At 40.0% G+C, this 72,089-nt stretch overlaps 1 protein-coding gene across 5 annotated transcripts; it reads left to right on the forward strand.

Moving 5' to 3' along the window:
* Positions 1–6,506: 6,506 nt before the first annotated feature.
* SYK (spleen associated tyrosine kinase) lies at positions 6,507–54,254 on the forward strand. 5 transcript variants are annotated; one of them, XM_060762020.2, is made up of 14 exons: positions 6,507–6,607; positions 26,116–26,565; positions 28,466–28,626; positions 33,050–33,188; positions 36,080–36,167; positions 37,438–37,490; positions 39,454–39,522; positions 45,048–45,120; positions 47,190–47,379; positions 47,986–48,195; positions 49,243–49,432; positions 50,573–50,713; positions 51,093–51,205; positions 52,693–54,254. In XM_060762020.2, exons 2-14 carry the CDS (start codon positions 26,158–26,160, stop codon positions 52,763–52,765), a joined length of 1,908 nt encoding a protein of 635 aa, XP_060618003.2. In that variant the 5' UTR covers positions 6,507–6,607; positions 26,116–26,157; the 3' UTR covers positions 52,766–54,254. The 5 variants fall into 5 exon arrangements, with proteins under 5 accessions (XP_060618003.2, XP_060618002.2, XP_060618005.2 ...); XM_060762019.2 differs by lacking the exon at positions 6,507–6,607 and adding an exon at positions 9,530–9,928; XM_060762022.2 differs by lacking the exon at positions 6,507–6,607 and adding an exon at positions 9,530–9,928 and having other exon boundaries at positions 47,202–47,379.
* Positions 54,255–72,089: the final 17,835 nt, after the last annotated feature.

Raw genomic sequence — 72,089 nt, forward strand, 5'->3', positions numbered from 1 at the left:
AGCTAGCCCATGTATGTCCTGTGTAAACCTACAAGCCATTTCGTACTCAGAATATACTGAGTATACAGCTTCTCGATGTACTTTCTGTTATAGGTATTTTCTTTGTTGTTGTGTAAATGGAAATATATGAATCTCCTGAGACATAAAAGCAGGAAAAGTTTAGTACATTCTTTTTTTTTTCAACCAGGCTCATACAAAAGAGTGGGAGCTCTCATAAAAGAATGCTGCACTTGGTGCTAGGAATTGCCAGCCTGAGTTCCTTCAGTGTCCATCGTAACTTCTCAGCTTTTTTACTATTGTAAAAGGGGAGAGGGAAAATGAAAGAAGCTGTATGACATCATAAGCAATTGGACCAGTCATCATCAAGATCTCAGGACACTGTAGGCAACTTGACCAATTCAGATCTCTTAAGGCTCCTATTATACCTATTGGCTGTGGATCTTGTGAGATCTGGTAGATTATTTTAAAAGAAAGAGTATTCCATAGATCCTTTATATAAACTGTATGGGGCTGTCTGGTGCACCCTCCTCACAGCAGCAAGGAAAAGGAATAGCCACGGAACCTGATATGAACTGCAAGTATTGAACCATACAAGTCTCTTGGGATGTTGTTGATGATGGTGGTGATGATGATGTAATATATCCTGGAATTAAACCCTTCACCCATTGTCCAGGTAAAGATACAATATTGTTTCTGGTGCCTGAATTTGCCAGTGAATAGCATGGAGAATAAATGTTGTCTAGTTGGCTTTTTAAAGCAATCCCTGAGGACTACAGCAACAAATACAGCAGCCATCAGCAACATTTGCTCCATCTGGAAGAATCCACTAATAAGTTTAAAACCCATATCAAATCTGCTGACATTTGAGGGAAGGGAAAAAAAATCAATTATTGAGTTTATGTTTAATTGGCATTTAAATTTAAGTTAAATACCTGCACTGAAAGCCTCATTTGGATTAAGTGGCAAAATGCCATGCATGCTTTCAGTCCTCTTCCATCAGTTCATCCCATCCCTACTTTACCTTTGGAGAAAAAGAAACAGCTAAATGGACTTTTAGAAGCTCCATTTCTTATTTAAGCCAGTATAGAGTACTTCAATTTTGAACCAACTCTGTTTCTTCTCTTCCCACTTTTACCTTTGGTTTGCTTTAGTTGCTGCAAACTGAAGCTGAATTTACACTTTCCTATAATGTAGCTTGGAACTGCATTATATGGTCAGTGTAGACACCTAGGCAAATGCAAAGTATTATAGCTTCTGGAAAGCTGCAGGAAGCTAGAGCTTAAAAACTTGGCTTAAGAATACATTGGATAAGACTGTTGTGCAGGGAGATTCAAAGCAGTAGAAGGGAAAATAATGAAAATGGCATTGGAAAATATTTTAATATCACTTTTGACATTGCTTTCTTCCTCCATATTGCAAGGTTGTTGAGAATTATTCATATCTTTTATATTCTAAGACACAAAGCAAAAGATAATGCAAATAAATAAAGTGGGGCCTCATGCCATGACTTCTCTAAAACAAATGTAAGAGTTCTATTATTAACTGTACTTGTAAATAGTCAACTGTATCTTTTAGAATTGCGAGTACAATAGTATACAAAACTTGAAAAAACTAGCAACTGTTCACTAGTAACAGGTGTTTGTGAGAAAGATACAATAAGAAACAGTGGCCAGAGTGCCAAGAGACTTACATTTTGGCTTTAGCTGGAATGTGCATGCAATGTTTACCATATTTTTTTATTGATAGCCCCTTCTTCTCCCACACACATACCCCAACATCAATGCCTGCAACCACACAGACACTTTTATGCTCAGAGCAAGGAAGATGCAAGCCCACAGCAGGGCCATTTTTTCGCATGTGGTTACGTTAGCTGGACACTTTGCAGACTTGCAGTTTCCTTTCTCATCAGGCCCTTAAGCACTACAAGGTCTGATTACAATCAATGTAATTTTCCTTATTAACTTGGTGTTTTCTCTAGCATGTCAGTTACCTCTCTTAACTTGTTTCTATACATACATTATTGGACAGATAAGAAAATGAAAAGATTCTACATAGGCAAGCACAACTGTACCTATTGAATTTCATCTAGAATGTTGTTTTTGACGTGGAATGTCACATAAATATAGTTTATATTTCATATTCTTAACTGATAACCCATCAGTTTTAGGATGATATTATCAGACAGCCCTATGAAAGAAAGTCAGGCCAAACAGCTTTAGGATATTATACGATGTTTGTCTAACCAAATTATAAATGTGCCGTTCAAAGGAGCTTCCCCTGGGATTTAAATAGGCTGCCTTAGGGTATAGTTTCAAAGGCCTATGAATGCCCATTGAGCTTACTCCTTCTTACCTGGTTATTTACTCTATCTCATTGCCTACTTTACATTGATGTAGTCTGGTTATAAAATTATTTATGTGATTAGTTCATCTTTAAATTAGGTTTTACAATGCTAAGCTTTTTAGCTATGCACATTATTATTACTTACTTACTTTATTATTACTAAACGTTGTGAAAGCTGTTAGGACAAGGTCTTCCCCCAAAGAATTGGTAGAGCTACAATAGTCAGAATATAAAGTCTTATTATTAGTCTCCTCTGCAGGTTTATTTATTTTATTATTTATTTACTGTATTTATATCTGATCTGGCCACGGTCGTCAACACTCTGGTTACATCCCGAATAGTTTACTGCAACACACTCTACGTGAAGTTGCCTTTGAAGACTGTTCGGAAATTTCAACTAGTCCAACGGGTGGCAATCAGATTGCTCACTGGAGCACCATACAGGGAGCACATCACCCCCCTGCTATGTCAACTCCACTGGCTGCCGGTCCATTTCTGAGCACAATTTAAAATGCTGGTCTTCGCCTATAAAGCCCTATACGGCTCCGGCCCAGCTTACTTGTCCGAACATATCTCCCTCTATGTTCTGCCTCGTAGTTTAAGATCCACCGGCCTCGCAAACATGTCTGGTGGGGACAAGAGCCTTCTCTGTGGTGACCCCCTGCTTGTGGAATTTGCTCCCCAGCGAGATTATTGCAAATTTTCCATCTTCACTTATCTCACTGCACTATTGGCCAAAGGCTTGGCCCCTGAGCCATGTTTTTACTTGCTTTCTGAGGGAGGGAGGGTGCTGACCTGATTTCGCTGAGGAGGGAGTTCCATAGCCGAGGAGCCAACACAGAGAAGCCCTGTCTCTTGTCCCCACCAATTGCACCTGTGAAGGAGGTGGGACTGAGAGCAGGGCCTCCCCAGACAATCTTAATCTCAGGATGGTTCATAGAGGGAGATACGTTTGGACAGATAAGCTGGGTCAGAACATTTAGGGCTTTATAGGTTAAAGTCAACACTGTGAATTGTGCTCAGCAGCAAACTGGCAGCCAGTGGAGCTGACGTAGCAAGGGGGTTGTATGCTCCCTGTACACCACTTCAGTGAGAAATCTGGCTGCCACCCATTGGACCACTTGAAGCTTCTGAACAGTCTTTAAAAGCAACCATACATAGAGTGTATTACAGTAGCCTATTTGGGAGGTAACAATTTTTGACTTCTGCAATATCAGTTACTAGCAGTTAATCACAGTCTGAAATATTACACCACAAAAAGATGTTCTGAAGGTTTCTATTACTTAATAATAATAAGGGCGGCTTACATGGGGGCAAGCCCGAAACAAACATAGTTAAAATATAACACACTAAAATATAAAAACAACATAAAACAGAATAAAATAACATTATAGCAGCAACATTATAACAGCTATAAGAGCAATGATCAAACCAACAACCAATTAACCTACAATAATAAACAATTTTGCAGTGCTAAAATTTATTACAGCATATTATTTTAGTTATTCTATTTTATTATAGGTTATTGCTGTTATTATTGTTACCATGCCTATTTGTTAATTTAAATGTTATCATAGATATCCATATATTGGAATAAATATAGCATATATGGGGTTCAGCACTATTCACTTTTTCAGGTATCCACTAAATCTCTTGGATAAGTGGGAACTACTGTATGTGGAATTCCAAAACTTAGAGAGGGGCCAAACATTCAGAGATGTATAGCTCACAGTAGTATCATCTCAGTTTAGCTTCAGACAAAAAATTTTTTATAGAAATAAAGAAAGTGGTTCTACTGTATCTGCTTCCTATGACTATCTTCAATAGGAATCAAACAGTTGCATTCTGAATCAGGAAACACTTCCTAACCATTTTCAGCAACATGTACAGAACTTAGTAGCAGTCGGACTGAGAACTTTTTAAAAATTAAAGCGGTCTGTTATTAAAGGATAAAGTGTGGATATAATAAAGAAAATTAAATATATATTTGCAGGTAATAACCCCTTTGAGAGCCAGTGTATTGTAGTGTAGCAGTTTGAGTGACTCCAGAGATAAGGGTTGATTTCTTGTTTGGCCATAGAAATCCCCTGGGTGACTTCGGGTAGGTCACCCATTCTCAGCCCCAAAATGCCCTGTAATAGGGTCACTTTGGGTCACCACAAGTCAGGTAAGTCAGATATCTGCCTTATCTGCCTGCTCAAAAAATAAGGTCTGGGAAGGGGCCCCCCTTTTTGTCCCCCAGAAGGTCCACTTAGCAGGACCAGCTGGCAGTTCCCCTGTATATATTTAGTATACCATGGTAGTGCATTGTTTAATTTTAATTTACTGCTCATGGCTCAAAACAGCACATATATCAGCTCATCTATCTCAGAACAGTTTACATGGTGAATTATAACATTTTGAAATAATTAATGTGTCATTACATTACATTATTGAGACATATTTTCCATGAGAACTAACATTTGACTTTACGATGGCCTCTGACATCTTCAATGGCATGAGGGGCCTTAGGAGCTGGGTTCGGTCAGAGCCTGACTATCCCTGGCCCAATAGAAAAAAATCTGCCACACCGAGAGCAAATGCCAGGCAGAGCCATTATCATGGGAGGTGATGTTTAGTAAGGAACCAACACGATTTGGCAGAGAAAGCTAAAGGCTTGTAAAACTGCAACTTCCATGATTCCATGGCATTGAGCCATGATTGTTAAAATGATGTCAAACTGCATTAACAGTACAGTGAAAGAGCACTCCAAGAACCTACATAATCCTTTGCGATTTATGAGCATCCCTGTGCAAACAACTTGCCATGTTGTTTCTTTAGTGCGGAAGGTTTACAAGAGACTGAAAATCAATGCATTTGTTTTCTTTCATACTCTGAGATGGTAGGACTCAACCCAAAAAAGGGTACGTCTTCTTGACTATAATTTCAGTAGTCCCTCCATGTTTGCAGTTTTGAGTATTTTATTATTCATGAATTTGATAAAAATGTTCTCTTTTGAAACCTCTAGGTCCTCCATGGTGACTCTGTGGTCAACTTCCTTCAGTCATGCTGGAAAAGCTAGAAAAACGTAGAATGGCGCTATCCCAGGTTTAAAAAAAAATCTTTATTAGTATTTTTTCACTTTCATGGGATGCCCCTAACCCCATTGAATGTGGAGGAATGGTTCTAATCTTGTCGCATTGGAAAGACCGCAACATTTTAGATCAAGCATGGGCAAACTACTGCCCGAGGTCCATATGTGGCCCCCTGGGTGCTTACATCAGGCCCTCCTCATTTTCCCTGTCCTCTTCACATAAGGACATGGTGGTCCACTGCGTCATTCTGCCAAAAAGATGGGGAAGAAGGCACATAGCAGCTAAGAGTCCTCTGGAGTGCTCTCAGTCACTGTGTGTCTCACCCTCCTCCCGACATAAGAGCAGTGCAAGTGTTCTTATGCCAGGAGGACATCTTGAGGAAGGCACACGGTGGCTGAGAGCCTTCCAGAGTACACTCAGCCACTGCCTGTCCCACCCTCTTTCCCAGCACAATGCCAAGAGGACAGAGGATGAGGAGGAGGATCATTTCGGTCATTTGGTGTTCCATCTGTCTCCCAGACTAAGGATGGGATGAACAGCCCTGGGAGGACAACCTGAAGATGACCCAGGCACTGCCCTGCTCCCTTCTGGCCCTGCCCTTTCCCAGGCTCTTCCCATTTAGCATGTATCTGGCCCCTCCCTCCTGACCCGGTCCTCCTAGCCGGGCCCAAAATGCATCCCCAAGGCAAAAAAGTTTGCCCATGGCTGTTTTAGACAGTAGATTGTGATGGTGGATGAAATTCAAATGTCAAAAACTGTAATATTGTGTGGTCACTAGAGTATATCACCTAAGTTGCTCATGCTAAAAGGGCGAGGTTGGGTTAGGTATAGTAACGGGAAACATCTGTTTGTGGGTTGCCAATGAAATCTGTGCATTAGAGAGAGAAAAGGAAAAGAATGTTTGAAGAACCCTATAGGAAATACATTCTACACATGAATGATTTGTGTGTACAATGTTAAATTGCCGAAACCTGAATAGTATTTTAAGCTGTGGAAACAATTATTTACATTACAGACATAGCGAAATATAAAGATATGCATTTGGTTTCTCAGTCTCTCTGTGTCCCAAAGACTTTCTTCCCTGTATATCTCTCCTCCTTTTCTAGTCACTCTTACACAACATCAAAGGAAGAAACCGATCTAACCTGCTGGATGGGAGTTCTACATATTGAGAAACATGGAAATGACAGGTATGTAGATCTTACACAACCCACTCTTCATTTTCTTCCACACACCCCTTTCATAGGAGTGGCTGGGAATGCCCTGATACTCTGGGAATTCACTGTAGTTGACACAGAGATTCCAGACATATCAATATAATGTTATTCATTTCAGTTAGCGAACATCTACTAATTAACAAGGACAAAGATAAGCATTTAGTTAAGGAGGAATTAATAACTGAATCAGATTCCTTTTCCAGTTCTTTTTCTAAATAAATAAATAAAAGAAACAGCATCAACAGCACAGACAATGCCTTCCTGCAACCTTTTATAATAATATGGAAAAATAAATATTTCACCATATTTCATCTCTTATATCTGTTATCATACACCATGTATTCTTGCACGAAGATGTCACAAATGTGAAGATTGTATAGATTGTTAGGTTCTACCTTCCCCCCACAAAATAATTGCATATCTAAACAGAAAATAATAGAAAATTATCCAAAGATTATGAGAGTACAGAATTAGAGCTTACCTTTTCTAGGAAATGTGGGAATGGTGAAAAAGGCCAACCTACCACTCACTATCATTGTACATCATGTCTAGCTAACTGGACATCTGGAAAACAGTGTCCAATTCGATAAGCTGGAATGTGTCCAGAAGATCAAAATTCTGGAGAACAAGCCCTATGAGGAGTAGCTTAAAGACCTGGGTATGTTTAGCCTGCAGAAGACAAGTCTGAAAGGAGACATGATGAGGACCATGTATAAATATGTGAGGGGAAGTCATAGGGAGGAGGGGCAGGCTTGTTTTCTGTTTCCCTGGAGACTAGGATGCAGAACAATGGCTTCAAACTACAGCAGTGGTTCTTAACCTGTGGGCCATAAGGACGAAAATCTGGTCTGTGAGCCTCCTTCCTCTGTACTTATTTATTTATTTCCACTTTTTTTGCGCTGCCTGCCATTCCTTCCCTATTGCCAATCATGGCATATGTTCTGTATCAGAATCACAGAATCATAGAGATGGAAGAGACCTCATGGACCATCCAGTCCAACCCCCTGCCTAGAAGCAGGAATATTGCATTCAAAGCACCCCTGACAGATGGCCATCCAGCCTCTGTTTAAAAGCTTCCAAAGAAGGAGTCTCCACCACACACAGGAAAGGAGATTCCACCTGAACATGAGGAAGTACTTCCTAACTGTGAGAGCTGTTCAGCAGTGGAACTCTCTGCCCCAGAGTTGTGGTGGAGGATTCTTCTTTGGAGGCTTTTACACAGAGGCTGGATGTCTATTTGTTACTTACTTAGGCAATCCCTTGTTGTCCGAGTAAGATTGTCTTCCAAGATCAGTGGTGGGTACATAGATGGTGGTGGGTACATAAATGACTGTAGAGTCCTATTCTTGACCTGTATGTTCTACTGCAGTGAGGGCATTGGTTTGCAGGTTGAAGATGGTCCCGGTCGGGGTTGGCTTGATGCACCTTCCTCTTGGCACATTTCTCTCTTTCGTCCTCCATTCGTACCTTTTCAAATTCTGCAGCACTGCTGGTCACAGCTGACCTCCAGCTGGAGCACCCAAGGGCCAGGGCTTCCCAGTTCTCAGTGTCTATGCCAGAGTTTTTAAGGTTGGCTTTGAGCCCATCTTTAAATCTCTTTTCTTGTCCAACATTCCATTTTCCATTCTTGAGTTTGGAGTAGAGCAATTGCTTTGGGAGATGGTGGTCGGGAAGGTGTGGGAAAGTGCAATATGAGGGAAACAGTGTAGGTGAAACAACAGGACTGGAATATATGGTCACTCTCCAAAGGCACATCGGAAAAGCCAAGTCTTTAGATCTTTCTTAAAGGCTGCTAGAGTGGGGGCTTACCTAATCTCACCAGGTATCGAGTTTGAGTTCCATAGCCGAGTGGCCACAGCGGAGAAGGCTCTCTCCCTCGTTCCCCCAAGCCATGGCTGTGATAGAGGAAGAGGTGAGAGGAGGGCCTCCCTCGAGAATCGGAGGGAACGTGCAGGTTGTGGAAGGAGATGCGGTCACGAAGGCAGGCAGGTCCCAAACCGTTAGGGCTTTATAGGTGATAACCTGCACCTTGAATTGGGACTGGAAAATGAACGGCAGCCTATAGAGCTCCTTAAACACAGGGGTTGACCACTCCCTGTAATTCGCCCTAGTTAGTCTGGCTGCTGAATGTTAGACCAATTGAAGTTTCCGGGCTGTCTGGTCCATAGCCAGGATATCGGGTTTTTTTGGGGGGGGGGATAGGGGGGGGTTCGGGGGGCTGAGTTTCGGGGGGGGGGGCTGAGTCTGAGTGAAAGAGGGTCTACCCTAGAAAACCTTTTGTATCATTACCCCAATACCCCCATGCATATGGGATATATTGAGTATGGTGATCAGATCATGATATGAATAAACATAACAGTTTAAATAATGCACCAGTAAGGCCTTTTCGCAAACCACCATGAGAATTTGGGGGGGGGGGGCTGAAACCCCTCAAGCCCCCCCCCCCTCCCCCTGGCTACTGCCTGATTGCAGTAGTCCAGTCTAGAGGTAACTAAGGTGGGGACCACCATGGTTAGCGCCTTGGTATCTCTACGGATGCCCCGGATCTCAAACACTCTCTGCTTCATTTGGAAACATGCTGTACTTGCAGAGCTCAGGTGGTGTTGTATTTCAGTGTCTATGTTGACTTGTGTGGAGAGGTGGCTGCCAAGGTAGTGGAAATGGTCAACATTTTCTAATGTTAAACCATCAAGCTGTATTTCTGGCCTTGCAGAAGGATTGGGTGGTGACTGTCCATCTGTTGGGGGTGCTCTGAATCGATTGTGCTTTTCCTGCATAGCAGGAGATTGGACTGGATGGCCCATGTAGTATCTATGATTCTACCCTTGGGGTTGTCCCTGTGAGCCCCCAGAAAACTGAGGAAGGTGCAGACCCGAGAGGCCTTCCCTTTCTCGCCTCTCCTCCTTCCCCCTTTTGAAAGGCTCCGAAGCAGAGGAAGCCAGGCAGAGAGAGAGAGGCTCGCCTTGCCCGACGAGGAAGTGCTGCTGCCTCTCAGCTGAAACCCCAACGCGCTGAGGAAATCGCTGGAGAGAAAATGAGGAAGCGAGCGCTTCACTCATCCTGAACGGCCTTTGGGGCCGAGGCGGGGGGCAGCGAGTGTGGGGCAGGCAGCCCAGGGCCAGAAGACGGGTCTTGTCGGGCTCCTGAGCTGGATCTGGGAAGGACAGACACAGGAGAAACTTGGAGCCGTGGCTGGCGCTCTCTTCTCGCAAGGCGGACGGAGGAGGAAAAGAGAGAGAGAGAGAGAGACTCTCCCTTGGCTTCCTTGAGCTTCCCCTCTCCCTTTCCCACCAGGTAAGAAGAGCCCAAGGGGACCAATTAGGGAAACTGGGGCTGAGCGGGCAGAGGAGGGAAAAGGCTTTCCTTGACTGTGTGGTCGCCAAAGTGGGGAACTTTAGGGTCACCCCAAGGCACGCCTATACTATAAGCTCGGTTGGAAATGTCACGAAAGAGACGAAAGGACGGGGCTGCGTAGAAGGGAAGTGTTTGTTGCGTTGCCCTTGACGTGTGTCTACAGTCTGACTAGAGTTGCGCCTTCACCAGAAACCAGGCATGGGCCAACTTCGGCCCTTCAGGGGTTTGGACTACAACTCCCACAATTCCTAACAGCCGGTAGGCTGTTAGGAATTGTGGGAGTTGTAGTCCAAAACCCCTGGAGGGCCGAAGTTGGCCCATGCCTGGTGTAATGGTTTCTTGTCTGACAACGAGTGTTAGTGCCCCACCCAACTAGAAAACTTAGAATCCTAAAGCCTTGGCGGTTAAAGTGGGCTCAAGCCGCGTTAATTCGGCAATGTAGACAGAGTCAGGTGCGTTTCTATACTATGAACTGTTTCAACGCTTTGTTGTTGCTAAGGAAGAATCATAGAAGGTGTTGAAGTTAAGATGGAAGTTTGTAGTTTAGTGGGGTGTGTGGTTTAGTGAGGCTGTTAAAGTCTCCTCCCTAAACTAAAAACCTCATAATTCTGTAAGACTCTGGCACAAACCAGTAAAGGTGGTCCCAGTGGTGATTGGCACACTGGGTGCAGTGCCTACAGACCTTGACCTGCACTTAAAACAATCTGCGCTGACAAAATTATCAACCATCAGCTGATAAAGGCCATCCTACTCAGATCTGCATGTATTATTCACTCCCATGTATTATTAGAATATTAAAGTGCAATAACAGATATGGAATATGTGCAATTACTATTGGAATGGCCCTGGACTACAATTATGGATGGCATTTTTTAAAAAATATTAAATGCAATGTTTTTAAAATATTTATTATATAGTAATCTTTAATTACATGCTAATATTAATGTTTATTAGAATTATATGTTGCTCTAAGGCAGAGGTCCTCAAACTTTTTAAACAGAGGGCCAGGTCACAGTCCCTTAAACTGTTGGAGGGCCAGATTATAATTTGAAAAAAAATGAATAAATTCCTATGCACACTGGACATTCCATAGATATATAAACCCCATTTTCCTAGTTTCCAATAGACCTCACAACCTTTGAGGATGCCTGCCATAGATGCAGGCAAAACGTCAGGAGAGAATGCCACACAGAATGCCACACAGAACATGGCCACACAGCCCGAAAAACCTACAACAACCCTGCACATATCTCATTTGTAATGCAAAAAATACTTTAAAACAACACAATAATTAAAATGAAGAACAATTTTAACAAGTATAAACTTATTAGTATTTAAATGGAAAGTGTGGAGCTTCTTTTGGCTGATGAGATAGGATTGCTGTTGTTGTTGTTGTTGTGTTCTTTCAAATCGTTTCAGGCTTAGATTGACCCTTGAGCGAGGGCCGAGTAAATTACCTTGGAGGGCCGTATCCGGCTCCTGGGCCTTAGTTTGAGTACCCCTGCTCTAAGGGATTGAATAATTGACTATATGTAAGCCACCTTGAGTCCCCTTCAGGGTTATAAATAGACATAATAATAATAATAATAATAATAATAATACCACCTAACTGTCTGGGTTGATTCCCAACCTCAAAAAATGCTCCAGGCTCCCCGTTCCTCAGAGGTTTCCAAGGACATAACACTGACGCAAGGCCTGCCAAAATTGTCCAACCCTAAAGTTTCCTATGAGTCCTTTCAAGTGAAAATATTATGGGGTTTTCTTGGCAAGATTTGTTCAGAATGGCTTTTTTCTTGCCTTCCCTTTGAGGATGAGAAAGGCCCCTTCCACACAGCATTATAAAATCAACACTGAACTGGATTATATGACAGTGTGGACTCAGATAATCCAGTTCAAAGCAGACATTATGGAACATCTGCCTTGATATTCTGGGTTATATGGCTGTGCGAAAGGGCCCAGAGTGTGACTTCCCTATACAGCAGGTTTCAGTGGCTGAGTGGGAATTTGAACTCTGGTTTCCAGTGTCATACCCCAGCGCTCAAAGAGATACATACACTTTGCTTTAAATTCTAGGGAAGTTAAATTTGCCCGTAAATTAGAGTTTCACAATATAGCGAGCAAAAGATTTAACTTCCCTATAACTTAAAGCTAGTTGTTACATTGTTGTTGTTTTAAATAATGTTGATGCAGGAGGTGGGCATAAAAAGCTTTTAAAACTGTGTTAAATTGTTTAAATCATGTAAACAGGTGTCTTGCAGACTCAGTTCAGTTATGCAGAGTGTAAAGCTGTGTTTCCTAACCTGCAGGTCAAGACCCCTAGAAGGGTCGCGAGAGGATGTCAATTGAGTATTTGTGCTAAGTTTGGTCCAGATCCATTCACAGTGCTCTCTGGATTTGGGTGAACTGCAACTCCAAAACTCAAGGTCAATGCCTACAAAACCCTTCCAGTATTTTCTGTTGGTCATGGGAGTTCTGTATGCCGAGTTTGGTTCAATTCCATCTTTAGTGGAGTTCAGAATGCTCTTTGATTGTAGGTTAACTATAAATACCAGCAACTACAACTCCCAAATGACAAAATCAACCCCCCCCCCCAACCCCCACTAGTATTCAAATCTAAGTGTATTCGTTATCTGTGCCAAATTTGGTGCAGTGAATGAAAATACATCCTGCATATCAGATATTTGCATTATGATTCATAACAGTAGCCAGATTAAAGTTATGAAGTAGCAACAAAAATAATTTTATGGTTGGGGGTCACCACAAAATGAGGAACTGCATTAATGGGTCGTGGCATTAGGAAGGTTGACAAACACTGGTGTAAAGGGGTTTCAGGCTTCATTCTTTAGACAAATTGTGGTTGAAGCATCAACTATTGTTTTTAGATCTGTTTACGCTTAGTTGAACTACTTTACCACATCCAGGTATATACAGTGTTATAGTAAATGTAGTCCTGCTGATTTCCATATGGTTAATCTAAGTTATATCCATATGCTGTAATCAGATATACATTTAAATCTGAGTGCCATTATTATAATTATTATTATTATTACTATTACTAATACCAACATTGATAATACCAACATTTGTGCCAAGTTTGGTCCAGATCCATCATTGTTTCACAATGCTCTCTGGATGTAGGTGAACTACAACTCAAAACTCAAAGTCCATGCCCACCAAACCCTTCCAGTATTTTCTTTTGGTCATGGGAATTTTCCTGGAGTGATATTCTGATCTGTGAAAACACAAAAGGATAATATTAACAGGATTTGCTTTCACAGAGTGTAGCTAATGGTCTTCATTTCAAATTAGCAGTTCCTGTGTTTAGGATGCTATAACTCAATGAGTTGTTTACATTTTTAAAGTTATGTTATAGAATTAAAAAATCTTACTGCACAAATAGTACAATATATCAAGTACTGTTTTCATTAATTTTGTGTAGTTTAAAATAAAACTACAGACAGTGTTTTAACTCATAAACTTTAAAATTAAGTATACATTTTTACCATATATTACTTGTATTTTCTCAAATCTAATGTGCACCTCAGTTTTCAAAACCCTGAAACAAAAAAAAAAAGTATTTGCTGGTGAATGCAATGCACAGTGGCAAAAAGTGCACTCTATGTAATTTAGCCAAAAAAGGTGCACATTACAGTGGCTGCATGCTTGGAATTCCTACTTTTGAAATTATTTATTTCCTATATTTTCCCCCACTCTTCTCATCCTGAAGGGGATTCAAAGCAGCTTACAGTTTAGCCACTTCAGTGGCACATTGCGAATACATAGTGTATAAAATATATCACATTAAACAAATAACAAATAACATATAAATACAATAAAACTATTAAAAAACTGTTTAAACCATATTGCTAAATCCATCATCATCCTTCATGCTGCAGCATTCATATCAATACTGTATTACATTATTCCCAAATGCCTGGTCCCAAAGCCAGGTCTCAACTCTTTTTCTAAAACACAGGAATAGGGGAGTCAATCTAATGTCATTGGGGAAGGAGAAACAAACATGTTAGAATAGCAAAGCTTTCAGCAATGGAAAAGAAAATCTTGGGGTGCATCTATGCTATAGAATGAATCCACTTTAACCACCCTGGCTCAATGCAGTAGGTTTGTGGAACCTGGGATTAGTTTGGGATTATGGGAGCTGCCAAAAAGTGCTGATGCCTCACCAAACTACAAATCCCAGCATTGCATAGCATTGAACCATGGCAATTAAATTCAAGATGGTGTCCCTGAAATAGGAGCTCCAGGTGCTCCTGAAGTAGCTTCCCCTTTTGCTTTGACTCAGATTACCATATTACGTGAATCTACTGCACGTCCTAATTTTGGGAAGGTAATGTAGCCCAAAAAAGGTGAGCATTAGATTCAAGTAAATACAGTGTGTGTGTGTGTGTGTGTGTGTGTGTGTGTGTGTATGTATGTATGTGTGTGTGTATATATATAGAGAGAGAGATTTACACAACTTATTTCAGGCATGTGTTTATATCGTTGGATTGTGGTTTCAATTGTAACACAACCAAAGTACTGCATATAGGTAAAAAGTGTCTAATTGCTGGAAGATTTCTACTGTGGGAAGGCTTGGTTTAACCAAAGTTCCCTTCAGGCGTGCTACTTATTCCATTTGCTGCTGCATTGCAGATTCCTCTTTGTTAATAAAGTAGTGGCCATTTTATTATTATTTTTATTTATTTAGAACATTTATATTCCGCCCTTCTCACCCCGCAGGGGACTCAGGGCAGAGCACAACAAATATACGGCAAATATTCACATCTGGGACATAAAACCATACATATATACAAACATTAAAATCACTTATATTCAGATTAAAAGTTGCTTAAAACCCATCTCTATATCATTATTCTGTAGTTATAATACAAAAGATTACATATGGTGAGGCAAACTCTATAATCAAATATAAATAATAAACTTGAACCAAATGTTAGGCCAATAAAACAATGAGAATGCTAAAGAAGTGATTTGAAGATGAACATTATATAGATGGTCCTTATGTCATTTTTATCTGGTCGTATTGCATGAAAGCTTAATGTATCTCCTTATGTAGTCAGTGACAAAATTGTAGTGACAGCTACATTAATATGGGCGAAACTGGAAGTCTTTTTCTTCTTGCAAAAACATTTTTCTGAACATGGACTAATGAAAAGTGCACGTACCAGAGCTTCAGAGGGTTCAGCCCATCCGTATGCCACCACTCCTTGCCAGCCACAAATTTCCCAGCGAGCATCTGACAGTCATGTTGTTTCTGCCAATGTCAAAATGGGGTGCATAAGCAATCAGTGATGATGGGATATAGCATCCCCTTCTGCTTGCTGGTCATGCAGGTGCAGCGCTGACCACAACAACCAGGTGTTCTGGCCGGCAAAGAGTGACAGTAACAACACAGAGATGAGTCATCCCCTTCCCCTGCATTGATCAGTACAGAGAAAGATTGATGGTTGTTCTGTCCATCTTGACAGTGGATCAAGCCAAACATTCTTGCTTTCCAGGTATCCCCAAAGCCCCAGGATACGCTGGAGTTTCTTGCATAATTCAGAGTATCCCTCGGCATTGCCTGAAGTTGCACTAATGGCAAAAAAACCCCAAAAAAAAACAGGATGCTCACTGGAAGTAGTCATGTTTCATTTCAGCTACATATCTTTTGTGGGTTTAGGCAAGCCTTTTGTCTTCGATTACTTTTATTCTGCCTTATATGCTTTAGTACTTTAAGTCATATTGTGAAGAAATTTGTGGGGATGAATTTGTGGCTGTATACTAGGTCTAATTAACACCTGATTTTGGAAGCTAACCAGCTCACAAGTTACATACAGTACTTAGATGGGAGACTATCAATGAATATCAGGTGTTCCTGAAGTTCTGAACAGTTTGGGCCCTGTCTATCTTTGTGACCGCACCCCCCCCCCCCCCAATATACCTGCTCAAGCATTAAGATCTTCCAGGGAGGCCCTCCTCTTGGTCCCACCACCATCACAAGTGTGGTTGGTGGGGTCAAGGGAGAGAGCCTTCTTGGTGGTGGCCCACCAACTGTGGAACATCCTCCCCAGGGAGATTAGGCAGCCCCCATACTGTTCTCCTTACATAGGGATTTGAAGACTTGGATATTTAAACAAGCCTTTGAAAACTTCTAGCCCCAATGGTCCGCAATCAATGACACAGCATTGTACTTTCATCCCATGCCTTGTTCCTAAGCTACCATTTGCACTATCCCATTCCCTTGTCTTGTTTACAGTTTGGCCATGTCTTACGATAGTTGTCACCACAGGTCAGTGGGCATTGTTCTGAGTTTTAAGTTGTTGTTTTTATATGCTTTAGGTTTTACTTTATTGCTTTTCAAAATGGAAAGAACCAGTTACATTGCTCAGTTTTTTAAAGTTGTGTTTATTTTATGCTTTGTCTTACGCACTTTGTGCCATATGTAAGCCACCCCGAGTTCTTTCGAGGATATAGAGGTGGCGTACAAGAATAAAATCATCATCATCATCATCATCATCATCATCATCACTATATTTAAGAGAAAATGACTTCTAAAAGCATCTCTAAGCATTCCTTGCCTAAGAAACCCTATGAAATTCATATGGTCACCATAAGATGACAGAAGACTTGAAGGCATGCAGGCGCGCGCACACACACATTAGTCAGGATGGCATGAGAAGCCCGGTAAAGCTTAATGTCCGAATGGAGGCATGGCTGGGTCGTGAGGCTAACCCTGTTCTTGTTTCAAGTGCCGAGGCTAGGCCAAACATCTTGAAAAAATCCACTAAGCTCTAGTGCTTCAAAATAATTCTGAAAGGTGGAATTGGAGATAAGGCTCTGTCAGGGACCTACACAAACAGTCTTGAATTTAGACATCCACCATACGTCACAAAGTAGGCTCCCGTTTTTTTCAGTTCCATATTCTTTTGAATTTGCTTGCTTCCATCCCTTTCAGTCTTGATCATAGGTAATGCCTCCATCTGTCTCTGCTGTGGTGAAAGCCACAATCAAAACTGTTTTCTTGGTTCCTTTTATTCTCTTTTCGTTATGATTAGACTGTTTGTGTCTGGTGTGGTCTTCAAATCCTAAACATCTTGGTGTTGCCATGTTTATACTAGCTAATTGGAGAGAATTGGCCATCCTAATAGTTTCAAAGATGATTTTATAAAAAATAAAATACAGGATTCCAATACTTTTCAGATTCAGATCAAGAGCTATGATTTAAGAATTGGGTCAGATACATTTTCTAAGTTTGATAGCTATGACCTCCAACAAAATGAATTCTGGAACTTAACTACCACAATCAATAATGTCATCCATCTAGAATAGAATCAGAGAATCATAGAGTTGAAAGAGATCTTGTGGGACATCCAGTTTAACCCCCTGCCAAGAAACAGGAAAATCACATTCAAAGCATCCCTGATAGATGGCTATGCAGCCTCTGTTTAAAATCTCCAAAGAAGGAGCCTCTACCACACTCTGGGGCAAAGAGTTCCACTGCTGAACAGCTCTCACAGTTTGGAAGTTCTTCCTAATGTCCAGGTGGAATCTCCTTTCATGTAGTATGAAACCATTGTTCCACGTCCTAGTCTCCAGTGAGGCAGAATACAAGGCTGCCCTTGATTTGAACACCTCTCTAGAAGGTGTTCAAATGAACCAGTTAATTTTTAATTCCTTCTGTTATTCATTACTCACTTGGATCACATGTGTTTTTTTTTAAATCCTTTTGGTCTTTTTGGCACTAGATGCCTAGTTCTGTTTTAGCTAGTTGATTTGTAATTGCTTTTCAAAACTGAAAGAACCAGTCACATGATACATTGCTCAGTTTCTTAAAGTTGTAGATTAAAGAGTGACTGAAAATCATTCTGCTGTTAAAAAAAACAGAAGGGAAGACACACAAACACGCAAACAATTTCAATACTTTGTATTTTTTAAAGCCCACAGAAATTAATAGTTTAGGGTTTTTTTGGTTTTTTGTTTTTTGTTTTACTTTTGCCGTCTATGTTGCTCTTATCTTTTAAACAGAAGAATTGGTTTTATTTCTGTTCGGCAGAAATATTGCAAAATATACCCATCACTGCTTAAGTACTATGTTGGTTCAACCTGGCACTCATCCAAGCGATAAAAGATACAATGTAGAAAGGATAAAATTAGCATAAAACCCAAAAATATACTTATTATAAACTTGTATTAATTAAAATATTTGTGGAGATAGAAAAACATTACAGACTGAATTCTAGACTTTATTGAAAATACTTAGTGGAAACTGGATTAATGTTTGATGCAATCTACATACAAAATACAGAGTGTTTCACAATGAAGTCTCCCTGGTGGCTCAGTGGGTTAAACCGCTAAGCTGCTGAAATTGCTGACCAAGAAGTTGGCAGTTTGAATCCAGGGAGCAGGGTGAGCCCCACTGTTAAGCCCAGCTTCTGCCAACCTAGCAGTTCAAAAATATTCAAATGTGAGTAGATCAATAGGTACCGCTTCTGTGGGAAAGTAACAGCGCTCCATGCAGTCATGCCATCCACATGACCTTGGAGGTGTCTGTGGACATTGCCGGCTCTTCAGCTTAGAAATGGAGATGAGCACCACCCCCAGAGTCAGACATGACTAAACTTAATGTCAGGAAAACATTTACCTTACTTTTCACAATGATGTACCCAGTAGTATAGGGGGGAAACTGAAGTGTTTGCCTTGTTCTTCAACAAATAGCATTGCCAATTAGTTGTGCACCACAAAGGGACAAATTTAATAATTATGTGAGACTGGAGATCTACCATGGGTTTCTGATTTCCAATCCTTCCAACATTTCACAGATAAAACCAGGGCATTTGTGGGAAAACCGTATCAAAGTGGCAAAAGTATTAATACGGAAAATTCCACAAACTAGGAAAGACTGTTGTGGTTTGTTTTTGCCTGAGCCTAATGGGATGGGCATTTTGAGTGGAAATTACTTCAGTAGTTTGAAAGGGGAAAAGTGGGAGGAAAAAGAGAAAATGGAACATTTTAAAGACTAAAAATAATTTTCCAGAGCTTGCTGGAAAGTACCCAGTGTTTTTAATCATTTTGTGCATAAAGTGAAGCTTGTGTACATTGAAAGCAAATATGTCACTATCTCATCCATCCATTTGTACAATTTTGGAATTCAGAATTCTAGAGAAAAGAATTATTATGTAATTATAATACATAATTATTATGTAATATTTTGGATCTTAATTATTATGTAATATTTTGGATCAATATTATATCACCATCCAGCCATCACTTTATATTGCACCTTCCTCCCAGCATTTGTCTGTGCTAACTATATTCCATTGTCAACCAGGAGTTGCTCCCAGGTGTCCAGACAGCAATCCAGTCAGGATGTAACTGAAGTCAAGTCAGGTATCTCTAGAAATGGGCACAGCATAAACCTAAACATCTGGGATCATATTTGAATCCAGGAGTACAGTCAACCCTCCACATCTGTGAGTTTAACTTTTGTAGAGTAGGTTGTTACTTCTCTAGGAATCTTTTAAATCCTCCAGGCCAATTATGTGGTCAACTTCACCTGGAGTTACCATAGAAGATCTAGAGATTCCTAGACAAATGTTCTCTCAGGTTTAAAAAGGTGTATTTTTTATTTGTGTTTTTGCCCCATTTACAAGTGTCCTGCTCCACAAACCCCACTGAAAACGAAGGGCCTACTGTACATCCAAGCTGCAGCCCTGTGTCTTTATGGGGTGGAAATCTCTATTCCCCAGTCTGTTATTGATCAGGATCGGTACTGCCTCAGGACTTCATCAGACAGAGTGTTCTCTCCATTTCTCTGTGGTACTGAAATGGAGTCCCATGAAGGCCATTGCATAATGCAAGGCCATTTTCAGTAGTTCCCCATGGGACTCCGGACCCTTCCACACAGAATATCAAGACAGATAAGCCACAATATTTGCTTTGAACTGGGTTATCTGAGTCCACACTGCCATATAATCCAGTTGTGGATGGGGCCTCCATCGCAGCAGCACAGAGGAGGGAAGACTGCATATCAGGAGTAAGATGCTACCCAATTCCTAAGGGGAGAAAATGGAGAGAGTCAGGTAGAAGCTGGGAAAGGATGTGGGATGGCAGCCATCCTTGAACATGGAAAGGCATGGGACCTGAGGGGAGGGAATGAAAGAAGGAAGTTCCCTTTGCTTTTCTTCACTTTCCCGCTTTCTTGTGATGAGGTCCTCACTTGGACTAGGGGCCCTTCCACACAGCCATATAACCCAAAATATCATTGCAGAAAATCCCACAATATCTACTTTGAGCTGGGTTATCTGAATCCACAGTGCCATATATTCCAGATCAGAGCAGAAAATGTGGGATTTTATTCAGCTGTATGGAAGTTTTGATCTGTTCACTTTGATCCAATCCATTACTGTAAACAGGCACTGGTTTAGGGCAAGAGTCAGTTCCTTTGAATTGAGGTAGAAAGGAGAAGAGACAGCTGGTTATTATCATCAGCATATGAGTGACACCTGACCCCAAGTTTTGGGCAATCACTCTGTCATATAATGTATATATTTAATTGCATGCTGGAAAAACAGAGCACTGTTTTAATAGAACTATGAAAGTCAGACCTAAAGCATTTCCTCTTGTTTTCCAGTCTAAATAAAGAAGCAGAGCAGTTCTTTGTTACTTCCTCATCACAATGGCAAAACTTTGGTGACTGAGTCTGCTCCAAGGGAAATGTCACTTGGGGTATATTTACCTTGTAGAAGTAATGCAGTTTGTCACCATTGCTGTAGAATCTTGAGGGTTGTAGTTTTACAAGGTCTTTAGCTTTCTTTTCCAAATAGTGCTGTAGTCTTACTGGAATACAACTCCCTGAATTCCAGAGATTGAGTCATGGCAGTTAATTGCTTCCATTTATTTAGACTGTTAATGGTGAAGTAGTTTTGAAATGGCTCCAAAATCTTGTTTCCAAATAATTAAGAGATTGTAAATGTTAATAGTTGTACTAAAAATCTTTTTTTGAAATCCTTGATTAAAACAACATTTTCTATACAATGTTTAACATTTCAGCATTTGGGGTGAATTAATTATTAATTTTAGCTAATGAATTGTTTTCAAGCTGTGGTGGAACAAAGGGAGAAGAGAGAAGCAGAATAATTGTGTAGGCTCTGGCTAGAAACCTAGTGCCTTTGGCTATTGCAGCCATTCTATCAAGATAAACTAAACTGTAACTTTAACAACTGTTGCTTGAGTTTAATCTTCTTTTCATCTCACATCATGTGTTTTCTCTTGCCTGTAATGTCTTTCTGGTTGAGACAAAAGCAGGAAAGGGCCTTTCTCGCCCCAGCGAAACTGGGGTGAGGGGTTTTTTCCCCGCCTCCTCCGCACAAGAGGTGGGAGGGCGGAGCCATAGCAGTTCCTGGACTGCAAAATCCAACCTTCCCGCCCATTAACAGTATAACTGAAGTGGTTGCCCTTTGGGGGGCCGGGTAGATTTTTTTCCCCTCCAGTGTGGGGGGTGGGTTTTTCGCCTACCCTATACTGTTGCAGCAGGGCAAATTTGGAGGTAGGGCCATTAAACAAGCATATCTGGAAACAGCAAGGGAATTGAATTTGGTACATAGCCAATGCACCCATTTGATAGGCCAGCAACCTGGCCCTATGATGTAAATAAAAGAGAGCAGGCCTGGGAGTTAGAAATATTTATTTATTTTATTTACAGTATTTATATTCCGCCCTTCTCACCCTGCAGGGGACTCAGGGTGGATTACAATGTACACATATATGGCAAACATTCAATGCCAAAGACACACAACAGATACAGACAGTAGGGCTGGGCAATTCGTTTCGTTAATTCGTTAAAAATTCGTTATTTTCTTAATTACGAAACGATTACAAAACTTTTTTTTCAACCCGGAAGTGTTTTTAAATATCGAAACGGCAGGCGCCAAAAAATTTTGTATTTCCGTCCATTTCGGAAATACGTAAGATGGCCACCTGCCGATGCCGCCGGCTGAGCAAGCGAGCGAGAGGGCGATCGAGAGGGGCGAGCGAGCGGCGACGGTGAGAGCCATTCAGCTGTGAAACTCTCTGCCCCAGAGGGAGTGCGGTGGAGACTCTTTGAAACAGAGGCTGGATGGCCATCTGTCAGGGAAGGGCTTTGGGAGTTTTAGTTACGGGGATTTATGGTTCACCTGCAATCAAAGAGCGTTCTGAACCCCACAAGCGGCGAGCGAGAGGGGCGAGTGAGCGGCGAGCGAGAGGGGCGGGCGAGCGGAGAGCGAGAGGGGCGAGCGAGCGGCGACGGTGAGAGCCATTCAGCTGTGAAACTCTCTGCCCCAGAGGGAGTGCGGTGGAGACTCTTTGAAACAGAGGCTGGATGGCCATGTCAGGGAAGGGCTTTGGGAGTTTTAGTTACGGGGATTTATGGTTCACCTGCAATCAAAGAGCGTTCTGAACCCCACAAGCGGCGAGCGAGAGGGGCGAGCGAGCGGCGAGCGAGAGGGGCGAGTGAGCGGCGAGCGAGAGGGGCGGGCGAGCGGAGAGCGAGAGGGGCGAGCGAGCGGCGACGGTGAGAGCCATTCAGCTGTGAAACTCTCTGCCCCAGAGGGAGTGCGGTGGAGACTCTTTGAAACAGAGGCTGGATGGCCATGTCAGGGAAGGGCTTTGGGAGTTTTAGTTACGGGGATTTATGGTTCACCTGCAATCAAAGAGCGTTCTGAACCCCACAAGCGGCGAGCGAGAGGGGCGAGCGAGCGGCGAGCGAGAGGGGCGGGCGAGCGGAGAGCGAGCGGCGAGCGAGAGGGCCCGCCAGAGTGAGTGCCTGCCTTCCCTCCTTAATAATAATTTAAATTTAATAATAATAATTTTAATTTCTCCTCTCTATTCTACTAAATTAATAATTAAATTTAAAAAATATTTTAAAAATATTGAAAAAAAAAGGGCGCCATCTTTACAAAATGTTTTGTAAATATTTACGAAATTTCGTAAATACCGAACTTTTTTTTTGGAAAATTTTGTAATTATTTTAAATATCGAAACAAAAAAACCCCCCAATTACAAAACAATTTTAGAAACAAATTTTTGCGTTGTTACCCAGGCCTAACAGACAGACGTCAGAGGCTATTTAACTTTTCTGGCCACCAGGGGAGCTGTCGCTTTCATCGTCCATCTGCAACACTGATGAAGTACTTGCGCATTCCCCACATGGTTTTGCTGGAGTGCTTTGCTGGAGTCTTTTTTATGGCCTCATAAATTAGTTAAATTTGCCTCCCCGCACATAGGTGGTACCTAATTTTCCTGCTTGACAGATGCAACTGTCTTTCGGGTTGCAAAGGTCGACAACAAGCTACACAATTGGTCGGAAGCTCACTCCGACCTGGGCTGGCTTTGAACTCATGACCTTTTGGTCAGAAGTGGTCTTAATGCAGCTGACACTCAGACAGCTGCGCCACAGTCCCGGTGCATTAATAATTCGCCAAATTCATTGCCAAGTTCAGGGTCAAGTTCATGACCAATTTCATGGCCAAGGGCAGAGTGTGCTTGGTTATTACAGTGGTGGTGGTGGTGGTGTGGAATTATTGATTTCTAATTGGGTAACAATAACAAAAGTTGCCCTTATTTAACCCAATCATGTGAGTGGTCTCTTCATTTTCAAGGGTGGTGCGGCAAATGTTTTACTTCTGCCATTTGCAAACTTGTCTGGCACCATTTTGGCTAAAGAGCACTGCCAAATGTATTAAATATATAATTATTACTATTCTCTGGGAATCTTTCAGAACATAGGCCTAAGAGTATGTTGTTGCTGCTCTTTGAGGTTTTTCTTAAGGGCAGGTACTTCAAACGTAATTAGTTTTATGAACATATCTCTTTGCTACTCTTTCCCATACATTTACTAATGATTAATTTTAACTGTAGCAAGCGAATGTCCACTGGCCACAGGAGGAAATAGAAAGGTGGCTTTAAGCAGATGTACTTAATTGTTGGCACGTTGTGCTTTCCCGTGTAAAATGAAAAGAATAAATGTCTAAAGCATTGATTTGAGTCTATAAAAACGTGTACAAAACAAAACCCAAAACAAAACCAGTGGGTTGAAGGGAACTGACCCAGTAAAGCCTGTAGCCAGTTTGGGGTACAGCAGTCTATAGCTGCAAAATTATAATAAACACAGACCAGCTGTTAGATGAGAAGGGCAACTGAATTTGTAACATTGTGGCAGGCAGTAGCAATGTAATATGCTGCTGAGCTACAATTAGCAATTCAGATATTCCTGTGGGTTGCAAATAATTGGGAAGTGTAATGGCTAAGAACATGAGCAATGATAACCACGTTAACGGGATCAAAGGATTGAGTTTGAACAGTGATCCATCCAACAAAGTAGCATAGAACACATCTACACTGGCCACTTAAATACAGAATGTCTACAGATCAACTTCATAGATGGGTTAAACCCTTGTGCCAGCAGGACTCATGACTGACAGGTCAGCAGTTCAAATCTGGGGAGAGTGGATTGAGCTCCCTCTGTCAGCTTCCCATGTGAGGACATGAGATAAGCCTCCCAAAAGGAGCATCTGGGAATCCCCTGGGCAACATCCTTGCAGACAGCCAATTCTCTCACACCAGAAGCGACTTTCAGTTTCTCAAGTCTCCCCTGACACACACACACATACATAAAAAGGCTCCATAGTGGCCAAATGTCACAAGAGCTGATCTGGGGTGAGTCAAGACAAGGCCACTTTGATCAGGCCTTGTCCTGTGTTGACCAAAGGCAGGGGATAGCCTGAAACAGAACTGGCTCCAAATACTTTCATTGCCATCCTGTTTTTCCTGGGCATGGGTAGACTGTGGTCATGGGATGGCACCTGCTACCACCTCTTCCGATTTTCAGTCTCACAGAAGTCTCCAACTGCAACATGGTTCCTACTAGCCAGCCATTGTTTGCAGTGATATTGGATCAGAGTTCAGACAATGGGAGAGGATAGGTGATTCCTCTTTGGTCCCCTCCCTTGTCACCTTAACCAACTTTACTGTAGCAATGTGTTTCTTGCAGGACCCATTTTGCACCACTGTTCTGCACCACTGGGTGATTGGGACTCCTTCCTGCCTCTGCAGCAGCTTGGGGAGGGGAACAGGACTGTGGGAAGCATCCTGGGGCCAACCCGGCATATGTCACACTGGATTGACCCCAAGACTGCAAATCTGGGTAGAACCACCCATAGAACCGTTGGGAGATGTTTTTCAGATTGTGAAGCCAACGTCTTTTCCAACCCTACTTCAAGATCTCTGGAATTCAGCCTTGGACTTAGTATGGTCAGTTTGGTCACAGTATATTTATTTATTTGCTTACTTTATACCATACCCTTCACACCCCGAAGGGGACGGACTCAAAGCGGCTTTACAAACTATGGCAAAAATTAAATGCCTCATCGTATAAATAACATAAACATACCGCATTACCTTGTAAAACAATTAAAGCATGTAAACAGTAAAAACATATAAAACAATAAAACAGATTCAGTGCCCTTCCCATTGCCCTACCTATGAACTTTCTGGGTGGTCTTAGGAAAGCAGCTTTCAACTTCTGTCATTTGTCTGCTGATAATTTTACATATGCAGACATCTTGGCTAAAGCACTTCCTCCAGCATGGTTGAATTATAACAAGACTATGAAAGATAGATTATTATTATTATTATTATTATTATTATTATTATTATTATTATTGTGTGCGCGTGTTTATTTATTAACTGTATTAATGATTTGTGTTTCCTTTAGCAAATATAACACAATTCCCTTCCTCACTATCCTCAGAAAAAACCTATGAAATAAGTAGGATGAGAGAGAGAGAGAGAGAGAAAGAGAGAGAGAGAGAGAGAGACTGGCCCTAAATCAGCCAATGAGTTTTGTGGTTTGATTCCATCAAGGGTTAACTTTATGACTTAAAATACAGAAAAAGTGGATATCTGATTCTATGTGATACTGCATCCTATGTGGTACTTCCCTTTATGCCTGCAAAAAGGTTATAAAGTTGGTATTTATTTCCGTGGACTTAATAAGTGAACTCTCTTTTCCATTTAATCAAGTATCTGAATGTATTAAAATAGCAATAGTCTTATTTTATTCTCATATGCATCTTCCTTCTTTGCAGGTATAAAATAATTTCTACAAAAAGGAGGGAATTAAGTGGAAAATGGCAAATTCTCATTCTATCAGCCACCTCCCCTACTTCTTTGGTAACATCACTCGTGAGGAAGCTGAGGATTATTTGATTCAATCTGGATTAAGTAATGGACTGTATCTACTGCGACAGAGCCGAAACTATCTTGGAGGCTTTGCTTTGTCCCTGGTTCATGATGGTAAAGTTTATCATTACACAATTGAAAGGGAAATTAATGGCTCTTATGCCATTACAGGAGGAAAGTCTCACAGAAATCCTGTAGAACTCATTAACTACCACTCAGATGAAGTAGATGGTCTTGTTTGCCTGCTCAAAAAATCATGTAATCGCCCACCAGGAGTGGAACCAAAAACCAGTCAATTTGAAGACTTAAAAGAGAATCTTATCAGGGAATATGTCAAACGAACATGGAACTTACAGGTAATTCTATCCTTGTTTGTTCAATAATTGCCCCCTCCTTTTTGCCTTTAGCACCTGATGAACAGAAAGAGGTATGGAGAAGACTAAAAATGAAAGACAAGTCCCCTAGATTTTTAACTGATGGGAATTCATGTTCATCATCATTAATACATGAGTGTGACCTCCAAACCAATCTCTTCTACCAGCAGCCAAGGAGTTTTTGGGACACTTCAGATGTGGAAATACCACACTAAAGGCCCTTCCACACAGCCCTATATCCCAGAATATCAAGGAAGAAAATCCCACAATATCTGCTTTGAACTGGGTGATCTGAGTCCACACTCAGATAATGTGGGATTTTCTTCCTTGATATTCTAGGATATAGGGTTGTGCGGAAGGGCCCTGAGACAAGCAATTCTTGTTGTATCTTGATAGGTCTCTCCAGCTGCCTCTTCTTAATGTCTCTCATTTATTTATTTCACATCAAAAATATTGCATAAATAAGTATAAAACTGATAAAATCGAGGAAACGGCTAAATCATTTCAGACCAAAAATGGGCAACAGCGACTGCATTGCCTGTAGCTTTAAACAATTCTTCCTCTGTGCATGAGGCAGGGCATTATGGACAAGCATACATGTGCAGAGTTGTTTTTCTGCTCCACAGTCACAAAAAGTGGAGACTTCTTCTAATGCCATTTTGCCACGTTGCCTTTTGGTTTCCCCACTCCATTTCTGAGTCTGTTCAGGGACTTCCAAGTCACCCATTCTTGGTTTGCCCCTGGAGGCAGACCCTTGTTGGAGGGGGGGGGGGGCATCTATTTGAGATTTCCTGGTTTAGCTGCCCAGAGAAATACTCTTGCTGTTGTTGGGGGAACATTAAGAGGTGTGGTGGTTCTCTTAAAGCTTGTTCTTGATTTGAGTCTACTGGGAGGAGGTTGATAGCCATGCAGTGGATGGCTTTCACAGTGTTCAACCTTATATGTTAGCAGCAACTTCCTGTTGCATGTGTCTCATGAATGTACTTCAGAGATCATATCTGAGTATCCCAGTCTTCATCGCCTAAGAAAAAAATTAATTTGGGTGCTGTCAATCTGCAACGGTAAGGAGATGACATCTCTAGACATAACTATATTAATGAGTTTTGTCATCATAGTTACATCTGAAAAAAGCAAGATCTTGGACCATACTTTTTCTTATGTGTTAGTATTGAAAATATAAGTAGCCCATGATATTGCATAACAATAATTCCTTTTCTTCTTCACCCACTTTTCTCTTTATATCTCTTTTTAACCCAAACTGTTTGAAATTCTGTTATTACACCATGCAGCAACCAAACTTCCTATATAACTATGATGTTACTCAGCAAATATTTTTGAATAGTATGATTTCTATGTTTCTTACTTTTTCATAAATCTGTTGGTTTATCTTGCCCATTTCAGTATATATATAAAGTCCTGACATTTATTCTATCCTTTCTTTACTTGATTGTAATAGATGCAGATTCAATTAATATTTTGCTTTTCACATCATGAGCTCAAATGTGGTTGGACCAGCGCAACTCTAAAAGAGAAATGAGCTGTGTTACAGGATCCAAGCATCACTTTCTTCCCTCCCACAGATCTCAGTGGGGCACACATGCCTACACTCCCCATCCCCACATGGGGAAACATATTGAAAATGTCAGGTTGTGCCCCAAAAGACTCCAAAGGCATGATTGGCCATCTAAACTATTTATGTCTTCTGTTTTATATGTGGGAACGTTTAGTCTGAAGCTCACACATAGCCTATCTTTAGCCACTTCTTTCACAATTGCTATCCATACAAAATGTTGAGTGTGCCTAAGTCATTCAAAACTTAGCTCAGCTTTTGGGGTTTTTTTTTTAAATCTTATAGCTTTCCTCTATTTTGTCCACTGTGCAGGGGCATGCCCTTGAGCAAGCAATTATTAGTCAGAAACCACAGCTAGAGAAATTGATTGCAACAACAGCGCATTTGAAGATGCCCTGGTTCCATGGGATGATATCTCGCGAGGAATCAGAGCAACGGGTCCATCTGGGGACAAAGACAAATGGAAAATTTTTGTAAGTAAACATTTCCCCCTGTAATTTCCAAAGGTTACAGATGACAATCTGAAAAGTAGGAAAAATTTCTGATGTGTTCATTTTTCTGAACTGTTCCAAAGCCTGTGACATGTTTTTGTTTGCATCGAAATGCAGTATCCATGCATTCACTGAAAGCTACATTCACAACTTGTTCACACAGACTTTATACATTGTTTGTGAATATCAGATGTGTTCACTTTTTTCTCATTATGGTTATGTATTGAAAAGAGGGGTCATGTTATTAAATGAATCATGGATTATATTTTAACATTTTTCTAAAAGAGACAAAAAGATTGCTTCAAGCATTTATTTATTTATTTATTTATTTATTTATTTAGGGGTTTTTTGTACCGATCTTCTCACCTCGAGAGGGACTCAGATTCAGTTCACAACATGTGTCAAATACAATTTTACAACACACAGTGTATTATCAAAAAACATTAAAAACATATTTCAATGAACAGTATACAATATACATCATCAACATCACAGATACATATAAGCCAGGTCGTCAGAACATTAGTCGTAGTTCCCGCAGGCCGTAGTTTGAGGACCCCTGGTTTAACCCATTGTACTACCAAGGGCTCCAATCAAATAGTTTCAGTACTATACTAAACATATAGTAAAACCATTACTTTTCTGACACACAGTGTGGTTGCAATGAAAACAGAAGGTAGAACTGTGGAATGTGCAGTGAGAAGATGTAAGAGAGCACTCTAACACCTTCCACATATTTCATGGTGAAAACATGATGAAATGATAGGGAGGGATTTTTGGACAATTTTATTTCCATTTTATCCAACACTCTTTTTGAGAGACAAAGTTTCAAAATGGAGTTCAAAAACTCTCGGCCTCCAGCATAGAAGGAAGTAGAAATTTTGATGACTGCATTGTGTTTTTGGGGGGAAATAATTATAGATCAGTCACTGCCAGTAAATTATTTGCATTTATGTCTTATTCTAAAGCACCGACATTTCCTCTTTAAATGAAAACAGTGCTTAAAAGGGTTCAGAAGACACTACTTTAGAGTCAGATTACATCATGCAGCACACCATTATGCAATTGCTCTTTGCCTCATTCATGCCACAAATTATTACGTCTTTTGAAAATGCTTCTTGCCCATAGTTTTTTCAGGAATATGTTTTCACTGTCACATCACTTCATGTGCACAGACAATTATATTTGTGTTTTGCCAGGCTGATTTTATAGAGCAAATATGTTAACTCACAGTGGCACTTTTCAAACATCTAAAAGTCAAATTTTATGTATTTGTTGGTTGCTTTGTATGTACCACAAAGACTTCCCCATGGCTTAATGGATCTAGACCAAGTGAAGCTGCCTGGGACAGACTTTGCTCTTACTTGAACTTGGAATTTTTATACAAAAAAACCATCACAAAGAAAAAAAAGACAGAAAGTGCTCGAAAACCATTTACAGTTTTAAATTGTTTAACAGGACAGGGAAACCATAAAACCTTTTAAAAAGCTGAATCATCTCCCCAGAGTCTTTTGGACAAGTCAAGTCACTTTTCTGTCAAAAAGGGGGAGTCTGGGGGAGGGGGGTCAAGAGAGAGAGAGATACAACCTTGCATGTGCATGCAGGGACACATTTTCCCAACCATTGTATGCTCATCCTCTGGAATTGACATTTAGGGCAGATGCCTAAACACAGGCATGTAGCCGGGGGGAGGGGGGCTTGGGGGGCTTCAGTCCCCCCCCCCGAAATTCTGATGGTGGTTCGCGAAAAGGCCTTACTGGTGCATTATTTAAACTGTTATGTTTATTCATATCATGATCTGATCACCATAATCAATATATCCCATATGCATGGGGGTATTGGGGTAATAATACAAAAGGTTTGCTAGGCTAGACCCTCTTTCACTCAGACTCAGCCCCCCCTGAAACTCAGCCCCCCCAAACCCCCCCCCCCCCCCGAAAATTTTTTAGCCCCCCCCCCCCCCCCCCGAAACGAAATCCTGGCTACGGGCCTGCCTAAACATATAACTTCCTTTGACTGTTCGAGAGAACAGTCAACCCAAGTAACCTTGGGTTGTAGTTTTTTCGGGCTGTATGGCCATGTTCTATAAGCATTCTCTCCTGACGTTTCCTGAGGCAACCTCTGAGGATGCCTGCTATAGATGCAGGTGAAATGTCAGAAGAGAATGCTTCTAGAACATGGCCATACAACCCGAAAAACCTACAACAACCCAGTGACTCTGGCTATGAAAGCCTTCAACAATACACAAGTAACCTTTTTGCCATGTCATAGCTAACATTGGATGTAAGAGGGGAAATAACAATTCTGTATAGATATCTAATCTGATTATCACACATGATTCATTGCCATAATCTCTGGCTTCATTCCAAACCTTTAAAAGTTAAGGCTAAGGAAAGAGATTTCTCTGGAACTTGCAAAGCACTGTGTATGGAAAGAAAACCTTCAGGGAATCACAAGCCTCTATGTTTAATTCCACTTTAAATGAGGAGTGGTATTTTGATAACCTGAATGCAAAGCAAAAGAAACACTTCCCCAATTACCTAATACCTATTATAAATTGCCAGTATAACTATATACAATCAATATGTTTATGTCTGCAGTGCTACATCTAGTGGAAATGCAGAAGGCTATGATAACGGACATATTTGTTGGAGTGCCAGATCTTTATCTTGTCATTGCTTCTGTATTTCCTGTAGAGTTAAGAAATATAATTCTGTAAGGTCTTCATTGAGTTCCTTATGACACCAATATGCTGCCACTAATTCAATAGCAAGTAAAAAAATGGGTCAAGGCAGATTAAAATGACTGATTTATTTTAAAATCTCAATTTCTTTATTCTGGATATGATTCCATGAAGACGTTGTTATTTAAAATGCAGAGAAAACTTACTGAGGTCTCTCTAAAAAATAAATCCAACTACAGTTGGCCATTGGTATCTGCTGGAGTTTGGTTCTAAAAACCCCATGGATACCAAAATCTGTGGATGCTCAAGTCCCATTAAATATTGTAATGTATTAAAACAGTGTCCCTTACATAGAATGGTAAACAACTAGAACAAGTGCCAGAGAGAGTCTGAAAATCTGTGAAATGGCAGGAGGCTACAGCGAAGTATGTCTACACATCAGCAAAATCAAGCTTTACTTTTGGGAATATTTTTCCCAAATATTTTTTTTAGTTATGGTTGGTTGAATATATGGATTCAGACCACATTCATACGAAGGGCTGCATATGGAGGGCTGACTGCATTCTAAATATGAGCTGTTTTTCATCTAATTTGATACAGAGGATGTTTTTTTATTTGGACAAATTAGTACTCCTAGTTTTCCACTTGTATCCTATCTTTTGGAATTCCCCCACTCATCTTTTATCTGACTGTACCACATGTTGTCAACGTCTGTGTTGCATTTCTTCCTTCTGTTTTGCAGTTACCTTGTCTTATTTATAGCTGGGTCTAGAAATGGCCAGTACTAGAAATTCAGGAACTGGAAAATCCTACTAAATTGTGTTTCTTGGAAAGATTTTGACAAGATCATATTAGTTGTTCTGCCTCAGTTCCCCCCCCCCCCCCCTTTCAGATTTTCTTTCCTCTACATGTTCGAATCTCATTTTTTAGTCTGGTTTCTTTTCAAATGAGGAACAACAAGAAACCTTGGATTTAAAGATTGATGTCTTCTATAAAGTTTACAGAAACGAGCATATACTTTATAGTGGTTACAATAAAATAAGAACATAATTTAGAAGATCTTTGAGCTGCACATGCAAAAGTGAGGATTTGTGAGCTTTATTAGCTGTTCTGAGGAGTCTATGAGGCTAAACATGTCTTCTTTTATGATAAAAGAATATCTGTTTTGAATAATGTATGCATTCCGAAAAATATCTCATGTTGCATCAGAACTGTGGAAGTGAGAATCACAGTGAATATATTTTACTATTCAGAGTGCACTGCTACACAACTTAATTCAAATCACTGTTTTGCCCTCATCTTCTACCCCTTCTGTTGATTTTTAATATAAAAGGAAGGTGTCATTGGGTTATATGCTTCAGTGCTCTCCAGCAGCTATTACACAAATGATGGTTAATGTAGGTAATCCAGAAGAATGCAGAATAGAAAATATCAGTCCTTGGTATCCACTGGGGTTCTCCCTGTAGATACCAAAATAGGTGGAGGCTCGCTCCACTACATAAAATGGCATGTGAAATGTCTGCTCTATAGAATGGCAAAATCAAGGTTTGCTGTTTGGATTTTTTTTTAAAAAAAATTCAAACTATGAATAGTTGAACCTCTCAATACAGAATCTGTGGAAATGGAAGACCAATGGTACAGTCAATGATAGTCAGTAGCGAAAAAAAAAACTGTTATTGTTGGGACAAATCACTATTCTATTTGATTTTTTATATTTTACAGGATCAGGGAAAGAGATAACAATGGATCTTTTGCTCTCTGCCTCCTCAATGAAGGAAAGGTTCTACATTATCGCATTGATAAAGACAAGAAGGGAAAGCTCTCGATCCCAGATGGAAAGAAATTTGATACTCTCTGCCAGGTCTGTCAAGTGTCCAGGTGTCATTTATTGTATATATTGAGAATGTAAAAAGTATATTTGGGGATCAGTCTTCTTTCATGAACTAAAACTGCCCAACATCTTTTCAATGTAGCATTACTATCTGCTTGCAGAGATAACTTATGCTAGCAAGTTGTTATGTGACACATGTCATTCATTGATTGGGTGATGGTCTGATGCACAATATACAGCTGCATTATGTCACCAAAATGCCCAGTGTTGCCACATGTGCAACTCTGGCTCTTCCAGTGTCATGTCTTTTGAGAAATAATTCATAGTTCACCCTTCATGTATATCACAACTTATATGTGCATGTGTCACTAACAGAATGTCAACCTAAACTACAGTATTTACTCAAATCTAATGCTCACCTTTTTTGGCTCCATTCCCTCACCACAATTAGGGTACACATTAGATTCGCGTAATATGGTAATCTTCGTGCTGAGCCAAAGCAAAAAGGGAAGCTACTTCAGAAGCACCTGGAGCTCCTATTTGAGAGATATAATCTCAAATGTAATTGCCATGGTCCAATGCTGTGTAATCCCTGGATTTGTTTGGTGAGGCATCAGCATTCTTTGGCAAAGAAGGCTCAAAACCATTTCAAACTACAGCCCCTGTGATTCCATAGCATTGAACCAAGGCCATTAAAGTAGATTCATTCTACAACATAGGTTTATTTTCCATTGGTAAAAGCTTTAGTGTACTAACACAATTGTTTTTAAAGAAGGAATTCTAAGCAGGCAGCAACTTTAATGGCCAAATTACGGAGTGCAATTTTTTCTGCTGTGCACTTGGCAGCAAATGCTTTTTTTATTTTTTTTATTTTGGTTTCAGGGTTTTGAAATTTGAAGTGCGCATTAGACTCAATGGTACAATAGACTTGAGTAAATATGGTACCCCATATTTACTCAATTACCTATTTTGCCATTATATGTAGTGGAAAAAAACAAGATAATAGTTTTAATCACACAAGTTCCTATATTTTATTCAGTATTCTATTTTCATAGAAAATTTAGTTGATTTTGCTTGCATTTGTGGTTAAATAGATTTCAGCTATCTTGGAATAGAAGCTAAGTTACTCATGAAATGGGAATATAATGATGAAAATGCTCCGGCATCTTTGTTAGACCTCTATGGAATGCATTAAGCCATAAGGAAAGTTAAGACTCACATCTGGTTTCACTAGATATAGATATAGATATGGATATGGATAGATAGTATGTATTGAGTCAGTATAAAAGTACTGAGCATTTTCAAATTGAAAGGTATTTCATCTTTTACAATTATACTAAATGTAGTTATAGTTATAATGATGCCTGAGTCAGGCTTTGAATTCCTGCTTTGTCATAGAAACCCAGTGAATTACCTTTAGCTCACCCTAAGACTAAGTATAAGAGTACTGACTTACTCAAGGTAATTCACAAGTTACATTTGCTCAGTCTAAGAGTAAGTCAGTACACGCTACTGAATAAATCTTGCAAAGAGAACTCTATGATAAGTTTGTCATAAGCCACCATTGATTTGAAGGAATATAACAACTAATTTTGATATCTAGAATACACTTTGTTGATTTAGAATAATAGCGGCTGGCTGAGAAAGAAGGATTGGCTTCATTACCTCCATCCAACACTATGTTTGCTTTATCTCCAAATCAGGTATTATATATTTGGTTTGACATATAGTCTTCTTATCAAAAATTACTATAGAAACCCTATTGGAATCCTAAATTATGATGCACTTTATAGATCAGGTTGTCTCTACACCTAGCATACTATGTACACCATTCAGAACTGAGAATTGTAATATTTTATTACTTTTATTACATGAATTTCAAATGTACCATTTCACCATACTTATAATCACCGTTTTCTGCACAAAACACAGCATTCTTAAACAAAACAATCCTGAAGCAAAATATTAAAAGAGTTTTAGTTCTCCCCTAAAGTAGCCACTGAGGAGTGCAAAATGGCAGGGTTTGGGGCAGAAAACAGTACTCTTCTACTGCTCTTGCAATTGTCGAATTCTTCCCAGTTGAGTTTAATGAGTGTCAGGAATCCTATTTTTTCAGCTAGGAAAAAAATAATAGTGAATATTCTTTCCATCTGTGATTTCCACCTTCTCACTCACAAAAAGATAAAGGAGTGTGAAAGGCCATAGGAAAAGTAGAAGAGCCCACATTACAGATGGATAGACTCAATAAAGGAACCGAGATCTATGCAAGGCTGTTGATGAAAGAGCGACTTGGAGGTCTCTCATTCATGGAGTAGCTAAATGTTAACGTCAACTTGATGGTAGCTAATAACAACAAATTCAAAAGGCATGCCACTTGCTTTGCAAATTTTGTTTAACAAATGCATTGAGAGCAAACAAGTGACATTTTTCTGGCATGGAGATGTTCCATGTGACTATCCTGGGAAAGAAGGCTACGAGTTGTTTTGCATATATTGTTTTACCACCTAGAGAAGCATAAGGCAGAGCCTGACATCATTTTTTCAAAAAAATTAAACATCCATGGAATATTTGTACATGCAGTGGCATCTAAAAATGTTACTATCTCCTACCCACCCCATATTAAATATCAATATCTCTTGCTGTCTGATAAGTGGGAGGGTGTGCTGTGAAAGTTAAATGTAAGTGAAATAAAATTCAGGATAGTTAAAAAGTAGCGCTCAGAACCCTTGGAACAGTTGTCTCACACTATATTACCTAAATATATAAAAAGCATTTTGGGAGCTAGACATCTGAAATAGTTTGATAGGAGCAAAATCTTTGACTGTGGGTCACTATTATTAGTTCTGTACATTGTTAATGAACTGTGTGCATTGATTTCTCTGCTCTGATAGTCTAATTTTGCTGTTTTCTTTTCATGACAGCTTGTGGAACATTATTCTTACAAAGCAGATGGCCTTCTAAGAATAATCACTGATCCAGTTCCAAATCCAAATTTCCACTTAACAAATGGTGAGTGACTAATATTTTTAAAGGAAGATGGAATTCGTGTGCTGTGTGCATCATTACTTGACCATATGATGCATCTGAGAACATAGATGCCATGGAACAGCTTCCACAGACCATTCTGTTTTAGATTCAGCCTAGAAAATTAACCCATGTTGACTGAAGGATTCTGCAGGCTAGAGTCCAAAAACGAATCTTTGTAAATTATATAATCGACATTTTACAAAAATCCCTAACACTAAAAAAACTATGACTTTCCTATTTATCTATGAGAAGCTTTTGCTTAGAGTATGATAAATAATTATCTGAAAATCCATAGTAATTGTTTAATATAGCTTTTCTCAATTTAGTAGAGTATTGATTAGAAAACAGATTTTCACTTTTTTGTTATATGGGAAAAGCACAGCAAGCAAAGACCAAATATGAATCAACCTAATTATGCAACATAATTTTTTTATCTCAAAATTAGTTTAAGACTAGATTAGATAATATAGTGCTTCATATACTTTAAAACTACCTTTATTGCCAAAGGTATCCCAGCTCCCAAATCCCCTTTGGATATTTCTGATATTATCCAAAGGGGATTTGGGAACTGGGATACCTTTGACAGTAAAGGTAACATTCTCTCCTGACATTTTGCCTGCATCTGTGGCCTGCATCTTGAGATGTCTGAAGATAGGTTCTGTAGGTTTGTTCTTATGTTGAAGTTGGAACAGGGACATTTTTAAGTGTAACTCCAGATAGATAGATAGATAGATAGATAGATAGATAGATAGATAGATAGACAGACAGATATGCATGCATACATTCTTTGGGTAGGGGTATATATAAAAAGCTTTGATTTTGTTTGTTTTGCTGTATGGGCTCCTGTTCAAATGATTTCACCTCACTTTCTGTCCTGTGATAATGGATTTTTTTAAAAAATGTGGCTTATTGTGGAAACAAGGATTGGTGATAAAGCTTCAGTTGAGACATCTTTTCTCCATCATAACTCTCTCGGGGTGAATTTCCCTTTTTAGGGATAGATAACTAGATAGGTTCATAGTTAGACTTATTTAACAGCATTTCGCAACTACAGTTAATGAAAGAAAAGTCCATCTTTGTTTATTTTAGTTTACTGACTACATGAACTTCAATAAGTTCATGCCAGAGATCCTTGCATATCTTCTCCATAAAGGAAGTTTTTTTTTCTTAACCTGACTTTTCTCTTGGAAACCTATCCTGATAAAACAATTGCTGATAGATTTCTATTAACAAACATATTTCATTGTCATAGGACAATTTGATTTTGGCAGTACACCAGCACTTCCTAAACGTCCAAGTAATAAGGTAAGAAAATATACTGGGAGAAAAGCAGTAATCATTACTTTTTGTAGCATTATGAAGTCTCAAGTTGTTTATTACTCTTTGAATACTTTTTGAATTGTAAATGTTTATAATTTTCTTAAAAGTTGGAAAAATTAATTTGTGTTATATGGATTTTTTTAAAAAAACAACCGCTGCCTTTAAATATTACTGAACATGAAGTTGTGTAAAAATAGTTTACCAAACTTGATACTGGTTGTGTTGTAATGGTACAGCTATCTACAGTTGTCTTAATTTTCTGAGATAAGGAAAAACTGACTTTGTTTTCAGAACAACCTAGTTCAGGTGTCTTATTCATTTGAAACAAAATATAAAGTTATAATTCCTTGGTCTTCCCTTATAAATTGAGCAGCACAAGCAATTTTAATACATTTGGAAGTACTGAAGCCACACAGACTGAGGCAGGAGAGAAAATCATGGAAACTTTGCTTAAAGCCAGGTTCATCAACTTCAGTGGATCTATAGCAGTGGTTCCCAACCTGTGGTCCATGGACCAGCAGTGGTCCACAAGAATGAAAATATGGTCCGCAGCCTCACCAATATTTCACTGTTGCCTCAAAACCATGTGGCAATGAGAAAGAATGATCTCGCAAAACCCTCTTATAGTGCCGAGGCAACAGGACTATTGGGAGGGAAGAGACTGACTACCCATAAAAGATTACTGCTACCACATCAGCTCTCGATTATTAAATACGGTTTTCTGTGGGTGAGCAAATGGTGACTACTGGATAGCATATGTTCTGTTTCAGAAACTAGAGCTGATGTGGTCTATCCATTGCTATTTTCTGAATCAGCCGCACAAGTAATTAAACTGAATCTAAAGTTGAGCAAAAATGTATTTGTAACCTTTTGGCACTAATGTTGGAGAGTGATCCCTGGTCAAGTGCTCCCTGGCTAAAAAAGGGTTGGGGACGACTGGTCTAGAGCACCATTTTCTGCCTCAGGTACCCTTCAAGGGGTACAACATTAAAGCTCAATTTCTGTTTTTCAAAAACAGGTGGTTTTTATGCTTAACAATTGAGAATATCACTGTGACCTTAAAAAAAATAGCCACCATTGCAGGGGCTTACTTGAGTGGATGAGCTAACTGAAGAAGAAGGTGTATATGAGTGTTTTGTAACTCACTTTGGCTTTCAGTAGTGCATACCATAAAATGTAAATGCAAAGACTTCAAATATTCGACTTCCAAGTTTCAGATGTTTCACCTCCAAAAATGGTTAGGAAAGTAATCACTTTCTCTATCCAGTTATATTTATTGACACATATGTTCTTGTGTTGTTGTTTATTTAAACACACGCACACTAAAAGAACACATTTGCTTCAAATCAGGTTTGAACTTCAGAATCCAGAGGTAAAGCAACAGTGTCTCTGATTTATTGTCTTGATCCAGTCACAAGAGGTGCATGTATACTGTAGAATTAATGCAGTTTGACTTCAGTGCAATGGAATCATGGAAGCCTTCTATGTGAAAGAGCCGGTACCTCCCCAAACTGTGAATCCCATAATTCTGTAGCATTGAGCCATGGCAATTAAAGTGGGGACAAACTGCATTAAGTGTACATGCACCTCTTATGATTGTACCAAGACCATAAACCAGAGACCCTGAAATGATAAGCTTTAGTTCATAATTGTGAGACCAAACCCAATGGTTTTCAGATGATTGCTGCTCAATGCTCATCTGCACAATTGGTGTTAAAGATTGAAGAACTGATTCAATTGACTGGGAAAAGGGGAGGTCTCTTCATGCAAATTGTGAAGAAATATACAAAAGAACCCACATTACAAAATGCAAATAAATTATATTCTTGGTGGAAAGTTTAGAAACCACTGTTGTAGAAGATAAAAGGAAACCGGTATGTGTTAAATTCTTTCTAATATTTTTCCTGAGACACTTATTTATCCTTTTGATATCCTTTATGGTTTCTAGAGTTGGTCAACAGGTGGAATTATCACCAGACTCAAATCATACACTTTCCCAAAGCCAGGAGGCCAAAAGGTGCATAAAAACATTAATATATAGATGTGTGGGAAAACTCTCACTTAGCTTGCTCACATCTCTTTTGATGGTTTGACTTTGTGCTTTGTTGCTAATCCGCTCTGCATATTTTCAACTGCTTTCACCTCTTACCTTAGTTTGTAGCACTAACACATGGTTTTTGTTTATTTTTTTAAAAAATCATAAGGAAATTGGGTTGCTTAGAACAGACCAAGTAAAATAAATGGGTTTTAACTTAATTATAACTAACTTGTTCATACAATAAAATTTTGCAACCTGTTATTTTCTGGCAGTGATATAATATATGTATTACAGTTGACCCTTTCTATTTTCTGGGATTATGGATGCAAGACTCCAATGAAAATGGGAAAACTATGAATGTAAAAAAAAATGCTGTCTTCTTTACTAGAATCAATATCTTGGTCCTCAAGCACAACTCTGGTCAAATCTGCAAAAGTTGAATCCACAAATATGGAAGGCTGACTGTATTACTGTATTAAAAGTTAGCTAGATGGTAATTTTAAAATTAGGTCTCACTTTTTAAAACTGAGGTGTAGTATTTATCTGCTATTCTGTCCTTCCCCCGTCACAAGTTTTAGGGATTAATGCTAGTTTTATATTAACTGACCAGATCTGAGAATCTGCATTCTCAGCACATGTAGATGATTTGGAAGCAGGTCAAAAACATATTTTGTAAGTGGTGATTTCCCAGCTCTGCTGAGTGATAGTACAGTATCATGATGCTCTGGACAACAGACAGAGACTCCAACTCTTGTTAACAATTATTAGATATGTGCGCGAAATTCATTCCCACCTTTCTACCGTTTCTTTCATGTCTTCCAATTATTCAGAAGCATGAAACAGAAAGGCCCCTTCCCACATGAAATTCTGCTCGACATGAAAGCCTACCTTACAGCCTGCTTTTGTGTGTTTTTGAACTTGCCTCCATGCCTTGGAAAGAGAATGTGTGTCTGGTGGGTCATGCAGGCACACAGGCCCGGAACTCAGCTGCAGGTGCGCTCTGGGCCTGCCTGAACATCCCACCACACACACATTCTAGGTGGGTGTGGTGGTGGGCCATGTGTAGTGGGATGTGCAGACAGGCCTGGAGCGGGCTTGCAGCTGAGCGCCTCTTACTTTAGAGTAAGAGGTGTTCAACTGCAGGCACTGGCAGGAGCGCACACTTTCCAGGCCTGTTTGCACGCCCCACCACACATGCATTCTCGGAGAGTTTGGCAGGGCGTGTGTGGTGGGGTGTGCAGGCAGGCCCAGAGTGGGCCTGCAGCTGAGCGCCTCTTACTCTTACTTACACATACTAATTCTCTATTGTGAGCTACAGCAGGATGACAGCATCTGAATATTTATATGTGGTCTTAATGGAGGAAATGATTTGTGGAAGATGGAATTGGACTACTCGGTCACATAGACATTTATAATATCCAGGACATTATATTTTCCCAAGATGGATTCGGTACTTTTTCTGTGTAATCTGTGTAATCTCAGCTTTGATCATGTAGCAAAGGATAGCTGGGGTGTATATTTTCATGTAATCCACCATCTTTTTTCCATACACATCAGTTACCGGGCTACTTAGTACTTTTGCTACTTAGTTTAAAGCATGCAAATTAATGTTGAGTGAAAGGTTGTACAATATTCCAACCATGATTTTCCAAACCTAATGAATCGTGTCACACACATCCAACAACTCTTCAGCTATCATTAACACAGAGCTTCTAACTTTATCATGTATCATGGAATGGAATCAGTCATAGAATGGAACCAGGAATACTAAACATTGACACAGTCCTCTATTCTGCATTGGGTGGAATAATTTAAAGCATTGGGCATGGTTGTATTGTTTGTAACTCAGCTTGCCATAAGTACACTGGTGATATTGAACAATTTTGATTGGCTTCAAGCTGATCAGGGACATCAGGCAGCTCAGAATCAGTCTCAGGCAGATTCTAATACAATAAGAAGAAATTTGTCCATTGGCCTTTTGTGTATGTAATAACGACCACCCCCAAACCCACATGGAGTGTTACAATATGTTTTGAAAATCCAAGGCAATGCTGCAATGCAATACAGTCTTCACGATCATAACTTTTCCCCAAACCTAGTTTAAGAGGCATCAGCTAGATTGACTTGCAGAGGTCTGTTTTGTTGGATTTAGCGAGATGCCTTTTCCAGCCCACTTCCACCAGAGCTTTGTGGTGCAACAATTAGACGCACGATCTCTATCACAACTTCTTGTTTTATTTCAGGTCCATGGTGAGAGAATGCTGAAAATATAATCCTTCTGTTAAATTGGTTTGAGGAGTCAAGTTAGGAGATATATAATTACAAATTCATAATTATGCCTGTAGGGCCCCGGTGGTGCAGTGGGTTAAAGCGCTGAGCTGCTGAGCTTTTTGACCAAAAGGTTGCAGATTCGAATCCAGGGAGCGGCATGAGCTTCCGCTGTTAGTCCCAGCTTCTGCCAACCTAGCAGTTCAAAAACATGCAAATGTGAGTAGATCAATACATACCACTCCGGCGGAAAGGTAACGGCGCTCCATGAAGTCATGCTGGCCACATGACCTTGGAGGTGTCTACGGACAACGCCGGCTCTTTGGCTTAGAAATTGAGATGAGGACCACACCCCAGAGTCGGACACGGCTGGACTTCATGTCAGGGGAAAACGTTTACCTTTACTTGTAATTATGCCTGTGGTGTAGGATCTTGGCCATTGCTAATAAACTGATATTTTCCAAATTTGCTCAGAGAACATACTTATGGCATTTATAGATTCTTTTTCATAAATTCTGTTCACATGAAATTTTACAATTGCAGCAAAAGCTGAAGCTGATCTTATAAATGAAGCTATACATGCTTCTGTTAGGTTACCACTAGAAAATAGAAGGGAAAAGATGCTCAGAATGAAACAATCATGCAGGGAAGAACGTGACTCATGTTCATAGTTTTTTGGTTTTGTGTGGGTGTCAGGAGCAACTCAAGAAACTGCAAGTCACTTCTGGTGTGAGAGAATTTGTCATCTGCAAGGAGGTTGCCCAGGGGATGCCCAGATGTTTGATGTTTTACCACCTTTCTGGAAGTCTTCTCTCATGTCCCCGCATGGGGAGCTGGACCTGGCAGGGGGAGCTCAACCCACTCTCCCCGAATTTGAACCACTGACCTATTGGTCAGCAGTCCTGTCAGCACAAGGGTTTAATCCATTGCGCCACTGGGGGCTCCATATTCATTCGTCATATAGTAGAAATTTATTATAAGCAGGTTTCAGTGATACCACTACAAAGAATTACTGCTTTCTGCTATTCTGAGTTCTACTTACGTGAATGAGGCTGCACTTCCTCCTCAGGGAAGAAAAGATTAGGGGCTGTACCCCATGGTTCCTATTTTCATTCTTCTCTGCTTTATTCAAAACAGAACTTTTGAATCTTCCTAAGCAGGTGCAAATATCAGAGTACAGCGTATATATGTCATATGCGAAGCTCATGGTTTGGATTAGTTACCACTCTGTTCTTTTTGCAAAATACTGCACCACTACTGGCAGGAAAATTTAATTGTTTCTATGTTTAGGTATTTCTGCAGATGTAGGTATTTCTGCAGATATACATATTTAAGTATTTCTGCAGATAATCTGGGATCATATCCTTGAATATAAGTTTACTGTTATTATTGTGCATTATTTTGTATTATTTCTGATGTTGTTTGCATTTTGTAGGGCACTGAATGTTTGCCTGTCTCTGAGTCCCTTTTGGGAGAGAGGTGATCTAGAAATACATTATTATTATTATTATTATTATTATTATTATTATTATTATTATTGAGATATGAAGCAAATGAAACATGCATACATGTTTTGTAAATGATAGTATGTGTGTGCATCTATTATGCATAACCATGGTCATGCTCTTATCCTTCACTCCAGGGGTTTTTGGTTTGTGCAGTAAGACTATAATAAGCATATTATGCATTATATTTGCATGTTTACTGTATTTTAGTTTTGAAGCAATGTGTATAGCTTGCCACTTGCCTCCTTGAAAAAGAGAGGCCAGAGAGGAATGGTCTAATTCTCTGATTCTCTTTTAATTCTCCAAAATCATAGTTTCTCTAATGATAAACTGAGGCTGGATTTACACTGCCCTATATCCCAGGATCTTATCCCAGATTATCTGCATTAAACTGGATTATATGTGTCTCCACTGCCAGATAATCTGGAATAAGCAGATAATCTGGGATCACATCCTGGGATATAGGGCAGTGTGGAAGGGGCTGAAGTAGTGCATGAATTCAGCTGCATACCTCTTAAAACAGAATTTGCAAACAATAACATAGCAAAACACAGACATTAACTGTGCTGCAACCTCACTACTAACATGGTATTTTATTAACATGGTGTGGGGGTTTTCTTGGTTTGTTATTTTGCCCTTTGTCTGCCTATAACATAGGCTTAGAGCTGATTCCCACAATATATTTTCTTTTATAAATTGTCTACATGCAGGCAGTTCAGGAATGAGCATACACTTCCCGCAACATAAGTGAACTAGATGAATACACATCAATATAGAGACACAATTTTCTTTTCACTGGTTGTACTATCCTGGTGATTGTACCCATCAAGAGGCAGAACTGTGTGCACAAAGAAGAAAACAGCATATGTCAATAAGCTTTTTGAATGTTACGTTTTATTCTAAAAATAAAACCAAGGGCTTGGAACACAAGTTGCTAAGGTCCCATTCACACTAGAGAATGATTGCTGCCTCCAGCAGAATTCTGGGTTTTGTAGTTTAGGGAGGAGCCTTTAACAGCCTCACTAAACCACAAACCCCAGAATTCTGCAGGAGGGATGCAGAAACCAGATTTAAAGTGGATTCATTCTCTAGTGTGATGAAGTATTAAATGTGACAGGAGACACCAGAAAATAGGAAAAATTGATGAACGCATCTATGTTATTTACTGCAGTTCCAGATACTAAAAAATGAGTAAACCTGAACTCACTCTCCAAATTACTATTTCAATAGACATGTATGTTAATGAACTAGTTTTTATGGCCAAAAAAAAACAGTGAACACTTACAGCAGGTTCGGATATCAGTGTTGGTCCAAGTTTGGACTCTTTTAACTCCCAGAATCCTTTGACTAGCATGGCCATCATTGCTGAGGAATTCTGGGATTTACAGCTAAAAAATTAACTTTTATAACTCTATGAAAAAAAACCCTGAGCAGCTTTTTTAGCAGAAAGAATTATAAATAATTCAGTAATTCTTTCATCTTAAAGTTCTCTGAAATATTTGCAGAACCTTCATGGTATATGCTGAAAGTTTGTGCTTTATCAGTATGTGTCTTATTTTGCTGGCATATATGTAGGTTATAGCCTGAATGTGTAGGTAAGCTTTGCTCCCTTTCTTATGCATTCCTTCCTCCCTACAACTGTCATTGCTTAAATGTTGTCAAGTTCTCTTCTCTTGAACCTACCCATGTCACAAATGGCACTAAGAGAAAAATCTGTTTTATGTGCCTCAGCCAGTTATCCCTGCTCCTGTCCGAAGTGCTGATTCTTCATTATTTAACGACTATGTTCTACGAAGGAAGCGAGGTAGGCAATTATATCTAAGTTCTAGTATTGAATGATACTTCATTTGACAATAAATAAAAGCTGTCCCTTGCTATTTATTTATTTATTATTTGCAGTATTTATATTCTGCCCATCTCACCCTGCAGTGGACTCAGGGTGGATTACAATGCACATATACATGGCAAACATTCAATGTCATTTAGACATACAACATATATAGAGGCAATTTAACATTCCAGCTTTTCCGGCTTCATGAGGGTGTGCTCGGTTCCGGCCACCGGGGGAGCTGCTGCTTCACCATCCACTTCTGACACCAGGTCCTTTGATGGAGTACTTCCTGCATGCTGCTGGAGGGTTTTATGGCATCGTAAATTAGTTGAATTAGCCTCCCTGCATAAAACGATTTCCTACCTGACAGATGTAACTGTCTTTCGGGCTGCATAGGTCAACAGCAAACTAGACTATTAATGGTCGGGAGTTTACTCCGCCCCAGGCTGGCTTCGAACTCATGACCTCTTGGTCAGTAGTGATTTAATGCAGCTGGCTACTAACTAGCTGCACTACAGCCTGGTCCTAGCATATTATTAGAGCAGTGGAAGAGCTTATTTATTTCACTATAGATTCAACTTTACCTATCTCTTCCCCTGTGGGGCTAGTGATACAGAAAGTAAACTTAAATCCTGTGTGGCATATTTTATTGTGATCAGTTAGTCTCTTCCGTACTGTACATTTAAAAACTCATTTTGCCTCAAATGTGTCAGGTGGGCATCTGCTGCATTCTAGTTGCTATTATAATGTTTGAATTCAATCCTAAGTTTCTTATTTTGACTGTCCCCTTGATTTGAAAAGTATAACGATTTTTGTTGCTTTTTAAATAAAGGTTGGTGGCTAATACTTGAGGTGATAATCTTATACAACACTCTTATTACAACACTCTTGTAAAAGTGTTGACTCTGAAGAACTAAAATTATTCAAGAAAATCCAGTTGAAAATATAGAGCCTGGGTAGGAGCAGCTGTGGTATTGACTCCTCCATATAGTGATGGATGCGTGTTGGATAGCACTTGATTAGACTGATATAGTCTTGTATGTATTCTTTTCCAATTTAACATCATAAAATGCTAGTAAGAGTAGAGCAAAATGTTTGCTAAATCTCGGCAATTGGTGAAACTGTTCAAAAACGAAAATAGTTTGTTCTGCACCATTGATTATAACATTAATGACCTATCCATTCAAATGGATATCCAGTCAAATGTAATATCACTCAGCTAGACAGTACATATAGCTGTATTAATTGGTTTTTTTTAGATTATCATTTTAAAACACCTCTTAACTTTCACCATTGCTATTATTCCACTTTATTCCACAGGATTTACTAACATTAAGCTTCATACTATGTGGAGTAGAGATGGCTAGAAATAGCTAATCTTTTTTAAACATCCAACAAAACAATAGAAATCTGGTAAGCTTAAGTTTGGTAGTAAGATTGAGATTGGGTGGGATGTAAATAACAAAAGTGTAGAAACATTAATCGGGGAAGATGCTGGAAGTCTCTGAAAAAATGGTAGATGTCAAGAAGCCAAAGAAAGAGGAAGAGACTTGCTAACTAATTGGGGAATGATCTATGTAAATACTGAAAGGTTATGTATAAGGACCTCATCAGACAGTGGTCCATAAGCCAGGGGACAGTGGGGGAAACTGTCAGGCAGCACCCCACATTGCCCTTTTACATCACATAGTGTTTCCCTTCTGCCCCCGGCTTTGTCATGGGCTTCTTGAATGAGAACACAGATAGTCAGCCACATCCTCATGGCAGCCTCTGAACATGCTGTCAAGATGGAGCTGGGACAGAACCCTGCCGGAAATAGCCCTACATCATGTGATGGGCTCAGTCAAGCTCCATCCTGGTTACATTTTGGCAGTGTCCAAAGGAAGAATCCTCATTTGAGGAGGTCACTAATCTGAATGCTTGTTGAAAACTACCAACAGGTTTCAGAAAACACTAATGTTTAGAAGTTCAGATTAACAAAGGCAGTGTGGATAGAAATATAGAGGTGACAAAAAGACAAGTTCATATAATAAATTTTACAGTTCAATGTGCAGGTGATCAAAGGGAAGCTTTGCCTATGGACACAGAGGTCTATGAAAGTCCATATGCCGATCCAGAAGAGGTGAAAGCTAAAAATGTCACGCTTGACAGAAGTTTGCTGATTCTGGAAGATCAGGAACTTGGCTCTGGTAATTTTGGCACTGTAAAAAAAGGCACTTATGAAATGAAAAAGTAAGTTATGAAATGTATTATCTTAATATTCCAACATTTTATTCTTGTTTTTTTTTCTCTGTTTTTGATACCACTATGTAAAATGTTTAACCTTCATATGATATCCTTTGTGTGCTTAAAAAGAAGCAGGTTCCGTAAATGATAGTTGTTTCTTCCTTGGTATTAGGACTCCTTGGGATTCATTCATTCCCATTTTAACTCGGTCATCTACATTTTTTCATGAATATTTTGGACACACCAAGTACATAAAAATGAGTCTATGTAAAAACCGTGGTGGTCAGGAAGAAAAAATAGCACTTCCCCCCTTTATTTTAATACGATGTCTTGATAATAGCTTTTAGAATTGGTGAGGAATATTCACCAAGGTCATTTCTTCCATTCTTCTAGGAATGAGGTAGCTTGTGGACTACCCTTGGCTCTGCAAATATTAATGTAGGGGGCCTTTACAGGCTGGGGGTATTCTGTGAATTAGGCAATGTAATTTATTCATCGGAAGGGTTGTATATGAGCATGATTACAAAAAGAGTATGAAGTAGATTATGCAAATGCTATTAATGAAATACACTTAATGCTACACAGATGCTTACTCTGGACTTTCCCTTGCAGGGGAAAAAAGGTAGTGGCTGTTAAAATTCTCAAGAATGAAAGTAATGATCCCTCAGTAAAAGATGAATTGCTGAGAGAAGCAAATGTTATGCAACAACTGGATAACCCATATATTGTCCGGATGATTGGTATTTGCGAAGCTGAGTCCTGGATGTTGGTCATGGAGATGGCTGAACTTGGCCCCTTGAATAAGTATTTGATAAAACACAAGTAAGTTGAACTTCATTTTTGTCCTTCAGTAAATAAACTTACGATAATTTACTGATTTTTGAACATGAATAAGTAAAACTGGTATAATCTAAGTTGAACAAATTTGTAAAGTAAATGATCTATAAAAACATTGGGAACACAGATGTTGTTAATATATGGGAATTTTCTAAATATGTTTCATGAACATACCTAAGACTTCTAGTGTATTCTATTGGAGCAATGTTCTATAGTCATTTGAAGGGATCGAGACACAAGACTCTTGTGAAAGTGGTAGAATAACCAATATCTTAAGCTCAACCATATTTAATACATAAAAATATGATATAATCTGTAGATTCTTTTACAAGGTAGACAAGGCCGGCTAGTGGGATGGGCAAATACTGAAATTCTCGCCTCTTTGTTATTCTTCCTGATAGCAACAACTATGTTTTCCAAGTGTCTGGAAACTCATTTATTTTGCCAGGAAAAGAATAAAACTGAATATTATTGCCATTCCTAGTAGACACACATTTATTCCATGGTAAAGGAGCCCTCAGTGGCACAGCAGGTTAAACTACTGAGCTGCTGAACTTGTTGACTGAAAGGTCGGCAGTTCGAATCTGGAGAACAGGATGAGCTCCCACTGCTCAGCCCAGCTTCTGCCAGCCTAGCAGTTCAAAAACATGCAAATGTGAGTAGATCAATAGGTACCACTCCAGCGAAAAGGTAACGGCGCCACTTGCAGTCATGCTGGCTACAAGACCTTGAAGGCATCTTCGTACAACGCCGGCTCACCATCTTAGAAACTGAGATGATCACTACCCCCCCCCCCCCCCCAGAGTTGGATATGACTAGACTTAAATGTCAAAGGAAACCTTTACCTTTTAAAGGTATTTGTGTGCTGCTTTGCACACCTGAAAAGTGTTTCTGTGAAGCAGCCCACATAAAACACAGGGATTCAGTTAAAGTTGTATCAAAGTTTGGAATGCAATTATAAAATGAAATAAGGAGGAATGCAAATGTAGTTCGTATTACTCATAGCCCACTTGTGTGTGTGTGTGTTTTCAGAGATGTCACAGACAACAAGAACATTATAGAGCTTGTTCATCAAGTTTCTATGGGAATGAAATATTTGGAAGAAAACAACTTTGTGCATAGAGATCTAGCTGCAAGAAATGTGTTGCTGGTTACCCAACATTATGCCAAAATCAGTGATTTTGGACTTTCTAAAGCTCTTGGCTCCAATGATTATTACAAGGTAAAATGCATGCATTGACTCATCTTTCCTGCCATTTGTCACTTGTGGTGTGATGTTATTCTAATTCATTTCCAGCTGAACAGGATAATACATATAAGTCCCTTGGGAGAAAACAACAATTGTTAAGAAAATGTTCTCTTGAAAACCTATACATAGACCTCTTGCAATATGATAATCTTCTGTCCATTTGGTAAATGAAGATTCCACATGGTATCACGTGAAGCATTGTTACAGACATACTAATCATCACATTGGGAAGGGCTGGACCCAGCTGGTATAATTATGTTTTTACATCCATTGGATATGGGCAACTTTGGGAGCTAAGGCAATTTCTCTTCTTGAAACTCATGAGGGGCCTCACTACCATGGTATTAAACAGGAGAAGCAAAAATTCTACACATACAACATAAGGATGTTGTTTAAAAGCAGAAGGGCTTTCAGCGTGCAAGGTTATGCTGCTGCTCCACCACTAAATTATAGTTGCAGCTTCAGCACCATGGGTGGTTCTGAAGCCTTCTCGGTGGTGGCTCCTCCATCATTGCCCTCCCGAGGGAGATCAGGCTAGCCCCCACTCTCTAAGCCTAAAGACATGGTTTTTTCAACAAGCCTTTGGCCATATTTAGTTTCCTTTAATGAATATATGTGAGGAGAGGACCCATAGATTTCACCAAGCACTTTACATGACTAAGATTGATTACTGTTGTTTATTCCTGCAGCTATTGCTGTATTTTATCGATTTTACCTGGTTTGTGTGAAGTGAGATATTTATGTTGGCTGTTTTGTTACGTTATGGTTCCTGCAATTTTTGTATTTTGCGTGTTTGCTCCTTTGAGTGCTTTGTGGGCCGCCCGAGTCCCTCCAGGAGATGGTGGTGGAGCATAAATAAAGTTTATTTATTATTATTCTTTTACCCTTCCCAGTTAGAGCAACTTCCCTGTTATTCATGACTTCATTGGCTCTTTGCATCAGAAAAAGCTTACTACAGTAGTGGCTGACCTCCTTTCTTTTCTCCTTACCATAGAGGCAGGGGAGTAAACTCCTAAATATTCAGGGGAAGATTAGCTTTAAAAGCTTATTGTTGGGTTTTATGATAATTTTATGGAGTTATTTTTATTATTGTTACTTTGGGCATTATTCTAGGCAGAACGTTATGGGAAATGGCCAGTCAAGTGGTATGCTCCAGAATGCATGAACTTCTTCAAATTTTCAAGCAAGAGTGATGTTTGGAGTTTTGGTGTGCTAATGTGGGAGGCATTTTCATATGGCCAAAAGCCATACAAGGTAACTCTATTTTGTTCTTTATTACTTCTTAACTCCTAGGGCCCTTCCATAAGCCCTATATCCCAGAATATCAAGGCAGGAAATCCCACATTATCTGAATGTGGACTCAGATAACCCAGTTCAAAGCACATATTGTGGGATTTTCTGCCTCGATATTCTGAGATATAGGACTGTGTGGAAGGGCCCCTAGAAATACCACTGGATATTATCTAGCTGGTGAGGGAGGGGAAAATCCTGCATTAAGGTATTTTGTCTGTTACAATATATCTCTGTGGGCGGAGGGGGGGGGGAGATAAATTGGGATGTTCCTATCAGTTATGGCCAAGACCTTTATCCTGATGGTGTACATATCTATTATTTATCGGTCACTATTTTGCAGGGTATGAAAGGAGGAGAAGTTGCTCAGATGCTTGAAAGAGGAGACCGAATGGAATGTCCTCCAGGTTGCCTGCCTGAGGTCTATGAATTAATGAAACTGTGTTGGACATACAAGTGAGTAAATCATACAAATGTTTCTTCTTAACATACATGGAGTTGTTTCAGTTTTTCTCTGTCTACTCTTTGTTTTGTTTTTATTACCGTAAACGATGATGAAATGATGGGAAAACCATTGGTTATGAAGATGTCTTCTTTGCATTAATCATAGTTACAATTCACTGCAATTTGGATTTGCAATCTGGATTTTTCTGAAATCGGATGTTTTCAACCTTAGGAAGGCCTTCATTGGGTGATTTGCATTCTCTTTTGGTTTGATTGGCTTTTATAATATTGTTAGATTTTTTTGTTATTGTGTGTTGTCTTTCTGCTGCTGTTGCTTTTTCTGCATTACATCATTTATTTAAGCATTTCTGTAGTGCCTCCCAGCCATAAGGAAATAAAAAGCAATGTAAACATCACAATGATAAAACTCTTAGACACATTTAAGTATTCTTTAAATAAATAAAATAAATTTAAGTACTCTTTAAAAACTTCTAAAAGCAGTATAAAAACAACCCTATAATCCACGTTTGAAGCAGTTAAAACAGCAGTTTCAAATATTGAATGCTATGAAACAACACTGTTTTGGCTGCTCATTGAAAGCCTGAAAGATACAGCCAATCTAACTTCCTTAGGTAAGGAGTTCCACAATCAAGGTGTTGCTACAGAGAAAGCCCTGTTACCTGCATCCACCAACATAACATCACAAAGCCTCATCTGAAGATCTGAAAGTATAGAGGAAGGTTTTTTATTTGTTAAATATTTATTTGTTCTCAGCTGCCTAGACATGTATTGTCGAAGGCTTTCATGGCTGGAATCACTGGGTTGTTGTAGGTTTTTGGGCTATATGGCCATGTTCTAGAACATGGCCATATACCCCCTAAAAACCTACAATGACCCACTGCCTAGAACTCTTTGTAGAGTTTTCTTAGAGCATTTCTCTGAAAGACAATACTTAAAAATGAGGGCTTCGGATGCTACATGTGTCTCTAGCTCCACTCCGAGATCACCAGGGAGCTTATTAAAACTTAACTTGTGGTCTGCCACTCCTTACTGTATTTTTATCTCCTTGCTTCATGTAATGGAGGTGAGGCAACAGTGGACACTTGCGCTTTGTTACTCAAAGATAGTAACTGGATTTATGTATTTTCCTCTTGTGCCTCTAGTTGTTTCAAGCTTTACCTAACTTTAGTTTTAGATTAAATAAAAGTCAACATTTGTTCAAAGCCAACCTCAATGTTTCCAAACTATTACTTTTTTTCAAGTGAGCTTTCTATGAGTCATCATTGCTGCTGCTCTTGGGAAACTGCTATTAGGTTATCTGATAAGAAATTTGTTGGTGCACAGTAAGTGAAGTTGTTACATGACAACTCAAAGCCTTGCTCAGTAATGCTGGTGATAAACCTGTAATAAAATAGATTAGGTCTTGCTTATGTGGCTATAAAGAGCAAGGGAACAAATTGTACATTTTATACAAAAACATGTGCCTTTCTTTTTTGCAGTGTTGATGATCGGCCAACATTTTCGTCAGTGGAATTGAGGCTTCGCAACTTCTATTATGACATTGCACAATAAATATATTCAGACTTGTATGACCTTTGTGAAGGACAACACAATGGCAGGCAGACCCAAGAAACCTGCAAAAATACCAACATGTTCTCCAGCAAAACCATTGTGAAAAAGCTTTGCCGTGGGACCACCTCATCACTTTTCAGAATACTTCCACTTTTTAACTTTAGCAAAGTACAGTTCCAGAAATCTTTGGACTTTTATAATTATTTAACCTATTGATACCATGATGGATGTTTCCATTTCCTTTCTTTCAGTATGGTACTTGTGGAGTCAAGAGATCTTCAGTGTTTTAATTATTGTTGTGAAGAAACATTAATACTGCCATTATCATAGCTTTTCCAAGGAGCTTACAGACTGGGGACTGATTTTGAGTCAGAATGGCATCTTTACATTGTTCTAATTAATAGTATCCACCCTTAAATATATTTATGGAGTGACTGTGCAAAGTATAAACCATGGCACTATTTTTGCCACTTTTGCTTAGTCCTAGTTTAAGGGCCCTCTTGTGGCGGAGCGGGATTAACCGCTGAGCTGCTGAACTTGCTGACCAAAAGGTTGGCGGTTCAAGTCTGGGCAGCAGCATGAGCTGCCTTTTAGACCCAGCTTCTAGCAGTTTGAAAACATGCAAATGAGAGTAGATCAATAAGTACAGCTTCGGTGGGAAGGTAACGGTGCTCCATGCACTCATTCTGGCCACATGAGCTAGGAGGTGTCTACAGACAATGCTGACTCTTCGGCTTAGAAATGGAGATGAGCACCAACCCCCAAAGTCGGACACAACTAGACTTAATGTCAGGGGAATCCTTTACCTTTTAGTTTAAGGTAATCTGTATGTATAACTCCAAACTTTCCTAAATAGTAAGGGGCTGCTGTTATATTACTATGAAAAGGAACCAGTCAAATGACAATGCATATTGGGACCATTGCACAGAAGGATCCTGCTCAATGGAGTTGCCAATGTCCTTCATACATCTTCAGTAACAGAGTTTCTTCATGTGCTATGTAACTTCATAAAGTTACATAATATAAACCATGATAGGTAATCCTGGGCGACATCATACCATATGGAGGTATTGCATATTTTGAAAAATCAAAGTTTAAAGCATAAAGGCTTGAAATTAATATGGTTTATTTTGTATATCTCTCTAATAATATATGGAGTTAATCATGCATATTCTGTAATAACTGGACTCAAAAACCATGCTGAATTGTGTCATCTTGCTATTTTTATACATTTCTCAGAAATCGTAATACAACTCTTTCATCTGTTTCCATCGCAAATGTATTTGATGTAGAGGAATTCAAGACCATTTGTAACTTCTGTAAAATAAGCACAACACATCATTTCATAAGTATCAACATATTTATAATGCAAATGCAGATGAGCTCTAAATTTAGCACATGGAGTATGTACAAAGACTTCCCATCTTTGACTAAATGATAATGATTTTAAAAATCCAGTATTTTTCTTAAAGCTTGATCTAGGCAACTATGTTGAAAGAAAGACTTTCTGTTTCTTGCTTATCTCAGCTCTTTTAAAAATGGTCTTAAATAGTTTAGCCAGATTGAATTACATTCATGATAAAATCCTCTGCCTACATTGAAGATAGGAGTCTATGTGATAAGCCTTTTGCAGAATTTCCTATTCTGGACTTCAAAAGACAACTGTACTTTTATGCAACTATGCAATTTATGTTACTATGCTAACCAGGCTTAGCAACTGTGTATAGGATTGTGATATGCATCTCAGTTGCTGCATGTATTTGTTGGAAGAAAGAGAAGTTTCCCCATCTCTCCACTCACCTACCCAGGAAACGGGGGCTGAGATTCTGCACCTCAATCAGAACTACATTGATGATTAGCCATTGTATTTATGTCTGACCACTTCACCATCAAATCTTTCCTTTTGCATACTGGCAGGGCCCCATTCAAAAGGTTTCTCCACTTCTACAATTGAGGCACTGCAAAATGACATTTACAGTGCTCTACCATTCTCAGGGCACATTGAGAAGAAGCAGCTGGAGAGACCCCTCAGGATCCATTAGTAAGTCATCCTCTCATTTGGTGGATGTCATTTCCCAGTGTCCCAGTCTGCAGTGCCTTGGGAATCTTTTGATTAAGGCCCTGTCAAGCTCTAAAAGTAAGTTTTGGGGGGTTGGGGAGCAGGCCTGTAGCGAGGGGGGGGTTTAGGGGTTCACCCCCCCCCCCCGAAATTTTTCAGGTTAAAAAAAATAAACCTGGTTTACTCATTAATTTTAACAGGTTTACTAATGAATTTGGTTAACTGGTTAACTTCCCCGCCCTCCATAGACCAGCACCCGGTGCGCCTCTGCTGCTGCCATCTCTGCCTCTCCTTTCCCCTCTCTCTCTTCTCTGAAGCAGCGCGGGGAGGGGCGTTTCTCCAGCTAGCCAATCGCCTTCGGCCTTGCGCCCTTTCCCAGCCTGATTGACAGGAGCAGGCAAAGAAGGCAGAGCCGGCCAAGGAGAGCCTGTCTCTTAAAGGGAACGCTCGTGATTCAATATATTTATTGTCTAGGGGCACCCTTAGAAAGGCATATATAAAGGGAACGCTCATGATTCAATATATATATATATTGAATCACGAGCGTTCCCTTTATATATGCCTTTCTAAGGGTGCCCCTATACTTGTAGAATTGCTGCAGCTTGACATCCCTTTAAACTGAGCATTATGGGAGTTGTAGTTTTGCAAGGTCTTCAGCATGCACCACACTACAACTTACCAGAATTCCATAGCGTTATTTATTTATCGTGCCAGGGAACCGAACAGTTGTGTTACATTTTTTACAGAACAAACAAACAAACATACATACATACATACATACAAAAGACAGAGTTTGCAAGCTTGGTAGTTGATTAAATGTCCTTTGACCAGTAGCTGGCCACTTGGAGTGCTTCTGGTGTTGCCACAAGGAGGTCCTCCATTGTGTATGTGGCAGGGCTCAGGTTGCATTGCAGCAGGTGGTTTGTAGTTTGCTCTTCTCCGCACTCGCATGTTGTGGATTCCACTTTGTAGCCCCATTTCTGAAGGTTGGCTCTGCATCTCGTGGTGCCAGAGCGCAGTCTATTCAGCGCCTTCCAAGTCACCCAGTCCTCTGTGTGCCCAGGGGAGAGTCTCTCATTTGGTATCAGCCATCGATTGAGGCTCTGGGTTTGAGCTTGCCAGGTTTGGACTCTCGCTTGCTGAGGTGTTCCAGCGAGTGTCTCTGTAGATCTTAGAAAACTATTTCTAGATTTAAGTCGTTGACGTGCTGGCTGACACCCAAACAAGGGATGAGCTGGAGATGTCTCTGCCTTGGTCCTTTCACTATTGGCTGCTACTTCCCGGCGGATGTCAGGTGGTGCAATACCGGCTAAGCAGTGTAATTTCTCCAGTGGTTTAGGGTGCAGACACCCCATGATAATGGGGCATGTCTCATTAAGGGCCACATCCACTGTTTTAGCGTGGTGAGATGTGTTCCACACTGGGCATGCGTACTCAGCAGCAGAGTAGCACAGTGCAAGGGCAGATGTCTTCACTATATCTGGTTGTGATCCCCAGGTTATGCCAGTCAACTTTCGTATGATGTTGTTTCTAGCACCCACTTTTTGCTTGATGTTCAGGCAGTGCTTCTTGTAGGTAAGAGCACGGTCCAGTGACTCCCATGTACTTGGGTGTGCTGCAATGCTCCAGTGGGATTCCTTCCCAGGTGAACCTCAGAGCTCGGGATGCTTGTCTGTTTTTTGACATGGAAGGCACATGTCTGTGTTTTACATGGGTTGGGGATCAGTTGGTTTTCCCTGTAATAGGCAGTTAGAGCACCTAGAGCTTCGGAGAGCTTGTGTTCAACCATCTCAAAGCTCCCTGCTTGAGCAGTAATGGCACGATCATCAGCATAGATGAAACTTTCTGTCCCTTCTGGCATTGGCTTATCCCCATGCTAAGTCTATGAGACGCAAAAAATTAAGAGTCCCTCCCTGCAAGCACTATCTCAAGCAAATATTGACAATTTATTCACACTGTCATTACTTGCAGCAATAGCCGATGTAGCAAAGCAACCATGTTGGGGGGGGGGTGTTGAATGCTCTCACTAAGGAGGCCAGACTTGGTGGAGGTGGTTGACAGGGGCGGAGCTGCAGGCTATTGAAGGCTGTTCTCCCCCCCCCCCCCCCCCGCTGTGCTCTTTGCTTCAGCGTGACCTAAGAGGCAGGTTTCAACTCTCCCCCCCCAAAAAATTTTTAACCCCCCCCCCCCAAATTTTCAAAACTCCCTCCCCCCCCCCAAATGTTCAACCCTCCCCGAAATTTTTTTCTGGCTACGGCCCTGTTGGGGAGGGTTACATTTGGTCACTAAAAACCGTAATTGTTAACCCCCAACATTAACTAAGGCCACATCTATACTAGCCATTTAATACACTTAAAAGTTACCTTCACAGCTACCTACTGTGGCGGACAGACAATAAACACCCACAAAAGTGCTCGGAAAAAAATCCTTAATGCATACCAGTGCTCTGTGGTTTGTGCACTCACCATCCAGGTGTCAAACTGGTTCCAGAATTTCCTATGTTATCATCTACAGAGCAAAACTACTTTCTTCAATACTGATTTGAATGGTCAGTGTATATTGGTCCAAAATTGTATGCCCCATTTACAGTCTCATGACTGCTGAACAGCAAGCCTTTTTGGCTTCATTGATAGAAATGAAAGAGAAGGAAAATGTTTTCTCTTAGAACTCACACATTTAATCAGCAAGAGATTTCACATAAACCAGCACCTTTATTTTAAGTCTATTTCTGAGAATTCCTTTTAGAGGGGCTTTTATACTTGGAACTTATTAGAACCTCATCATACTAATGGGCCCCTAGTTCTACTTCACTGGTGAAGGGAAGGTGTGTGTGGTGCCTCACAGTGACCTGCATTCCTTCCCTCCTTCCCCCATCACATGGGGGCATCAGGACAAGGTGTGTGGGCCCCATCCCTCTCCCCCATCAGGCAGGGGAAAGGGTGGCAGTGTGTGTTGCTGCATTGCCCTTTCCCCCATCAGATGGGGGGGGGGGTATGAAAAACACATATAGCTCCATTGGCGCTACCCAAAACACAATTTACCTCCTGTTGTTGGTGAGGAAGTTTCTTGTGACGTTTATCTGCCACTTCGGCCATCAATAAGGAGGGGCCATGGCCTGTGTCATGTCCCCAAAGAGGAGCAAGAGGCCAATTTGCCCATGTGATAAGGTGGTTAATTAGTCAAATAGCATTAATCCATTGAGTGTGTTATTGAATGTGAGTCAACACAAAGCCAAATCTCACTAAATTAATCCATTTGCACTAACAGACTAAAAAGAGTATTCAGGGCTTAGAGACAGTATTTTTTAAAAAAGTTTTATGCCATTCATTTGCCAATCCGAAGATTCTTCCCTCCTCTCAATTAAAGTAGCAAACAATGATTGAACAGTAGTAACCAGCCAATGTTTTCACCATTGCAATAAGTAATCATACCAGCGTCTCAAACACGGTATGGAATGGGAACCAAATACAGTGTAAATACAGTAATAAAGTTAATAACTGAATGAATAAAAGTATTCATATTTGAGGATTAAACTTCTGGGGAAATAACTGGAGAGGGAATCCCTTAACTTGGAGAAGGTTTGACTGAGCAAATTGTACCACATCTCGGTGGAATTAACACAGGCTGGTGGAACTGAGTTCATTTTCTGAGAACCTGCACAAACTAGGTCTAAGTAAACTTGAATAGACCCTAGAATCACTGGGAACAGGAAAGGCAATAACCTTGACTTCTGTACAGTGGGACCTTAGTATCCACTAAGGTTTGGTTCCAGACTGTCCAAAACTCCATAGCTTTCAATTGTGTACTAAAATGCCCCTTATATCAAGTACAATATCAATTTGGAATTTGTTTCTAATATTTTAAAATCATGGAAGGTTGAATCTGTTGGTACAGAATCTGTGGAAATTGGAGGCCAACTCTATTTTGAAATTACAAACACTGGTAGAAAGCAGATTCAGACTGGTAAAGGATAAGAACCAAGATGACACCATATCCACATCCAGACAGGCACTATCAACTCCTGCTTCTTTTCAAGACTGGCTGAAAGCAGTGGAAAGGGATGGGTCGTCTCCATGCAGTTCGTCAGGATGAGGGAAGCATCACAAAATAAAGCCACAAACTACAAGTATGACTATCATAACTTTCAGCAACATTTGACCCACCTGAATCCACCCAGAGCCATTTTTTGCATTTTCTGGTGTTAGGATTTGATTTCAACAAAATAGTTTGGGAGAGATTTAAAAATAATCTACAATTCCCAATGAACTTGGTTTCACATTCTGCAGACTCTTCCTCATCATGAACATCTTTATGAAACATGAAAATGATTTTGATATCATTTCCCCCTTTCCCTAGTTTGAGTTACTAACATCTTGCTTGGGGCTGGAACTTCCATTAGGACGAAGGATGTGGCTTCATTCTAATTAACACCAACTCATTTCACAAGATCTGGATAGGTCATGTAGGTAAATTTAACAAAGGCTACCTTAAGCAAGATCTACAGCTGAAAGATATTTTTCTCTCATGGCACTGGACCAGCAGTCAAAACATAGCTTTATTGGGTTTACCATTGAGGGCTCATCTATATTGGGAAGTTTAACTCAGTGTAAATATGCCCCAGAGCAGCCCTAGGATCATTGTTTACATGGCTGAGAAATGTCGTTACTCCTGTGGGATGGTGCACAACTTACCTCCTCCATGTCGCCACTCCTAACTAGCCATGAAGTTTAGTGAGAGTTTTGTGAGAGTTGCTGGCCATTATGGGAACCTCTGTGTACATTTGAATCTGATGCTCACACATTCATTATGAAGAAGGAAGGCAAGCCTTGTCCCGAATAAAGCAGATGTCCCATTCTGACATTGGCTGAGATGCCTACGCAATCAGGAAGAAGGAGCAGAGATCACTTCATTGCACAGGCACTTCTGATGTCAATACAGGGTGCTGCCAAAATAATAAATGGATCTGAGAACTAATCGGAACTAAACTCTGTAAAAACCAAGTTGATTAAGCTGAGACTATTACTTACTTTACTTACTTAGGCAATACTTTGCTGTCTGAGTTATGATGGCCTTCCAAGTGTCAGCTTGGAAGATGCCTGTGGGTGAGCTTTTTTTAAATGTGTGGGGGTCAGTGCACAAGTGATCAACACACAGTCTTCACAGAGTGAGGGTCCCAACCAATGGCATGGTTAACACAATGACGGTGGCTTCTCAATCTGTTGCAGCCTTCTTCCACATTCACAACCATTGTATCATGTGCCATGTTGTCTTCCGCCTGATCCACCTTGAGATCTTCAGATTGTACTTGGTCTGGAACCTCTCCTGCAGCCCCTCCTGGGAGTATATGACTCCGAAAGTTACGTCCACAAGTTCATTGGAACACGCAAGCCCCCTCACCATGACAAGGTGAGACTATTATCTTTTAGACATAACATGAGAAGACATGATTCACTAGAAAAGACAATAATGCTTAGTAAGGTGGAGGGCAGCAGGAAATGAGGAATACTACTTTCCAAATGGATGAACTCAATCAAAGAAGCCACCGCCATTACTTTTCAAGACCTGGGCAGGGCTGTTGATGCCAGGATGACTTTGGCCCCATCTACATTGACCATTTAGGTCAGTGTGAGTGAGGATCAGCCTGCGATCAGTGACAAAATGCAGACTGATTGAGTTTAAACCAGGAAAAGACATTTAACATGACTGCATCTTAGGTGAAGCATTTTGCACATCAGTTCTGCCCCGCATGATGTGTCATTGTAGAACCATCCTTTGGGGGCTCTCCATAGGGTTGCAATGGATTGAAGTCAACTTGCCATTGGTTAACAATTCTTCCAAATTAAGTGTACAGAATACATTTAACCAACAGATGGCAGTCTTTGAATATATTTTGTGACTTTAGTGTTGCTTTTGCAGTTCCTGTTTTATCTTCATCTTCTGTTATTTTTAATGGGTATCACACTTTGAACAGCACTATGGCTGCTTTATAAATCTAATAAAAGTTCAGACTGACAGAGTTATTAGTTTTCTCATATTAAAACATAAATAAAAAGGCTTCACTTTTCCCAGAGCCTTTGAAATGGATATACACACACTCACATCTTAATGGAAAAGGGGAGGGGGAGGCATTATTGTTGGAAGATTAACAGTTCTGTCTGTCCACTCAAAATGGAATCCATGTTGCAATTAAACAATTGCTTAACTTAGAAGCAACCTTTAGAGTTCCTATCACATACTGCTTGAAACTATATAGAACATTTTTTATTAAGCAAAAGATCATTTACAAACATTTACAGCTGTGGCACTTCAAAAATAATAAAATTATAAACTCTCTCTAGTAATAAAAGTAAAGGCAAAGGTTTCCCCTTGACATTAAGTCTAGTTGAGTCTGGGTGGTGGTGCACATTTCCACTTCTAATATTGGGTGAATCCGTGTAGTGATGTGGCCATGTTGTGGGCATAACTTAACTATAGTATTTGGCTCAGATAAAGCCACCAGACCTTTATTGAAACAGAAACAGATTTTAATTAATGGATGTGATTTAATGTTTTAAAATTATGTAATTATTGGATTTTATTATGTGAAAAAAAATAATAAATAACCTTTCTCTACTCCACTTGCGTTTTCAAGCTCAAGCCATTCAACTTCCAGCAAACAGATGGAAAACAGATGGGGAAGACCTCCCATTTGTATTGCCATTAGTTATCACTTTTGCTCATAACTTCATTGTGGAATTCTGCAGTTTTTTCCTGTTGCAATCATGCTGGTGCAATTTTCCTTCTGCCTCATCCTCTCCTGGCGCATGGTTCTATGCATCAGGAGTATTCCAGCAGGACCTTAATGATGGCCGATTAAGTTCTTTTCTATTTTAAGGCATTTGGGGGGGGGGGGGGTCAGGATATTGTTGATAACCTCTGGGTTTTCCAGGCTCATACAGCCCGAAAAGCCAGAGAGGGCTGTGTGGATTGGGTCCAGAGATCACATGACACAGCCCCTGGGTCCAAGCCACACTGGGCCCATACCTGGAAAGACCCAGATCGTATCAAAGATCTGGGTCTCACCAGATATCAAATTAATTTGGGATAAAGCAGGATTTTCCTGCTTTTTCTCTAATTAATTGGATTTTACCAGAGGCATTGTTTGGATGCCTCCAATAAAAGTTCACGAGCTCCCATGTTTTGGGCTTTGTCTGGATAGGCCCCTAGCATTGCCTTGTGAATGTAGAAGTATGCCCTTAATTGTGATGTGGTGCACTGGATTCAAATTGAAAAACATTGTCACTGATTAGAGACCTCAGATTTATGGCCCAGCAAGCCAATACCAGGTTTGGTGCTGATGACTACAACACCCCATGGCAGTGTAAACTAATGCTTACAAGTCTGGAAATGGTAATACATTGTCATATTTATTATGATCAGATATATTGAAAAATGAATGCATGGACAGCAACCCATAACTGTGAAGTACTACTTACAAAAATATGGAAAAAAAGTTTGAAAGGGGTTTGTGTGCTAGCAGGAGCAAAACACAGAGAGAAGAGGAATTTATGAGGTGATGCACTAAGCAGATAGTGTGATCTTTGTTAAGAGAGTGCTATAAGGGGGACTTCAACAGAGAGAATGGCATATTCGGTGTGTTTTCGTTTTCACAGAGAATGGAATTGCAATTCTTAAACAAGTTGTTAGGTTATGGTGAGATAATGTCCCTAACCTATGGGTCATTTTTCCTCTTATTCCCACTGTAGGGGGGGGGGGGGAGTTGGGGAAATGCAACTATTGCAAACAATGAAGCAAAAGCATATCCATTCATCATATGTATTTGCTCGGCATTGGCTGCATAAACAAAACGTTTATTTACCATGGAAAACTGTGCTCACAGGGAATGTTTTCTGATAGTCTCATCAAGTGCCATCACTTTTCTGGAGAACATCCTATTATCTGCTAATTTCCATGTACTTTGCTTGCTGTACTGTACAGGGAGGACATTATGTACTAAAACAAGCTACTCAGAGAATAGCCGCTCTACATTCCCTCCTCCAGGAGTTTGGCCATGAAGAAAAATGCAGATTTCTGCCGCTGCCTGCCTCCCCTTTCTATGTCTTGTTCCATATGTTCCTGTTTTATTTTTTCTACTATTGTGCCATAACATTTAAGCTGTTGTAAATTTTCTTCTACAGACTATCAGCAAGGACAGTTTGTGTTTTACACAGCCTGCAAAGAATACTGATGGGGTAAATCAAAGATGGAGAGGGGACAATTGTGAGTGCAAGGAAGAAGAGTTGTGTGTTGACATCAAGTTTCAGTTGAATTCACCTTTAATTTTCTTGGTGGTCCCAGTAGTGTTTCAATCCCCCCGCCCCCATTGTCCCTGTGTGGCAGAGACAGCAATTAATGTTCTATCATCCTGCTTTTTCAGCTGCTTTTCAAATGCACTATTCCTCTCTCCTCCTCATTTTCCCACTTCGCCCTCAACTTACTTGAAATTGCACAAATTGGGTTCAAAGTGGAGTTAAGTGAGGGAGTAGAAGAGAAGGGAGAAAGATCTTAACCTTTCTAGTAGGACTGGGCAAAGGCAAAGTGCTGCAGTCACACCAGACATATGTTTTCTTCCTTATTAATAACTCCTGCCATCTTGAGTAGATTCTGATGTTGTTCAATCAGGTGTGTTCCAGTTTCCAGGTGTAATGTGTTGGAGGCTATGAGGATTAGACTGTTCTTGCAGGTTGAGGTCCTTGTTATTAAAAGCCTAGTGTAAACTGCTTTTTGGTGGACCCTCCCAATTGATGCACACCAATTATTACTCACTAGTTGATGTGGACATTGTCTGCTTGCTTACTCACATTGGTAGGAGTCAGCACACCCTGAAAGAGTTTATAAAGAACCAGAGCTAAAATAGGAATGATTTATAAGCAACATAGCTAAGTGAATCTAATTACAGGGGGGGGGGGGGCTAGCAACTATGGGTGTTCTACACGGAGCAGGTTAGACTGAAGTAAATCTGCCATTGAAGCAGCCCCAGGTTTCAGTTCTTGAGGCAATTATTTAGGGACTTTGGGATTCAATCTACTCTGCTGGGCTGACACCTCCTCCTTGTTGTTGCCATTGGCACTCTTGATGAGTTCTATCTGATCACTTGACCTCTGTGATGTCAGAATGGGCACACGTATAACCAGCATGAAGGAGGAATAATCTCTCCATCTCCTTGCTGGTCATGTGGGCATGCTACTCTGACATCAGCAGAAGTGCCTACAATACCAAAAGCTCTGTGGCTGGGTAGGAGTGACAAAACCAGGCCCATAGCGAGGGGGGGGGTTAGGGGTTCAAACCCCCCCCCCCCGAAATGTTTCATTTTTTAAAAAAAACCTGGTTTACTCATGAATTTTAACTGGTTAACCAAATTCCCATGCTAAGTCTATGAGATGCAAAAAATCAAGAGTCCCTCCAGAACTGCAAGCACTATCTCAAGCAAATATTAGCAATTTATTCACACTGTCATTACTTGCAGCAATAGCCAATGTAGTTGTTCTGGTACAGCTGTACCAGGAGCTCCAACTTTATTTGCTTTGTATTAAATGTTTGCTTGCCGTCCTAGGTTTCAGGGACTCTGCAGATAGGTGGCTTCTTTGGTTGCAGTCATAGGGCAAGTCACCTGTCCATCATTGTTAGGTTTTGGTCCCGCCCCTTGCTCAGGGCAATTGGGAAGGGAAGGGAGTCATTTTTAGTTAGTCTCAGCAAGGTAAGTTTATGTATAGGATGTGTGCAAGCTTCCCCTGTGCAAAAGCTTCAACCCTTAAGACCTTCCGGGGGAGAAAGGTCTTAAGAGTCTCCAAAGAATTTCCAGGAAAACAGCCCTAAAGACCAAAGAACTCCAGCTGGAGAACATCTACTGCCTTGCTGGTAGGTCCATTCGACGTTCGAGACACAGTTCGACCCGGTAGCGGAGCCCACATCAGTAAGGGTTAGATTACAGTCAGCCTGGGAGAAGTTAAAACGGGGATTTTCCTTTAAAGAAGAAGTTATTGAAGACAGTTGCCTGTCCTTCGTGTGCAAGATTAGGAATTCACCAGTTGCCTAAAAGCTTGGAATCATTTGCTTAACTTTACTGAAGACAAGAGAAGTTTCTGTTTGATTGTTCATTAATAAAAGACTTTGTTGTACTTCTCAAGCCATCTAAAGACTGTTTGTGGTGGAAACCTCTGAGAACTTCTCTTTAGGCCCCCTGGCTTCCCGACGTGCAACAGAACAGTAGTGAAGCAACCAAGTTGGGGGGGATGTTGAATGCTCTCATTAAGGAGGCCAGACTTGGTGGAGGTGGTTGACAAGGGCGGAGCTGCAGGCTTTTGAAGGCTGCTCTGCCCCCTGCTGTGCTCTTTGCTTCAGCGTGAGCTAGGAGGCAGGTTTCAAACCCCCCCCCCCCCCGCAGAAAATTTCAAACCCCCCCCCCCGAAAATTTCAACCCCTCCCGAATTTTTTTTCTGGCTACGGCCCTGGACAAAACAAACATGATCCATCTCCTTTCGCTGTGCTGATCAGTGCAGTGTCTGAATAATGGGTCTAGCTGTCCAAACTGCATGAAATCTTGAGATACTCTAGGATATTCTATAACTTTGCTTAAAGTAGGACAAAATCAGAGTACAGTTCAGTCTACAAACCCGGGATACTCATGGAAAGCCACTGTGCATCATAAGACTATCAATCATCATCATCATAAACATCATCATCTTTATTTGTATCCTGCCTTATCTCCCCAATGGGGACTCAGGGCAGTTAACAACATATAACGGCAATATTCGATACTGTATAATGCCCCATTCATGGTGAGAACAGTTTTTGGTTAGTGTAGATAAGCCTTCAATTCCATTTGAAAAGCAACATAATGAGTAAGAATAGAATTCTACAATAGTGATTGCGCTTTTTTCCAGACTTGTTGAGCTGTGATAAAGCAAGACAAACAAAGAACACTTTTACACTACACAGTTAAAGAAATATAGAAAAACAACATGTTACCTACTTTTAACAGTTATTAAAATGAATGATTTAGGATAATTGCTCAACTTATCTACTTTGATTAGAGAAAAATGATTTTTAAATAAGTTATTGTTAGTTTTGAATATTAGTATGAGTTGATTAACAGAAGTAGTGTATGAGATATTAAGTTTATAGAGAAAGGAAGTAGTTAGGCTGCTGCTGCTGTAGAAGCCCTCCCTGGATTTCCTGGACCTTAATAATTACAGACCAGTGTTCAACCTTCCTTTTTTAGGCAAAGTGATTGAGAAGGCACTTGCCCTCCAAGGCCAGGCAGTCTTGGATGACACACACTTTCTTGACCCATTTCAGACTGGCTTCAGAGCAGGATATGGAGTTGAGACTGCTATTATTTATGTATTAGCAGCATTTCTATTTCATCTCACCTCCGAAGAGGGACTCAAGACGGCTACCAAAAAGCACCATTCGGTGCCAAACAATAAAAACAAAGTATAAAATACACTTAGCATACATTAAAAACAATTATAAATACATTAAAAACAGTTTGTCATTTCACATCATCTTCCAATCCCCAATGTTCTTTAATATTTACATGGCACTGCTGAGAGAGATCATCCATAGGCATGAGACAGGGTGTTATCGGTATGCTGATGACACCCAAATATATTTCCCCATGCCTTCAAAAAAAGCTTCAGCTAAGGATAGTGTGTCGTCTCTGGATGAATGCCTGGAGGAGGTAATGGCTTGGCTAAGGAAAAACAAATTGAAACTGAATCCAGACAAAACACAGGTGCTCACCATCCCCCTAATCTGGAATGGAGGTGCATCAGCCAGTCCTGAATGTGGTTCCTCTACCCCCGAAAGACTGTGTCTGCAGCTTGGGAGTGGTCCTGGATGTTAGCCCAGGCTGATGCAATGGTCTGGAGTGCTTACTACAAGCTTCGGCTGATATACAAGCTATGCTCCTTCCTAGATTTGGAGAACCTGAAGATGGTGGTGCATGCACTGGTAAACTCAAGGTTGGACTTCTGCAATGCACTTTACAATGGGCTACCTTTGTACCAAGTTTGGAAACTCCAGTTGGTTTAAAACACGGCAGCCAGATTAGTTACAGGAACATCTAGGAATGAGCATATTACACCTATGCTAAAGTCACTCCACTGGCTGCCAATTAGTTTCCAGGCAAGTACAATGTGTTGGTTTTGACCTTTAAAGTTCTACATGGTTTGGGCTCAGGTTATCTAAAGGATCGCCTTCTCCCATACAATCCTGTACAATCCGCCTCGCACAATTAGGTCCTCTGGAGGCATCTGCTCCAGCTTGCCAGAACTCAACAGGATGATCAAAATGACACAAATGGAAGAAAACTCTAAGACATCTCTATACAACCCAACAAAAAAAAATCTTAGTGTTTTGGTTCATAGACTTGTTCCTGAGGCTATTTGGGTTGCTGGTTCTGAAATTTGCATTGAATAGACCTCATCAGCTCTAGTTTCTTTGATATGGTTGTCATGATTTTTTTAAGGCTGAACAGATGGTGACTGATAGATGGCATATGTTCCATATCTCACAATCTAGATGGTGGGAACTGGTGCCATTTTTAGAATTAGCAAGGCCAAAAATAACCAGAAACAGATAACATGTGAGGCATCAAAATGTGTGTTGGCCAGTGTTATAGGCCTCACAATGGCCTGTTCTTTGGTGGTGATGATAGTGAAGAATCTTTGCATATGCTTCATGTCATCCGCCAGAACTCTTCCAGGCAACAAATAACTTATAACGTGATCTAAGCAGGGATGTGACAGAATCATTAATAGACTATTGTGAAACATCTCCTACGGTTGTATTTCATTTAAAATTTTTAAAAATTACTCACATGAAGGCCATTCAGTTGGGTTTGAGTTGGTCTTTACTAAACTAATAGATCAGTGAGGATACTTCATTCCTGGATACTTTGGCTTGGGTTAGTTGGTTGGGTGGTGAAATGGTAGGCATTTTTGTGATTTTTTTTTTCAGGTCATAAGGGGGGAAATCATGTATTTGCACCAATGAAGTCTTCTGTACAAACTGCAGCACCTCAAAACTTTAACTATGCTCCTGGCAGCTACTTAAGTTTTGCCTTCCAAAACCAAATTGATTCTTCAGCCATCTCTGCGATGTGCAATAAACCCACAGGACACAGAGAGAGACAGTGAATAATTCAATCTGGAGTTTCTCTGAAGAAGACTTGGAAAACAACTTTGTTTGCCAAGCAGATGCCCTGCAATACCAATGGCAAATCTGGATAATTTTTCTGCATGAGGATGGTGTATCTTATTCTTCATCTATAATGAAAAAAGTGATTGGCCCATGCTGGTTTGAACCAGTCATAATCTTTGCTTTTGTTGGAAAATTTGTACTTGCACTTGTACCTCAGCAAGAATAGCAATGTTTGAAATATAATCCAGTTTATTAGCTCTCGGTTCTTCCACATGTTCCATGCATCTTTTGGAAAATTATCATTCTCTAGCAGAGCTAACAATACCCAACCTGCTTTGTTTAAACATAAGAACCACATGGTAGGCCTTCAGACCAGTCCATAAGTCTAGAGATTCAGGCATGTAAATGTGGGGAGGATGATGAAGCAGCTGGAGCACTTAAGTGCTACAATGATTATTAATAGCAAACAAATCATAATGATGAATGATAAGGGAAATATATTCTTATATTTTAAAACTTTTTTAAAACAAAGAGATATTTTGATGCACCAGATGGAAACGATTTGGTTGACAAAAATCACAAATCATTTTGGGAACTTCTGTTAAAAAATAGTTTAGTTGACAGAAGTTCCATTGATAGGCTAAGAACGCAGTATTTTATAAAACTGTTTTTTTGTGGTGGAATGCTAGGGGCACGCAACTGGAACATCTGCCGGAAACAAGGCATCATTTGTGGGAGTTGACACAATTCAGCTGCTCTAACAAAGCTGATGACTAAAGCCACAGCCTGGGACAGTTTTTCAGGTATGGTTAAATAGTGGGGGAAACACTCAAACCCAGCTCATACAAAGCTGATATCAATCAACTTTTCTGTTTCCATCTGACATGGATGTTGTGAAAAATAGAGAATCCAAACCTCCAAATAATAAAATATAAATGTCACTCTTATGAGAGGGGTAGGTACCTTGTGGTGCACATCAATATAATCATACCATCTGTTTCTCCTAATAATAGGTGAATTTTGATTTTGTAAGCAGATGTATGTGTGTGCTCATTATAGTGATGGATGCATAGATATAAAGGGAGGACACATATACAAAGAACCATGTGAGACCACAGTGGATCAACCGTCAACATTCCAAACCAACCAGCTTCTATAATTGCACACAGATTTTGTTGGCTGCTTAGATCATGATGATAATGATGATTTATTTTGTGACTGTTTTATTTAAGTAGAAGTGTCAAGAAAATACAATTTGAAATTAAGTCTATATATTGGATTTTTCCCTCTTTGAATTCCAGGAGAACTTAACACGGTGTCCTGTGTGTCACTTTGTCTTTGTAAAAATAACCAAAAGTCTCAACATGGCACAGACATTATATTCATTGCATTCAAAGCGGATAATATAGTACAACCCCTGTATTTGTGTGGAATACATTTTCAGACTTTGTGTGGATACACAAATCATGGATAATAGCAAGCCCTACTGAAATGAAAGACTTCTGGCCCAAGAATGCCACAGACTCTTGCTGGAAGATCTAGAAAATACTTAGAGAGGACATCTTTTGTCAGGCAAGAATAAATGAAACCATGGATACTGGACCTGCACATAAGGGTTTGTAGTGTACTGTATACTTTTAAGCAGCATCTCTCATAAAAAGTAAAAGTGATCATTTTTTAACAATAGTTATAGTTAGGTGTATTTATTAATTTATTTATTTACTACAATTCTGCCCTGCCTTTCTCACCCTGGAGGGGAATCAAGGTGACTTTACATATAGACAACAATTTGATGCCCTAAAACACAATGTACACTCAAATGAACCACTTCCCATGGTTAGCATCCCCCACTAACTCCCCTTTACCACTACTACTGATAGATCAGTGGTTCCCAAACTTTGATCCTCCAGGTGTTTTGGACTTCAGCTCCCACAAGCCCTAACAGCTGGTGAACTGGCTGGAATTTATGGGAGTTGAAGTCCAAAACACCTGGAGGACCAAAGGTTGGGAACCATTGTGATAGATGTAAATCACCCAAACTTGTAGATTCTGCAAAAGCAAACGCTTTTTTCCTCTCTCGCTTTCCTGTTAATATTACACTTTAGTATCCCATAACCCTGTGTGATACATCTGGTAATGTTATGAATTTGTACACACCTGTACAAGACTGGGTTGTAAGGTTTGAAAGGTATGGAAAAAGTTTCCTGGTTAAGTGAAATACTGGGATCCAGGTTTCCATCACTTGCTATCCCTTTGTTGCAAAATGCCTAACTGCAGTAATTTTGCAGGGACAATCCCAATTAATCTTGTCATCCCACTTTTCCAACTGTTTTTAAAATGTCCCAGTTCCTTTATCTGCTTCCCACTTCCCTCCTTGTCCACAGCTTCCTTCAATTGTTACAAACTGGCTTCAACAGGCAAAAGTACTTAGTATGGACTTAATAAAATCAGTAGGGAGTAGAAGAGAGGGGAGCTCAGTAGTCTCAAGCAAAACCAGTCTGCTGCAGCATCTCCTACATTGTGTGGTCTTTCACATTAACCATTTTTCTATATTAATAACACTAAGATGTCCCTTGACCATATGTGCCCTGGTTTTCATCTTTGAAATGTTGGAAGATATAGTGTTGTCTTTTTAAATCCACTATCTGCAATTGCTATTCTTTGGGTCCTCTGACTCCAGTTTAAATATATCAAGTAGGGAAAAGAAAATTATATCCATTGTTTTATTACATATAAGGATTGATTTCATGATCAAGTCACTGGAATTTCTAGCAAAGTAAGTTTTCACTTAGAGGTTATATCAATATTTCAGTTGAAAATGTAATATACATGAGAAGGCAATGTTTAAAGAACAGTTGCTTTGATTTGACACAACTTGGAAACATCCATGAAGCAATATTAAATGGAATCTTGACTAGACTTAAGCACAATAAAAAGGGCTGATTACAATATATTCCGCACTTCAGAGTATTCAGTGATATCAGGGATGACAAGATAATTAAAGAAGATCCTACTGGAAGACACAGGGTATATGTTTGAATGTAAAATATATTAAACATCAAGGGGGGGGGGGATTGCAAGGTTGGAACAAAAGAGGGAGTAGGCATTAGTTGCAATGGAACAAAGCTGAAGCATGTGATGGAAATAAAGGCCAAACTTTAGCCAGTCCCTACATGAAAACATTTGCTTATATACCGCTGTATCTCAAGCCCATTAATGACTATATCTTTCCGTTCTGCTTGAGTAAGGTAATCTTGTGAATCCTTCAATTTTTTGTAGTTAGCAGTATAAAAAACAAATGGTTTTACCTCAATATTGTCCAGACACTGTTAATTACACAATTTCAATTCATGGTGAACAACTTTCTGAAGAAGAGAGGCTCTGCTAAGCAAATGATTGGGAAGACTGATTTTTCAGTGGTCTCAGGTAATAAAACAAGACATTGTGTATTCTCCATGAATCTTGAATGGGCAAATATTATATTATATGTGTGTTTATCTGCTTGCCCACAGTGAGTGCTATCCCATACTCTCGGCAGTATGAGGCCAGGGAACATCATGGGATGGCCTTGTAAACACTTCCACCAGCTCCATCTCAAAACTGGTCCAACTGTTTACATGGATTCAAAGTCAGGGTTTGCTTTAAATTCTGGGGCAGAATTCAGGGCAATCTAAAACTTTGGTTAACACAGTTCAGGGCCATGTTAAGCAGCTTTTGCCCATGTTAATCCGGATCAGCTCTGTGAAGCATTTAGACACCATGGACTCAGCCTCACTTCCTCTTAAACGGTCAGTGTAGATGTGTCCCTAGTCTGGAAAACGGTAGAACAATTTTCAATGTAGACTGCCACATTGGCCCACAAAGCTCTCTGAAACTTTCTAAAGCATTGCCACCAGTGGAAAGCTATCAGTCTCATTAAAATTAACATTTTAAAAATGATGGTGAAACTGGACTCCTACTAACTGTTTTAACTTGTAAACTACACCAGATTAAACATCTAACTGTCACTAGTAGCAAATTGCTCTTTCCTCCCTCCTTCCAAAATTATCATTATTTTTGTGAAAAAATGCATTTTGTAGT

The sequence above is a fragment of the Anolis sagrei genome, chromosome 2 (assembly GCF_037176765.1).
Source record: "Anolis sagrei isolate rAnoSag1 chromosome 2, rAnoSag1.mat, whole genome shotgun sequence".
NCBI lineage: Eukaryota > Metazoa > Chordata > Lepidosauria > Squamata > Dactyloidae > Anolis > Anolis sagrei.

Coding starts and splice junctions, on each gene's coding strand:
- SYK (XM_060762020.2), top strand. CDS start 26,158: ATGGCAAATTCTCATTCTATCAGCCACCTCCCCTACTTCTTTGGTAAC. Junction 28,627..33,049: donor AAGACAAATGGAAAATTTTT/GTAAGTAAACAT, acceptor TATATTTTACAG/GATCAGGGAAAGAGATAACA. Junction 36,168..37,437: donor AAATTTCCACTTAACAAATG/GTGAGTGACTAA, acceptor TCATTGTCATAG/GACAATTTGATTTTGGCAGT.